The following is a 72,089-nucleotide window of genomic DNA, read 5'->3' as shown; positions in this document are numbered from 1 at the left end:
TCCCATCTATTTAGTAGGCTTCTCTATGGATCTTATGTTACATTTTCTAAAGTTCGCAGTGTGGTTATCATTTTGCTAAGAGTCTATGTACCAAGAATCTCTGCTTGGCACTGTAATGTAGTTTAACTCAGGGAGTATCTGATTTCTGGTGACTTTACGGTGGATGAAGGGACAATGGGGTTGAAATGGAAAGTTAGCTCTATTTGAAGAGAGATGCATTGATTCTGAAAGATTGAGGCATTCATTTTTTTCACCTGTTTGGTGCTTTCAAAATCAATGAGCATCCAAGGCTCAGTTCTGGCTACTAATGAAGTTTTTGTTTCTCCACTTTCTATTTTAAAACTCTGGGACGGGAGGAGAATATTTGCTCTTCCAATTGCAATTGTTTCCATTCCCCTACAGAGCCGGTTGGGCATTGAAAAGTACTGTTTCTTTATTATAGAAGAGTAAATAGATTTCTGGAATCACATAGAATGGATAGTATTTACATATGTTAATAAATGCTGTTGTTGTTGTTAGGTGGCCTTCAGTCGATTGCTACTCATAGCGACCCTACGTAGAACGGAACGAAACACTGCCCTGTCCTGTGCCATCCTCACAATCGTTGCTATATTTGAGCCCATGGTTGCAGCCACTGTGTCTATCCACTGTGTTAATGACTAGGGATAGGTTAATGTGTCTGTCTAGCAATGCATATAGATATTTACCCTGAATTTTAAGTTCAGCAAAAGCCCAGGTTTTGCAAGGATCACGCCCCACTTTCCGATTTTTCAGTTTGCTCTAGGAAAAAGATCAGCAGCCTCAGACCTTGGGCTAAATCGAGCCCATTGTTTGTTTTTTAAAAAAAGTTTTTTGTGACACCAAAACCAAACTCATTGCTGGCGAGTCTATTCTGACTCATAGCAACCCTATAGGACAGAGTAGAACTGCCCGATGGGGTTTCCAAGGCTGTAAATCCTTACAGAGGCAGACTTTCTCCCACGATGCAGCGGTGGGTTTGAATCGCCAACATTTCGGTTAACAGCTGAGCTCTTAACCGCTGTGCCACACAGCCACACCTATTCATTATGTCCATTGCCGCCTTCAAATTGCTAAGGCAGTGTTAAGTAGTTGTAACAGAGGCCATATAGCTCATAAGCCTAAAATATTTACTATCTGGTCCTTTACAAAAATTGTTGCTGACCTCTGATCTAGGAAAAGGGATCTTTCTGGCTCTATTTAATTCATATTTAACAAAGCATGTGTTTGGGAATTTTTCAATATGTTAACTGGGATGAGGATTACAATGAGTGTAGAATAATAATCTGACACCTCACCTTTCAAGAAGGTCCATGAAGCTCTTAAATTTCTGGTATTTCTACCCAAGAGAGATCTTTGAATGGAATGACTAATTAATAGCAAAAATATGATATAATTTATTTATATGTTGAATGACTTGGAAAAGCTTCCTCTCCTCTGACTTTTGATTTCCACTTATAATTATTTCATTTTATTTTTATTGCATTACATATGAGTCAGACGCATTATTCAGGAAAGGTGGAGCTAGGGATAAGTGATAGTAAAATTTTATAGCCTAGTCATCCCATAAAATGTTCTCATTGCCTGTATTTCTCCCCTTTTGGTCCTCCCTTTTGATCATTTCCCTCTGGCTGTTATGACCCTTTAGAAAGTACTGGCAGCTTCAGTGCTGTAGACCATAAGGGTTGGCGCACATCACTATGTAGGTGGAAGGATGTCAGCTATCCATAACTATGGCCTCCTAGATTCTACTCTCAGGCCAGGAGTTATATACAACCATTCAAAGGGGTATGGTGAGGCAATGAGGTTTGATGGATGAATATAGACAGATAGATACACACATACATAGATGATACATAGATACATACAACAGATGACTGATAGACAAGTAGATGACAGAAAGAAAGAAAGAGATGATATAGATGAGTGAGAGACAGAGAAAGACAGTAAAAAGCACAGGACCCAGAGTTAAAACCACCCATTGGCTATCAGTTTCTTGTACTGTGGCAGCTTGTGTGTTGCTATGATGCTGGAAGCTATGCCACCAGTGTTTCAAATACCAGCTGGGTCAACCATGGTAGACAGGTTTCAGTGGAGCTTCCAGAATGTCATGGATTGACTTGTGTCCCCCCAAAATATCTGTCAACTTGGCCAGGCCATGATTCCCAGCATTGTGTGATTGTCCACCATTTTGAAATCTCATGTGATTTCCCTATGTGTTGTAAATCCTACCTCTATGATGTTAATGAGGCCGGAGTAGAGGCAGTTATGTTAATGAGGGAGGATTCAATCTACAAGATTAGGTTATGTCTTACATCAATCTCTTTTGAGATATAAAACAGAGAAGCAAGCAGAGAGAAAGGGGGACCTCATACCACCAAGAAAGTAGTGCTAGCAGCAGAGTGTGTCCTTTGGACCCAGGGTCCTGCACTGAGAAGCTCCTAGATCAGGAGAAGATTGATGACAAGGACCTTCTTCCAGAGCCAACAGAAAAAGCCTTCCCCTGCAGCTGGCACCCTGAATTCAGACTTTTAGCGTACTAGACTGTGAGAGAATAAATTTCTGTTTGTTAAAGTCATCCACTTGTGGTATTTCTGTCATAGTAGCACTGGAAAACTAAGACACAGACTAAGGCAGATAAGGAAGAAAGGCTTGGTGATCTACTTCAGAAAATTAGTCAGAAAATCTTACGGATCATAACAGAATGTTGCCTGACTAGCTTGCATTGGATACATTATCAATTGCTAGAGGAGGACCCCAGGTTTGGTGAAGTAGAGGGTCAATGAGGGCGAGGGATACCCTTGGTGAGATGGATTAGAACAACGCTGCAACAATGGACTAAAACATGCTCATGATAATGAGGATGGCTCAAGACCAGGCAACACTTTGTCCTGTCCTGCATAAGGTTGCCATGAGTCGGAGTCAACTCCATGGCAGCAAACAATGACAAGGAGTTAACAGACGCAGATTCAAGTTTTGCCTCTCCATTTACCTCAGCAACATTAGGCCTTCTTTGGAGTCTCATTCTCTCCAAGAACAATAATGTGTGACAGTCTCATAGGATGTTTTGAAGAGGAGATGTGATAATATATCCAAAAGTATTTTTAAGTTAAAATTTATAATTGTAAAGTTATTAATATCCTGACACGACTAAAAAATGCATTTTATATGAAACTTCATAGCCTTTCCCCTAGCCCAGGAAAGAGAATCCTGGCATTGCCTAGGCCAACTCTCTCAGCACTCCTTGTTTTTAAACAGAAGTTTCTCTAACTGGAGAGAGGACAAGTCAGTGTGCATCATAAGGAATGGAGGTGGGTGGAGATGGAAAGCATTGTAGGAAGAGTGCTGGGTTTAGCAGTTGAAGTAAATCTGAGAGTCGCAGAGAAAGGTTTTGTAGAGCAGCTTCAAGTATGTGATGAAAACAGAGAGGAGAGAAATTAGGGTTTTCTTAAGTGCTGCTCAGGACAATGCATTTGACTACCCTTCACGGGCTGAGAAGTGCAAGTAAAAGTTATGTTATTTCCAAATTCTATTAAAAAATCTATTAAAAAAATCACTGGTTACTGGAATTTGTTTCTTTTAACTGGACAACACCAGTGAGGACTGAACTGCATGGTCCATCTAGGCTTTTAAGGATATATTGTGCACTATTGTTGTTGTTAGGTGTCGTCAATTCTGACGCATAGCGACTCTATATACAACAGAAGGGATGAGTAGGTGAAACACAGGGTATTTTTAGGGCAGTGAAGCTATTCTGCATGATATTATAATGGTGGACACGTGACATTATGCATTTGTCAAAACCCGTAAGAATGTATAATGCAAAGAGTGAGCACTAATAAATTATACTGTTGTTGTTAGGGGCCGTTAAGTTGATTTCTACTCATAGCAACTCTGTGTGACAGAGTTGAACTGCCTCATAGGATTTCCTAGGATGGACTCTTTAGTGGAGCAGATCTCCAGGTCTTTCTTCCATGGAGCCACTGGGTGGTTTCAAACTCAACCTTTAGGTTCGCAGCCAAGAGCTTAACCTTTGCACCACCAGGGCTCCTTATGTAAACTATGGACTTTAGTTAATAATAATGTATCAACATTGATTCATCTATTATAGCAAATGTACCACGTGAATGCAAGATGTTAATATTAGGAGAAACTGTGTGGGGGGAAGAGGAGGTACATGGAACTCAGTACTTTCTGCTAAATTTTTCTATAAACCTAGAAATGCTCTAAAAAAATAAAATCTATTAAAAACATCACTGGTTACTGGAATTTGTTTCTTTTAACTGGACAACACCAGTGAGGACCGAACTGCATGGTCCATCTAGGCTTTTAAGGATGTATTGTGCGCTATTGTTGTCGTTAGGTGTCGTCAAGTCAATTCTAACTCATAGTGACCCTGTATACAACAGAGGGAAACACTGCCCGGTCCTGCACCATCCTCACAAACATTGTTATGCCTGAGACAATTGTTGCAGCCACTGTGTCTACTCATCTCACTGAGGGTCTTCCTCTCCTTCGTTGACCCTCTATCCTACCAAGCATGATGTCCTTCTTCAGGGACTTATCCCTCCTGAGAATATGTCCAAAGTATATGCCTCTAAGGAGCACGCTGGTTGTATTTCTTCCAAGACAGATTTGTTTGTTCTTTTGGCAGTCCATGGTACATTCAATATTCTTCGCCAGAACCACAATTCAAAGGCATCAATTCTTCTTTGGTCTTTCTTATTCGTTGTCCAGCTTTGACATGTATATGAGGTGATTGAAAACACCATGGTTTGGGTCAGGCACACCTTAGTCTTCAAGGTGACATCTTCGCTGTTCAACACTTTAAAGAGGTCTTTTGCAGCAGATTTGCCCAATGCCTGCTGCTTCCATCGGTGTTGATTGTGGACCCAACTAAAATGAAATCCTTCACAACTTCAATCTTTTCTCCGTTTATCATGATTTTGCTTATTGGTCCAGTTGTGATGAGTTTTATATTCTTTATGTTGAGGTGTAATCTGTACTGAAGGCTATGGTCTTGGATCTTCATCAATAAGTGCTTCAAGTCTTCTACACTTTTAGCAAGCAAGATTGTGTCATCTGCGTAAAGCAGGTTGTTAATGAGTCTTCCTCCAATCCTGATGCCCCGTACTTCTTCATATAGTCCAGTTTCTTGGATTATTTGCCCAGCATACAGACTGAATAGGTATGGTGAAAGGATACAACCCTGATGCTCACCTTTCCTGATTTTAAACCACAAAATATCCCCTTGTTCTTTTCAAATGACTGCCTCTTGATCTATGTACAGGTTCCTCATGAGCACAATTAAGTGTTCTGGAATTCCCAGTTCTTTGCAATGTTATCCGTAATTTGTTATGATCCACACAGTCAAATGCCTTTGCATAGTCAATAAAACACAGATAAACATCTTTCAGGTATTCTCTGTTTTCAGCCAGGATCCATCTGACATCAGCAATGATATCCCTCGTTCCACGTCCTCTTCTGAATCTGGCTTGAATTTCCTGCAGTTCTCTGTCAATGTACTGCTGCAGCCGCTTTTGAATGATCTTTAGCAGAATTTTACTTGTGTATGATATTAATGATATTGTTAAATAATTTTAATAAATATGGATCTCTTCCAGTCGGTTGGCCAGGTAGCTGTCTTCCAAATTTCTTGGCATAGACGAGTGAGCACTTCCAGCGCGGCATCTGTTTGCTGAAACATCTTGATGGGTATTCCATCAGTTCCTAGAGACTTGTTTTTTTACCAGTGCCTTCAGTGCAGCTTGGACTTCTTTCTTCAATATTATCAGTTCTTGATCATATGCTACCTCCAGAAATGGTTGAATGTTGACCAGTTCTTTTTAGTATAGTGACTCTGTGTATTCCTTCCATCTGCTTTTGATGCTTCCTGGGTTGTTTAATATTTTCCCCGTAGAATCCTTCACTATTGCAAATTGAGGCTCGAATTTTTTCTTTGATTCTTTCAGCTTGAGAAATGCCAAATGTATCCTTCCCTTTTGGTTTTCTGTCTCCAGCTCTTTGCACTTGTCATTATAATACTTTACTTTGTCTTCTCGAGCCGCCCTTTGAAATCTTCTCTTCAACTCTTTTACTTCATCATTTCTTCCTTTTGCTTTAGCTACTTGACATTCAAGAGCAACTTGAAGAGTCTCTTCTGACATCCATTTTGGTCTTTTCCTTCTTTCCTATCTTTTTAATGATCTCTTATTTTATTCATGTATGATGTCCTTGATGTCATTCTACAACTCTTCTGGTCTTCACTTATTAGTGTTCAACACATTAAATCTATCCTTGAGATGGTCTCAAAATTTAAGTGGGATATACTTAAAGTCATACTTTGGTTTTTGTGGACTTGTTCTAATTTTCTTCAGTTTCAACTTGAACTGGCATATGAGTAATTGACGGTCTTTTCCTCAGTCGACCCCAGCCTTGTTCTGACTGATGATATTGAGCTTTTCTATTGGCTCTTTCAATAGATGTAGTGGATTTGATGCCTGTGCATTCCATCTGGTGAGGTCCACACGTATAATCGCTGTTCATGTTGGTGAAAAAAAGGTATTTGCCATGAAGAAGTCATTGGTCTTGCAAAATTCAATTATGCCATGTCTGGCATAGTTCCTATCACCAAGGTCATATTTTCCAACTACCAATACTTCTTTGTTTCCAACTTTCGTATTCCAATCGCCAGTAATTATCAATGTATCCTGATTGTATGTTCAATCAATTTCAGACTTCAGAAGCTGGTAAAAATCTTCAATCTCTTCATCTTTGGCCTTAGTGCTTGGTGTGTAAATTTGAATAATAGTTTTATTAACCAGTCTTTCTTACATCACTGACGGCGTTGTACTTCAGGATAGATCTTGAAATATTGTTTTTGAAGATAAATGCAACACCATTCCTCTTCAAGCTGTCATTCCCCACAGAGTAGACCATATGATTGTCCTATTCAAAATGGCCAATACCAGTCAATTTCAGCTCACTAATGCCTAGGATATCAATCTTTATTGGTTCTATTTCATTTTTGAAGATTTCCAATTTTCCTAGATTCATACTTCATACATTCCATGTTCCGATTATCAGTGGATGTTTGCAGCTGTTTCTTCTCATTTTGAATCGTTCCACATCAGTAAAAGAAGGTCCCAAAAGCTTGACTCCATCCACATCATTAAGGTCGACTCTACTTTGAGGAGGCACCTTTCCCCAGTTGTATTCTGAGTACATTCCAACCTGAGGGGCTTATCTTCTGGCACTATATCAGACAGTGTTCTGCTGCTATTCATAAGGTTTTCACTGGCTAATTCTTTTCAGAAGCAGACCACCAGTTCTTTTTCCTAGTCTGTCTTAGCCTGGAAGCTCCACTGAAAACTGTCTGCCATGGGTGACCTTGCTGGTGTTTGAAAACTGGTGGCATAGCTTCCAGCATCACAGCAACACACCAGACCTCACAGTATGACAAACTGACAGACATATGGGGGTATTATGTATTAGCATTATTAATGAGTTACTGGTTTGTTTATACAGTGTTATTCTTGGGACTTGGTTGTGTAATGGTTAAGTACTTGGGTGTTAACTTAAAGGTTGGTAGTTCAAACCCACCCAGCCACTCTGAGGGAGCAAGGCATGGAGATCTTCTCCCATAAAGAATACAGCCTAGGAAACCCAATGGGGCAGTTCTACTCCGTCACATGTGTTCACTATGAGTTGCAATCAACTCAATGACACCCAACAACAACTCTTGAACAGACCTAAAGTTATGCAAATGTGTGATTTTAGGGGATATTTAGGTGCTGTGTACAAAAACTACCCAATTTGAAAAGATCTCCTCATCATGGAGGAAGAATTTTCCCCAAAATTCAGTTAGAGTTGCCAATCATTTGTACTTGGAAGACAATGGTGAGACACTCTCGTAGTTATCTAGTGATGCCGTAACAAAAATATCACAAAATGGTTGGCTTTAAATAACAGAAATTTATTTTCTTACAGTTCTGGAAGGTAAATCTCCCAATCAAGGTGTAAGCCATGTTAATTCCTTCTGTGGGCCTTTGTCGTAGTTTCTGATGATTGCTGACAATCCTTGGTTCCTTTGCTGCTTACAGATGCATCTGCCTCCATCATTGTTACATGGTGTCTCTCCGCCACCTTGTGTGTATCTGTCTTTCAGTGTCTTATTGCTCATTTTATAAGACATCACTCAAAAGCGATTACGTTTAGGACCCACCCTTTTCTGGCATGGCCTCATTAACATAAGAAAAGAATAACCCTATTTCCAAGTAGGGTCACATTTTCAGGTACAGGTGTCAAGACTTCCAAATTTCTTTTTGGGGGACACAATTCAACCCATAACAGGTACCATTTCCAGAGAGTCACAGACTAGTCCAGAGATTTTCAGTTTGAGGGGTTTGCAGAGTATGGTGAGAGCACAGTTTGGAAAAAAAAAAAGAAAAAGGTATATTCAACCAATTGTTTTCTTGAAATAAAAAGAGTATAACACACGTATCCTCTTGTCTATTGGTGACAGGTAGAAGACAGGGTCAGAAAGTCCATAAAGAATGATAAATGAAAAAGAATAAGATTTAAAAAAGAGATTTAGAAAGTCTGTTTGTCACTCATTAGGAAGAACTCCCGTATTGTGTAATCATGACGATCAACTGGCCTTGATAGATTTAAAATAAAAGTAAAACTTTAATGGAGGAAGACAAAATGTTTAATGGAGGAAGAAAAATATATAAATATATATATATATTATATATAATGTTCTACATATATTTTCCCATTTAATCTACCCATGTTGTTGCTGTTGGGTGTTGTTGAGTCAATTCCAACTCATAACAACCCTGTAGGACAGAGAATAAATGCCCCATAGGGCTTCCAAGGCTGTAATCTTTACAGGAGCAGATCACCAGGTCTTCCTCCCATGGAGCCAGTGGGTAAGTTCTAACCAGAAACCTTTCTCTTAGCAGCCAAGCACTTAACCGTTGTACCACCAAAGCTCCTTAATCCTCCCATAAACCTCTAAAAAAAGTATAATATTCTTTATTGTATAGATGCAAAGTTGAGGTTTAGTCAAAACCGCACAGCTAGTAAGTGATAGGGGTAAGATTTTTCACTCAGGGGTTTTGGTTTCAAAGCCCCAGGTCTTTTTCCCTCCGCTAAGGTCTTTTTTCCCTTGCCACTCCCCTGTGAATGGCAGAGCCAAGACAGCAGGTCACAGTGTGAGAAAGGGAATCATTGAACATTAACACTGGCTGCACCAATTTTATAGATGAGACTGAAAAGTTAAGTGACTTTTCCAGGGTCACATAATTAATTAGCATATGTCCTAGAACCCTAATCTCCTGAATAGCATCCACACCTATTTGTAAACTGTAGGTCAGACAGGACAGGCAAATAGTACATGATCCCCAAAACCAAAAACCAAACCCGTTGTCATTGAGTTGATTCCAACTCATAGCGACCCTATAGGACAGAGTAGAACTGCCCCATAGAGTTTCCAAGGAGTGCCTGGGGGATTTGAACTGCTGACCTTTTGGTTAGCAGCCGTAGCACTTGACCACTACACCACCAGCGTTTCCACCTAGTCCCCAGGAGACCTGACAAAGATTCTTTGACTTCCACTAATGATTTTGCTTCTTAATTTTTTCTCTCTCATTACTTTCTACTTATCTTGCCATATTCCCCTGCTTCCTGTATCAAACACATTTAGCAAAAGTTATGACTTTTCTATAGTAAACTTTTCATGGTTTCCAGAAAAGAATCCAGCAAAGGCACTGGAAGTGATTAAGCAAACAAGAACAACAGGCCTTGCACACTGAGTTTCAATCACAGGCAAAAGGAGAGTTTTCCTCCTCACCTCTCAGAATCATGGATATATGTGCTACCAGCTGGATTTTCTGACGATTGAATAGCTCAGGCTTAGCAGTGGTGGAATGGAGGTTCTTGGAGATGGAGACTATGTTCTTAGCTCTGGTGGCTTTGCTACTTGACTTTGGGTCCGTTGGTAATGTCCTTAATGTCATCTACAAAATGGAAACAACAACAATAACATCTATACCCAATTTTAATGATTACATATAAAAGTGCTTTGTGAATTATATCATGTTGTTTTACTTGTTGTTAGGTATAGTCGAGTTGATTCTGACTCATAGCAACCATACAACAGGGTTGTAGGACAGAGTAGAACTGCCCCATAGGGTTTTCTAGGCTATAATCTCTATTTGAGGAGCCTTGGTGGTGCAATGGCTAAGCACTCAGCTGCTAACCAAAAGGTTTTCGGTTCGTATCTACCAGCAGCTGTGTTGGAGAAAACACCTGGCGATCTGCTCCTGTAAAGATGGTTGTTGTTGTTGTTAGGTGCTGCTAAGTTGGTTCCAACCCATAGCGACTCTATGTACAACAGAACAGAACACTGCCCAGTCCTGCTCCATCCTCATGATCATTGTTATGCTTGAGCCCATTGTTGCAGCCACTGTGTCAATCCATCTTGCTGAGGGTCTTCCTCTTTTTCACTGACCCTCTGCTTTACCAAGCATGATGTCCTTCTCCAAGGACTGGTCCCTCCTGATAACATATCCAAAGTACAGGAGATGAAGTCTCGTCATCCTTGCTTTTAAGGAGCATTCTCGTTGTACTTCTTCCAAGATAGACTTGTTCGTTCTTCTGGCAGCTCATGGTATACTCAATATTCTTCACCAACACCATAATTCAAAGGCATCAATTCTTCTTCGGTCTTCCTTAGTCATTGTTCAGCTTTCACATACGTGTGAGGTGACTGAAAACACCATGGCTTGGGTTAGGCGCACCTTAGTCTTTAAAGTGACATCTTTGCTTTCAACACTTTAAAGAGGTCTTTTGCAGCAGATTTGCCCAAAGCAATGTGTTGTTGATTTCTTGATTGCTGCTTCCATGGGTGTTGATCGTGGATCCAAGTAAAATGAAATCCTTGACAACTTCAATCTTTTCTCCATTTCTCATGATGTTGCTTATTAGTTCACTTGTGAGGATTTTTGTTTTCTTTATGTTGAGGGGTAATCCATATTGAAGGCTGTAGTCTTTTGATTTTCATCAGTAAGTGCTTCAAGCCCTCTTCACATTTAGCAAGCAAGGTTGTGTGTCATCTGCATATTGCAGGTTGTTAACGAGTCTTCTTCCAATCCTGATGTCCTGTTCTTCACGTAGTCAAGCTTCTCAGAATACATCCTAGGAAAACCTATGGGGTAGTTATACTCTGTCATATACAGTCACTATGAGTCAGAATAGGTTTGATAGCACACAAAGACAACAATCTTTACAGGAGTCACTGGGTAGGTTGGAACCTCCAACATTACAGTTAGCAGCTGAATGCTTAACCGTTGCACAACCAGGGCTTCTTAAATTTTGTTATAGGGTTGCTATGAGTCAGAATCAACTTGATGGCAGGCAATGTGTTCAGTTTCGGTTCGGTAATGCGTATCGGCTAGCTCATAGTCCAAGTGAACAATGCTATTTTCTTTTTTAATTTTCTGTTTCTTTTCCTCTTTAATTCTTTAGGAATTTGCATTATTCTCACAATATGTTTTGAAGACTTTGCTTGTGTATGTGTGAGACCCTGGACACAATCTAAAATGGCTTTCCTTATATTGAGATGATTATATGCAGGTGTATATAGAAAAGCAGAGGTGATTTAAACAACAATTAATTTATAAAATCAAATATTTCAAAAGTTTGAGATATATCTAAATATTTCACTATATTCCTGACCCACAACATGGCTTCGCTTAATTGAAGATAAACAAGGAAAAATGAGAGGTAAAAGTTAAATGTCTTTGGCAAATACCATGCAGACTTGTCCTTCTGAAAACATTTTCATAATCATTTAAAAGGAAACAAATAATATAATTCAAAAATATAAATAGATGATCATATTAGACTGCAATGAGAGCAGATGTTTTAAGTTATATAAAATCTTGCCCCATCTGGTAAACAGTAAAAATGTCTCAACTACAACCCACAGATGAAATGTTGCCAATAAAGTGAATTATAGTGAGGTTTGGGTAGAAGTCAATTTTACTGGATTACTTCATAAAACGTTTAAAGGCTATTAATGCACGCAAAATAATTTTACCTCTCAGAGCCATTACCATCCCAAAAGTTTTAGAAATTTGAGCAGATCAATTGCCTGATTAATTTTACCATCAGTTGCACGTGTTAAACAAAACAGTTGATTTCCTCTCAGAGGACCTCAAGTCTAGAGATTCACCCTGGAGTGGTTTTATGTTTAAAGTAATGGAGATCTTTACTCCATCTCCCATCTAATCAGGATAAGCACAAATAGAGTAGAATTAAATTTAGAGAGAGACCAGACTCCCGCTGTTGCAGATGCCATTCTGTGTGTGAAGAGTAGGTGGATCTATCACGAACATTTGGTTTATGTCAGTTTACCTTATAGCTGGGTTTCATTGTGTGAACTACTTCCAGTCTTTTCAGCGACAAGCAAGTGGCTACCAGTATATACTTGCTGCATTATTCCAAGTTGAACTATTATCAGAAAATTTTTTTGAAAAGCAATAGAATTGAGTCTCTTCAAGCATAGTTAGAGTCTATTCTTTAGCCTCTTCACAACTTGGGTCTGAAATTTGTTATTCGCAGCACATTTCTCATCCCCTCTTTTTAAGTGCTTGATGGAAACTCAGTGCAACTTCACTTATTCATACTAACTGGAAGGAAGACCAGCAAAAGTGCCCTGAGCTACAAAGAAATCTGCAAAAAGTGCAATTAATTACCCTCAAGTATATGCTTTATGTAAACCCTGGTGGCGTAGTGGTTAAGAGCTACTGCTGCTAATCAAAAGGTCAGCAGTTCGAATCTACCAGACACTTCTTGGAAACTCTATGGGGTGATTCTACTCTGTCCTAGAGAGTCACTGTGAGTTGGAACTGACTCAATGGCAACGGGTTTGGTTTTTTTATGCTTTTATATGCTTTACCTATTCCTGCATCTAGGATTTCTTCTCATAAATGCAAAAAATCCCCCCTTTTTTTAGATATGCTTAGAATAACCAAAAAAGGGGAGATTTTTTGCATTTATGAGGGGAAATCCTAGATGCAAGTATGGGTAAAGTCAAGGGAGGAGGTTATATTAAAGGAACAAGTTATTATTCTAATTATTAAAAAAATTTAATTCAATTAAAGGGGTGCCCATATTATACACTTACCACCCCATGCCCCAGTGTTCTATTTATACAAGAAGTTTGTTTAGCAAAACCTATTTCATAGATTAGTAGAAATAAATCAATTAAAACTAACTGGCCAAGACAATAAACATGAAAAATTTGAATTAACTATTCTTCTATTTTTAATAGTTTTCTAGTCTTACTCACTGAGTCTGCAAAGACTCTGCAAATATTTCAATTGAAGAAACACAGATCATTAATATTCAGTTAGAGCCCTGGTCTCATGAACAGATAGTTCAGTTCAACAAATATATATATTATCCCTGAAAAAATGTTGTTGCTGTCTGCCCCCAACTCATGGACACTCCGTGAACAAAAAGACAAAACGCTGCATGGCCCTGCACCGTCCCCATGATCAGTTGCAGATCTGACGGTTGTGGTCCATATGATCTTCATTGACTAATTTTTGAAAGTAAATCACCAGACCTCGCCTCCTGGTCCATCATAGTCTGGAAGCTCCGTTGAAACCTGTTCTGCATCACAGCAACACAAAAGCCTCCACTGACAGACAGGTAGTAGCTGCACAGGAGGTTCTTTGGCCGGGAATTAAGCCTAGGTCTCCCACATGGGAGGCAAGAATTCTACCACTGGACCATCACTGCCTCATTTGAAAAATATAAACCATGCAATATCACATTCCTGCTTCAAACCCTCCAAGGGCTCCCCACTGCATTTAAAATGGAGTTCAAACTCCTTGCATTTGGCTTTCAAAGTCCTGAATGATCTGAATGCTGCCTATCTGTCCAACTCTATCTCCTATTTCTCTCCCCTTTACCTCAATAAGACTTCCTCATAATTCCTAGAATTTGTCAAACCTTTTCCTGCCTCAAAATTTTATTGGTTATACTCTCTGGAAGGCTCTACTCCGCCTGCCCCACTTCACCCACCCAAAGGTTGCACGTTCTCATCCCCTAGCTCATCACTAGGAAGAGACTTTCTCCTACAATCCTATCTAGTGAGGCGTTCCTCTTCCTCAGATGTTCTCTCATTCCATCGCCCCATTTGTTTGCCATAGCACGTCATATCACCATTTTTAATTATTTTGTCCATGTTTCTTCCTTATTGTTACTCTCCCAACATCATAATGTAAACTCCATGAGAACAAGGGCTATGCATGTCTTGTTCTCTTTGTCTCCCGGGCCCCTAGAAGAATGCACTTAGCATATGCTCAGTAAAGGTTCATTGGATGTGCTAGTTTCTGCAAAAGACATAGTGGTGAAAATGATTCATTGTTCTCAAGAAGCTGACAGTCTGAAGGAAAATAGGAATAGAAATGCGACTAGAGAAAGGTAAAAATGCTAAAATTGGGGATGGAAGCAAAATGCTATGGGAACGAAAGTCAGTTATCATGGGGTCAGCTCCAACTCATGGCAACCCCGTGTGTGTCAGAGGAGAACTCTGCTCCATAGGGTTCTCAGGAAAAGCCAAAACCAAATCCACAGCCGTCGAGTTGATTTCGAATCATACCGACTCTATAGGACAGAGTAGAACTGCCCCATAGGGTTTCCAAGGCTGTAAATCTTTATGGAAGCAGATCGCCGCATTTTTCTCTTGAGGAACGGCTGCTGGGTTTGAACAGCCGACCTTTGGGTTGGCAGCCAAATGCTTTAACTACTGCACCACCAGGGATCTTAAAGGGTTCTCTGTGGCTGATTTTTTTTGAAGTAGATTGCCAGGCCTTTCTTCAAAGGTGCCTCTGGGTGGACTGCAATCACCAACCTTCAGGTTAGCTGCCAAGCTTGTTAACTGTTGGCACTCCACAGGAGCAGAAAGAGGTAATAACAGTCTAAAAGGGTATAAAGATGATTTAATTAAAAAAAAGTAAAATTTGAGTCAGGTCATAAAATGTGATAAGAACATCAGAAACAAAGACACAGAAAAAGGTAACTCCAAGAGGGTCTGCAGAGCGATGGAGAGTTTGGGATGGATATGACGTAGGGTGTATGCAGTGGAAGTAAGGTACTAACTAACTCTGGGAAGGTAAGTTGGGGGCTGAGGGTGGAGAGCATGAGCTTGGAGGACAATCAGGGAATCTTAACCTCAGTAGAGTGAATGGTATGTGGTCCAATGGAAGGGCATACCCTCGAAGGGCTAGGACTAAGGGAAGCTGGCAGAAGCCCTCGCCAGCAGAGTCCGCTTTGATGACTTGATGGAACTCTTTTCACATCCCTTACTCTCTGCTTGCTTCAGCATCTTGCTCTCCTGATTGAATAAGCCCTCCAGAGATAATGGTTCTATCAACCGTGCTTCAGAAATGAAATCTTACATTTCCCCCTCTTTAAGTGCATTTCACTACAAGTAGTTACCTCCTCCTCCCCCTATCCGCCCACCAATTCTCAAAGGCCCTGGTGAGTGATAAAGGAAAAGAAGTAAGGACTTAGGTATTTGAGGTTTATGTTTCTAAGTAATGTTTTTAAACTCATGTCTAGCTTTATCAAGAGAAGCAATCGGGCAATTTTTCACAGGGTGAAGATAATGGCTTATGCCTGTGGCAGTTAAAATATCTCCAGTGCCCCCTCTCTCTTGTTCTGGCTTTAATGCCAACTGTAGCAGAACTAAACCTCTGCCAGACAAAGGGTGATACAGTCAGTGGACTGTTTTGCCAAGATAAGAATAAAAGTGAAAATAAGTCTTTATGCTCTAGGCACATATGTTTTACCCTATGATAGCGGGAAGCCCATCTATTAGCTTTTTAGAAGCTGTTTTCTAGTTGACGTAATGGAAAGAGATTTTTAAGTCATCAAAAATCCACTTAAACAAGACCTGTGTTCCTCTGAGATTCCTTTTTGAAATTACCTAATAGTTTAACTCTTTAATGTTATGTAATTCAAAATTTTTAATGTGAGGAGCTTTGATTCCCTTGTCTCTTCATAGTCTCCATGATGAAATCATTTCTGAGATAATATTTCTAAACGTTGTTGGTGAAGTTAAGCACTAGTTTGCCACAAGGACTCTTGATCAACTTGATCAAGCTCAGTGCTGGGGGCAAGGGATGGGGGGTGGGGGGCTGGTCCTTAATGCAGTCAGCTGAAGTTCGTTATTCTGAACCTAACTGCCTGTAACTATTGAAAACAATACTAAAATACATAATAACTTCTTCATTGTTATACGGGGCTTTTCTAAAAAGCAAGGAGCCCTAGTGGTGCAGTGGTTAAAGCAATCAACTGCTAACTGAAAGGTCGGTGGTTCAAAACCACCAGGGGCTCCCAGGGAGAAATATGGCAATCTGCTTCTGTAGAGATTTACAGCCTTGGAAACCCTATGGGGCCGCTATGGGTCGGAATCGACTCGAAGGCAATGGGGTGTTTTTTTTGGTTTTGTTTTTGTTTTTCCCTTAAAAAGTGCATCCAAAGCATTTAAGTATTAAAATATGCTGACTGACCTAGAATTCTGGGAGGTGGGGATGGTGGACACAGCAACTTCCTCAAGAACAGCACTACTGACTCCTGGGTTCAGGAACTTGCTCCTCACTGAATTCCTAGAGTCTGTAAACTTCAGGAGTCCCTGTGTGGTGCAAATGGTTAAAGCGTTCAGCTCTAACGGAAAGGTTAGAGGTTTTAGACCACCCAAAGATGCCTCAGAAGACAGTCCTGGAGATCTACTTTGAAAAATTAGACACTGAAATCCTTATAGAGCATAGTTCTATACCGACACACACGTGGTTACCGTGAGTCAGGGTCAACTCAATGGCAACTGGTTTTGAACTTCAGAGCATGCATTATATGCATGATTTTTCATTTTTGTGTGGCCTTCTATACTAAACAGTAAGCTTGTGTCTTCATTAGGTATCTGTAGTTACCACCTAGGCCCCTAGATAGCACACACATTTTGTGCTCAACTGCTACCCTAAAGGTTGGTGGTTCAATACCCACCCAGTAGTACCTTGGAGGAAAGACCTGGTGATCTGCTTCCATTAAGATTATGGTCAAAAAAACCCTATGGAGCACTTCTACTCTGTAACACATGGGGTCACCGAGAGTCAGAACTGACTCAACAATAATTGACAACAACAACAGTTACCACCTAGCAAACTGTAGACACACAATAAATATTTGAGAAGAAAAAGTTTGAGAGGGAGAAACACAGTTGAAATTGTTAACTTAGAATAGTATTGGTTTTATCAGGACCCCAAGTTATACCATTATGCCAGGTGTACTTAGAGATGCAGAGAAAATACTCAGGCCTTCCAAAACACAAGCTTGATGATATCATCCCCCTTCTTAAAAACTTTCAGTGGCTTTGCATTGCCTTTAGAATACATCCAAATGTCTTCCCATGGTTGACAAGGTCCTGCCTAATCAGACCTTCTGCTCAGCATGTCTTGCTGTTAGCTTCTCCCCTATGCAGTATGCATGCTCAGGTTCATTTTCAGTTCTTTCGACACACCTAGGTCTTTCCCACCTCAGGGCCTGCTATTCTCTTTGCTTGGAGGGCTCTCACCTTCTCCACTCCCTTTTCATGGCTAAGTCCTTCTTTTACTTTAGGTCTCAACATACATGTCACTGTTTCATTGAGACCTTTTCTGACTACCTAAATTAGGTCAACCACTATGTTTGTTGTCTGAGTATTTGCTTGTTTTAGAATCTAAATCCCTTTGTTTGTTTCCTCCATAGGCTATAAATACAACTTTCCTACCACTTATAGATGTATGTCCTTACTTGTGTGTGTGTCTACTTGAGTGTTTTCTGTTTCCCACATTAAATTCTGCTCCATGAAGGCAGGGCTCTTTTCTGTCATGTTCACCATTGTGTCCCTAGAGACTAGTACTGCACCTGGAACATGGTAGAAATTCAATATTTATCTTTTGTTGTTGCTGTTAGTATTCATTCCAGGCAACAAGTAAAATTTGTATTTAAGAATAAACCACCATTTGATAGACTATAGAGCCCTGGTGGCTCAGTGGTTAACAGCTAAGCTGCTAACCTAAAGGTTGGCAGTTCAAATCCACCAGCCACTCCTTGAAAACCCTATGGGACAGTTCTACTCTGTCCTATAGGGTTCTATGAGTTGGAATCGACTTGATGGCAACGGATTTTTTTGTTTTGTTTTATTTTGATAGACTATACATTATTCGGTATAACATTATAAATATATTGGGGAAAAAACTGCATTTCTCAGCATGAAATTGTAGGTACCTAATCTACCATACATTATATTCCTTGTGCTAGCAGAAATTCAAAACCTAGAGGCATTTGGAGTGAACTCTCAATCAAGGGTTATTCCGCGTCAGTTTGGAGTAAGCAAAGGAGGAGAGGGGCTCAAGGAGATGTGGTTATTCTCAGAAAATATGTATAAAGAATGTTCCAAGAAGCAAGTGATGAAAATGTTCTTGAAATCACTTGCACAGACTGTTCTCAGGAAATGTATGTTAGCAAATAGATTAACTGATATAAAGAAAAAAATTTTTGTGGTTTTGGTCATGTCGAACTACATGTATAAAAACTCCACCTTTTCTCCTGCCCAGTGGAGCACTTTGTAAATTTTTAGTGCTGCCCAGTTCAAGCTATTTGTATTCCTCAATAAAACTCCTTTTCTTTTACTCCTAACAGAGTATGAGATTTTCCTGTTTGACATTTATGGCATCAGAAGTGGGATTTCAAAGGTACAATATCTTTCATGATCATCAAGACATCGAGGACATGGACATGGTACAGCTGAGCCACCATGGGCTCTCTGCCTTTGTGGAGTCTCAGGAATTGTTTAAGGTAAAAAACCTATTGAATCCAAGCTCAGCTCACTTCTTTAATACCTTTTCAAGTTTTATTGTGGATTTGGTTTTGTTCTTGCAAGAGTTGGTTTTGACCATCGTCATAAAATGAGGAACACCATATCTAAGGAATTTTTGAGGCACCTACTGGGACTTCTGCTCACTACATGAACAAACACTTTGGTCTTTTAATGTGTGCATTCTTGTCTGACTGGCATAACATCACTAGAGACGGCTTGGGAAATCAGTAGCCACTTTAGGGTACTTTCCAATTCGAAAGACTAGCATATTTAAGGTCTAAAATAAGAGGCTAGGTCTTTCACCAGCAGATTGAAATAGGTTCAGAAAGAATGAAATCAGGTTTTGTATGGTTGTTACAAAGGAATTCCAAAGTTTTTAAGCTGCAAAAAATATTGTGGGAATGGGTTTGCATGTCTTAAAAGCCTCTAGGGTGCTCACTAACAACAGAAAGACACTCATGAAAGGATAAACTGGGACATGAGATGGGAGAGAGCATTAGGCTGCCCACCAGCTGCAAGAACACTCTCATGCAACAAAGGCACACTGTGAAACAAAACACTGACCAAACTTTGCACAGAGCGCCTGCTAGAAATTTTATTTGACTCTAGGAAGCCAAAGTGTCACCCTTGATAAATGAGCCTGGATTTCCCCCTACTAGGATGCTGGTTTGGGGTTCATGTTCAAAAACACTATAAGCTGAATATACTAGAAGTGATTTGGAATTTCAGTGATCCCTTTGGAAAAATGAGTTTCCATCTGCTCTGTCATTTTCCTTCCATCATGGGAAAATGAGTTCCCATTTGCGTTGTCTTTTCTTCCCTCTGGTGAACTTTTGTTTGATGCTCAGGTTTTGTCAGAGGGTCTGATATTCCTCCATCCGAGGCTCTGACAAATTAATAAGTTTTATCTAGAAACTAATTTCTGCTAAATTGGGTGTACGTTTTTAGAAACTGGGTTGTTTGTGTTGTGTGGTATTGTATAAGCCTGGTTTTTGAGCTGACCTCACAGATCGCTGAGTTTATGTGGTTTTTCTGTTTTGTCTTATTCTGAGAGCTTGTTTCTGATCTAGTGCATTGTCTGAGTTTCTGCCTTGCATCAGGTTAGAGGCCATGGTTAGAAGTTGCTGTTTTTCATGAGGCTTCCTTAAATTCCAGTTCTTTTCTCTTCCAGGAAAAACTGCTTCTTACACCTGTCTTTTGATCTGAGATTTTAGTAACTACTTTGAGAAACTTTGATATAAATTGGCCTATTTGAAAGGTGCACTGAAAAAGGATGAATTGTTTATTTTGATTGGTATAACAAGATTTTAAAAAGGACAAATTATTCTAAATTGCTTCTCTAAAGGATCTTGTAAAGCAAGCAAAAGACAAGGTTATGAAAATGTAATGATTTCCTACCTCCAAATGGTGTTATTAAATTAGATTATAATATTTCTTCAAAGAACTTACTCTGATCAGTTTAATGATAAACAAGTGCTTATATAAATTCCCAGGAATTAATAAAAATAAATTTGTTTTGACAAAGATTTTTATGTTTATGTCAATCTTGAAAGCAAAATCTTAAAAGCAAATCTTTCTAAGTAATTTAAGGTAGATATTATATGAAATTTTTTTTTAGGAAAAGGAGTAATTTTTAATAATTCCAGAATGAAAAGAATTTCGTTATCTCTTGTATTTTAAAATACTTAGGCCAACTTAAACATATTTAAATGAATTGAGATTAACTGATTCTTTTTTGATAATGAACCTCTGAGACCCACACTACTCCAGAGAAGGTTTTGAAAAGACCCCTATCAACCTGTTGAAAACATTTTTTAGACAAAAGAAAATAAGATAAATAATGTGGATGCTAGTGAAGTCTAAAATAAAAAAAAATTTTAAAATGCTGACTTAATGCAGTTACCAGAAATTGGGTGGGTTCCCAACATAAAAAAAAAAAAAAGACAAATCTAAGGTTAGATTGAAAAAAATATAAGAAATGGTAAATATTTGGAAAGAAATATAGACTATTTAAACAAACTTTACTTCAACAGTAATTATTTTTTCTAGTATATAGGCTTAAATTAATTTCCAAGATTTTTAATTAATTTACTAATACTAAATTGAGTTAATGGGTATTCATTATAATTGAAGTTTATAGACTCTTACATTTTATGTCACAGAGAAAGAATATGCATATATATACACAAACACTTATATATTTTGGTCTAGTAATAAGTGTGATATTTTTTCCACTTAAAGTGTTTTACTACAAGAGATACATAAAAAGGACAACACATTTAAAATGTTTATTAAAAGGGAATTTATCTGATATAGTTAGAGTTCTTATTTACTGCAGCTAAAAGTTTGATGAGTTAATTTATAAGAATTTTAAGATCTTAAATAGTATATAAAACAAAAAATTATGTTTCTTGCTGTTAAGATAATAAAATTGTCTTTGATTACTAGGCTGAAGAGTTCACTTTATTCTTTGTACAATCTGCCTAGAAGGCAAGAGTTTTTTGAGATCTTTGGTTAAATAATTCAAGTATTGTTTCTAGGTGACCTGTGATAAACACCTGACAACTTTCAAACTATGGAAAGCCACAAAAGATTTGTTTCTGTTTTATAAAAAGAAAAGTGCTAAAAGAGAGGTTTATTTCATACGTTATGAGTTACATGAAATATGTTGTCAAATCAGGAGAAGTACCAAATTTTATTTGAGTTAAAATTCATGTGTCAGTAATGTTTGCCCGATATTAAACAACAAGAACATAACATTATGTCATAATTTTATTATTTCAATTGCTAGCTTGGTTGTAACTTTGTTTTCTTTGAGTCTAACATCATTAAAGCCAATAGTTTTAACTGGGGAATTCACATTATTTACCCATGGAGTTTTTATTACTATTCAGATGTTTAGAGACTTGATAATCTTGGTATATTCTTGGTATATCCTGATTATTTAGGATTAAGTCTCAAGATTATCATGTGTAATATCTGAAACTCTTTGAAAATAAGGTTAATCATTATGTTTGGGGCCCTAGTGGTGCAGTGGTTAAGAGCTCAGCTGCTAACCAAAAGGTCAGCAGTTCAAATCAACCAGCCACTCCTTGGAAACCCTATGGGGCAGTTCTACTCTGCCCAATGGGGTTGCTACGAGTCAGAATCGACTTGACGGCAACGGGTTTGTATGTTTATTTTAATGTTTAGAGATATTTTTGTCTAAAGATTTGTTTTAATTGACTTTATTTGGTTTTGCATTAGTTTTATAATTAATCTCCATCAAGTCTTTCCTTTTAAGAATTATTATTATAAATTAACCATGGACAGTTTTAAGTTGTCATCTGCAGATAAGTTTTATTTGCACTTGATAAAAATATTTCAACAAAAATGGACTATATTAGACTTATGAAGAGACAATAATATTTCTAATGTAGATACTATTGGACTAAATTCAAGATTTCTGGAACTCTTATGTAGAAGCTAACAAGGTTATCAGACTGCTTCTGATCCAGAATTGCATGGAAACCTAAATTAACTGTATAGAACTGAGTAAACTGAAAGTCACTTTGTTTATATGAGAATATTGCTGATGTTCAATGTTCTATTTTCTACATATAAGAAATCATTTTTTATTTCCCTTTTTTTAAATGAAAGATTCATCTATTTCAGTAACTATTAACACTATGCTGGCTACAGAATACTCTATAGATTAGCATATGTTACGGCACATGTCAAAGTTCTGACTAAATATATCCAGAGTGTTTTAGATGATTCTGCCCATGAACTCCAAGAAATGAATACTGAAATGACCATGATGAGAGAAGTAGTTCCTCAAAACCAAATGGCCCTCAACAGTCTTACCACTGCACAAAGAGGCACCTATGCCTGATTCTCCTTTTCTAGACATCTTTAGATGGTTACCAAATGGTCTGGCCTAATTCTCTTAATTTCTATATTAATTATTATAGGACTGGTCAAATGCTGTATGAAATGTTTTCCTAATGCTTATAACCAGACTGAAACTTCTCTAACCATGCAGAGAATCATGTATTTTAAGGAAACTGAGTCCTTAGAAGAAAACTGATTTCACATCTCAATTTGACTTAAGGATATGCTATATGTGTACTTCCTACTTTGTATCAGTGTTTAGACTAATGCCAAGGACCCATCTTTGTTTCCCTGAAAAGTTTTGTGCTAACTCTTGTTGCTTGAGTATACTCTGAATCTGTTCCTACAATGTAGCCTTGTCTGCTGCCATAACCCCAGCAAGAATGCATTCACTGTGAAGATGAGGCTCACTGGTATGGTTAGGTGAAGAAACTTGAGTTTAGATCTCAATTCTGCAATTGTCAAAGTCCTTTCAGAAGAGCTACTCCATTGTGGATGATTGAAGCACCCTAGTTGGGGCTTGATCAAAAGGGGGAGTGTGCAAGCAGAAACTCAAAACCTAGAGGCGTTCAGAGCAAACTCTCAATCAAAGGTTAATCTGCACCATTTTTGGGTAAGCAAAGGGGAGAAGACTCAAGGAGAAGTGTTTTTCTCAGAAAATATGTATAAAGAATGTTCCAGGAAGCATGTGATGAAAATGTTTTTGAAATCTTTTGCACAGACTGTTCTAAGGAAATGTATGTTAGCAAATAGACAAACTGATATAAAGAAAGAATTGCTTGTGGTTTTTGGTCATGCTGAACTGCATGTATAAAAACTCTACCTTTTCTCCTGCCCAGTGGAGCACTTTGTAGTTTTTACTTAGTGTTGCCCATTCCTCAATAAAACTCTTTTTTTTTTACTTCTAACAGAGTATAAGATTTTCCTCTTTGACACCTGTCACAAAATAGCTGGGGGAGAAAAACAAAAAACACCATTTACAAAATGAAAAGTCTCATGACAATCTGGGAAAAATTCTTGCAACATATATGACTGAAAAACCAGGTGTCGAGTTGATTATAACTCATGGTGACCCCATGTGTGTCACAGTAAAACTGTGCTCTATAGGGTTTTCAATTTTTTTCTTCTATTTATTTTGTAGCTGTTGTTGTTGACAATATACACAGCAAAACATACACCAATCCAACAGTTTCTACCTGTACCATCAGTGACATTGGTTACATTCTTTGAGTTGTGAAACCATTCTCACTCTTCTTTTCTGAGTTTTTCCTCCACCATTAACATAAACTCACTGTCTCCTAAGTTTCCTACCTAATCTTTTGGGTTGCTATTGACATTTTGATCCAATATAAATAGTTCTTATAAAAGTGTAATGCTCAAGGTAGACTTTTTTTTTTTTAATTGTGCTTTAGGTGAAGGTTTACAGCTCAAATTAATTTCTCATTCAAAAATTTACACATATATTGTTTTGTGACATTGGTTACAACCCCCACAATGTGACAGCACACTCCCCTTTTTCACCCCAGGTTCACTGTGTACATTTAACCATTTCCTGTTGCTTCCTGCTCAAGGCAGGTATTTTTATTAGTTAAGTTAAACTATTCTTTGGTTTTAAGAAGACTTCAGGGCCACCCAACAGCAGCCAAGTATGCTTTCTTTTCCAACACACATGGAACATTCTCCAGAATAGACCACATATTAGGCTGTAAAGCAAGCCTAACAGAATCCAAAGCACCAAAATATTACAAAGCATCTTTTCTGACCATAAAGCCATAAAAGTAGAAACAAATAACACAAAAACCAAGGAAAAAAATCAAACACATGGAAACTGAACAACACCTTGATCAAAAACTACTGGGTTTTAGAAGAAATTAAGGATGGAATAAAGAAATTCACAGAATCAAATGAGAATGAAAACACATCCTAACAGCAAAAGCAGTGCTCAGAGGTCAGTATATAGCAATAAATACACACATCCAAAAAGTAGAAAGGGCCAAAATCAAAACATTAACCCTACAACTGGAACAAGTCGAAAGAGAGCAGCAAAAGAAGCCCTCAGGGACCCGAAGAAAGGAAATAATAAGAATTAGAGCAGAATTAAATGAAATAGAGAATTAAAAAACAACCAAAAGAGTTAACAAAACCAAAAGCTGGTTCTTTGAAAAGATCAACAAAATTGATAAACCATTGGCCAAACTGACAAAAGAAAAACAGGAGAGGAAGCAAATAACCCATATAAGAAATGATATGAGTGATATCACAACAGACCCAACTGAAATTAAAAGAATAATAACAGAATACTACGAAAAATTGTACTCTAACAAATTTGAAACCCTAGAGGAAATGGACAAAAAACACGGAATCCAAAAAACACCAAATAATAAATGCTGGAGAGGTTGTGGAGAGACTGGAACACTTATACACTGTTGATGGGAATGTAAAATGGTACAGCCACTTTGGAAATTGATTTGGTGCTTCCTTAAAAAGCTAGAAATAGAAGTACCATACAATCCAGCAATCTCACTCTTTGGAATATACCCTAGAGAAATAAGAGCAGTCACACGAATAGATATATGCACATCCATGTTCATTGCAGCACTTTTCATGATAGGAAAAAGAAGGAAACAACCTAGGTGCCCATCAATGGACGAATGGATAAACAAAGTATGGTACATCCACACAATGGAATACTACGCAACAGTAGAGAACAACAATGAAGCTGTGAAACATCTTATAACATGGAGGTCTGGAAGGCATTATGCTGAGTGAATTTAGTCAGTCACAGAAGGACAAATATTGTATAAGACCACTATTATATGAACTCAAGAAAAGGTTTAAACACAGAATAAAATATTCTTTGATGGTTAAGAGGGTGGTGAGGGAGGGTGAGGGCTGTTTAGTAGCTAGATAGTAGATAAGAATTATTTTAGGTGAAGGGAAAGACAGCACACACTACAGAGGAAGTCAGCACTACTGGACTAAACCAAAGCTAAGAAGTTTCCTTAATACAGTCAAATACTTTGAGAGACAGAGTAGCAGGGGCAGGGGTCTGGGGACTATGCTTTCAGGTCAATTGGCATAACAAAGTTCATTAAGAAAATGTTCTGCAACCTACTTTAGTGAGTGGCATCTGGGGTCATAAAAGCTAGCAAGTGGCCATCTAAGATGGATCAATTGGTCCCAACTCACCTGGAGTAAAGGAGAATGAAGAACATGAAAGACACAAGGAAAGTATTAGCCCAAGAGACATAAAGGGCCACATAAACCAGAGACTGCATCAGCCTGAGACCAGAAGAACTAGATTGTGCCCGGCTACCATCAATGAACGCCCTGACAGGGAACACAACAGAGAGTCCCTGATGGAGCAGGAGAAAAGTGGGGTGCAGAACGCAAATTCTAGTAAAAAGACCAGACTTTATGGTCTGACTGAGACTGGAGGATCCCCAGAAAATGGCCTCCAGACTCTCTGTCAACCCAGAACTAAAACCATTCCTGAGGCCAACTCTTCAGGTAAAGATTAGCCTGACTATGGGACATAAAGTGATACTTGTGAAGAGCGTGCTTCTTAGCTCAAGAAGATTCGTGAGACTAAATGGGCAGCTCCTGTCCAGAGGTGAGATGAGAAGGCAGAGAGAGAAAGGAGCTGGTTGAATGGACACAGGAAATTGGGGGTGGAAAGGAGGAGTGTGCTGTCACAGTATAGGGAGAGCAGTTAGGGTCACATAACAATGTACGTAAAAATTTTCTCATGAGAGACTAATTTCAATTGTAAACTTTCACTTAAAGTTCAATTAAAAAAAAAAAGAAGACTTCAGGGGATATTTTTGTTTCGAGGTTTCAAGATTATCTCAGGGCAATAGTTTCAGAGGTTTATCCAGCCTCCATGACCCCAGAAAGTCTGGAATCCGTGAGAATTTGAAATTCTGTTCTGCATTTTCCTCTTTTTGATCAGGATTCTTCTATAGAATCATTGATTAAAATTTTCAGTAATGATAGCCTTTTAATATTGAAATTAAAGAATACGTGCCAAGCAACTGGAACCCTACTATTTTCTCCAAAAACTCCATCTCTGGGAAACATTTGCAAGGGAAATTGTTTTAAAGTATCCACTGACCCATGTTTCTCAGACTATTTCTTGGAGCAATGAGTCATTAATATCTCTAGCATAAGGGTCAAGTGACAAGCTACTTGGACAGTTTGAGTCATTTATATACAATCCATTTGTAAGTAAAATTTCAGGTCATTCTGGTGAGTATAAAATTGTGTATGCTTAAAGTGAGCACTCCCTCTTGGAAATGTGGCTCATTAGTAACATTGAGGAGTAATGGAGTGTGAGCAGAGCATCAGTGCTTTCCTCTGAGGCCCTGGGTGCCTTGGGGCTGCAGTCTAATAACTAACCCCAACTTGCCAGCACCAGAGGCCCCCTTAGCTGGCCCTGAAAAACCCTGCCTGTGGGCAACAGCCATATGCCTTGCTCCTGGTCTGCCTTGTTTCCCAGAATTACAGATCTTTCTCTTGGCTTCTGAAGTTCATTGTTGCTTAGTTAGATAATAAAGAGCAACTTAAGTATCCATCACATGGAATGTTTCCTGCCAGATGCAGGCCCTCGGCTGTCAAAATAATAATAATAATAAGATCCTTTTATTATTAGCAGATCTCTCCCTACCTTATACATTCATGTCTCAGTTTTGTGTAAATTGATACTTCTGGTTGGGGTTCATTTTCACTTCTTGACAGTCGCTTTGCTTGTTTAAAATTCTCAGAAGCACATGCCGTATGGAGAAGAATGCACACAGTCCATAGGGAATGTAACTAGAAAAGGCAGTGGCGAGGCATGCCAGCTTGTATCAGAAACCTCAGCTCCTGTCCCAGCTCTGCACATCTTACTATGAGAAGTGCACAAAAGGTCAGCAGGAATTCAAATCTCATCAAGTTATCCCTAATCGTCAAGAAGGCACACTTTAGATCTTGAACAACTAACAAGTGTTTTGGTACTTCTCAAGTTGCTCGCGAGGTAGGTCATGTTTGTTGACAGTGTAATAACTTCACAAAGGTACTTCAGTTGTCCAGTGGAAACTTTACTGAATTGATGGGGTTTTGAGTATACTCAGGGATGGCGGAGAAGTTTAACATTGCTAAAACACGAAATAAAATGTGAGCATGATTACAGCCTGGGAAGGGCACGCGCCCAGGTTTTGCAACAATATTAGCAGCATCAATAATAAATATTTCAAGGAAAAGCAAAGATTGAACGTTCTGATTAGGGAGGAAAGACGTATACAAAAGAAGTTATAAAGTAACGTGAGGTATGAGATTAATGCTTATAAGTAGGTTAGAGCATAGCCTTTCCAGTGTTTAAACTTTACAGTGGCGTCCCATTGCATCTTGAAGAAATTGAAACTCCTTACCAGGGCCCATAAGACCCTACATGATGCACCCACAACCACTTCTCCATCCTCTTGTCCTGTCTCTCTTTCCTTACCCCTCCATGCTGAGATTATTGCTGTCGCAAGGCCTTGTACATACGGTTCTCTTTGCCTGGAAGTTTGTAACCCCAACATGTTGCTGTCAAGTTGATTCTGACCCATAGCAACTGCCCCACAGGGTTTCCAAGGAGGCTGGTGGATTCGAACTGCTGACCTTTTGGTTAGCAGCCGTATCACTTAACCACTGTACCACCAGAGCTCTTGCTATGGGTTGGTTTATTATCCCAGATGTTAACAAACATGGCAGCTCAAATGATATCCCCCTTCCTCATGACAATCATATCTGTTTAATCTCCTTCATAGTGTTGATCATAATCGGAAATTCTCTCATTTCCTTATTTGTTCACGTGGTTATTACCTGTCTCTCCACTCCAGAAAATGAGCTCCATGAGGGAAGGGATATAGTCAACCTTACTTTCTGCAGTATATGCAAAACACGAAACTACCACACAGTGTGTTTAATAATGTATGTTGAATAAATAAATTGATAACAAATAAAAGCAACAGTAATAGTAACAAACACATTATGCTGAATAAATAAATCAATAATGAATAATAGTAACCAACACGTAAAGAACATCATTAAAACAGTGTAGTGAAGGAGGTATAAACTGGGTGGAATAGACACAAGAACGAGTGCAGTTTAGAGTCCCTAAGGGACAAAGTCATCAGAGAGGCGCCCCTGGATAGGTGGGTCAGAAAGAAAGGGTGAACTTAGGGATGGGGAGATTTGGAAGAAGGGATTTTCTGGAACAAATACGAGGAAGAAATGATGCATATAGCATGTTGGGGGACACGTAAGTACAGCCGAAGTTATAGAAGATTCAAGTAGGAAAACCAAAGGAAATGAGATCAGAGGTTCTACTGTGGAAAAGCCTTGAATGCCAGGTAAAGATGATAGCATCGTGGAGAGTTATAAATGTTAAATGATAAAAGTACACATTAGCGAGAAAACTGTCATCACAAATATCAGAAAGTGTTATCCCTGGGAGGGGAGACGGCATGGGAGGGGAAGCTTCTAGAGCACTGGCAATGTTTTATTTGTTGATCTGACACTTATACAGCTGTCTGCTTTATAGGTAGTCTTTAATTTGTACACATATGTTTTAACAATTTTCTGTAGGTATGCTATCTTCCAGAAGAAAAACTATATATACATATATATGTATGTATGTATATATATAGTTATATATGTATATGTGTGTCTATATATATGTATGTATGTATATATTGATATATGATATACATACATGTATATGTATGTTTATGTATGTATGTATATATTATGTATATGTGTGTGTGTGTGTGTGTGTGTGTGTGTGTGTGTGTGTGTGCGCGCTTATTATTTAAAACAGTAAACCACGGAAGTTAGGAGGATGGGCACTGGTATCAGACTGCCTGGACTTAAATCCCATTGCTGCACTGACAAGTTGCCTGTTCTAGAGCATGCTACTTACTTGAGACCTCTAAACTCCAGCTCTCTCTGTGGTAACATGGAGATAGCCTCATGGGTTTCCATGAGAATGAAATGAAATGAAACAGCTAAACCATTTAGCAGAGTGCCTGGCAGATAGTAAACATTCATGGTTAGTGTCTACTCATGTTAATTCTGTGTGCCTCTGTATCCCAAATTGCATTCATTTGAGTAGCATCTTCCCTTTGTTGTCCTATCCACATAGCAAGGAAACTGCAGTGTTACTGCTGAAATGCCTTGATGCCTAAAGAGATTGAGTTGATACAAATCCATCTCAGTGATCTGCATCATGGGTCTCTTTTATGGCCCAGTAATATATGGCAGAAGTTCCAGTGACTTATGGTTTGAAGATTAATGAGCTTGCATAGGCCTCTAAGATGAAATATCTTCATAAAATGGATTACTACTGAACTACCAATCTTAGCCTCAACCTAAATCTGAGAAAGTGTGGGCTTGATATGGATTATTTATATATAATTTTATTTTCATACTTAATTTTTATATAAAAACCATAAAATATAAAGAGTATCTTATATTTAATTTAGTTTAATATTTATATATTATTTAATAAGTTCATAATAAATCTAGATCTGTTTAGAATTTATTTGCATATCCATGCCATCTAAAATCAACTCATGGAAACCATGTATACCAATATTGTTGCTTTCATCAATTTTGTAAATTTAATTCATATATAGCACCTACTAAGTGCTAAGAAAGGAGCTCTGGTGGTTCACTGGCTAAAGTGTTCAGCTGCTAGCCAAAAAGTCAGTGGTTCAAACCTACCAGCCACTCCGCAGGATAAAGATGTGGCAGTCTGCTTCCATAAAGATTTACAGCCTTGGAAACTCTATGGGGGAGTTCTACTCTGTCCTGTAGGGTCACTATGAGTCGGCATCGGCTCAATGGCAGTGAGTTTGGTTTGGTTTTTGGATGTGTTAAGCACTGTTTTGGGCATTTAACAAGTATAAATTCATTTAATCCTCCTTTGTTATTGTTGTTGTTATTGTTAGTTGCTGTCAAGTTGGCTCCAACTCATGGCGACCTTCGTATAACAGAACCAAACATTGGCCGGTCCTGTGCCATCTTCACGATCACCGGTATGTTTGAGTCCATTGTTGTGGCTATTGTGTAGTTCACTTCACTGAGGGTTTCCATCGTTTTTGTTGACCTTCTACTTTACCAAACATAAATTCTTTTTCTAGAAAAAGGTCTTAACTACTTTAAGCTACTGAAAGTTTTTGGGTAGGTGAATGATAAGAGTCCTGTTCATAAACCATGGCTACACATAAGAATCACCCAGGTAAATGTTAAAATAAATAGTTCTAAGTAATACCTGCTAAATCAGAATTGCCAGGGCTGGGGCTTGTCTTGTAATAAACATCCTGGTAATTATAGTCTGCCATCAAATACCTGGACCATGTACCTGTACCTGGAAACAATCAATATAGCCAACAGTGTAGTATGGAAAGATTCATCTGTCACCAGGTTTAGGGAGGTTGGAATAATCTGCCTACATTTGTTTAGGCAGGAGTGGCAAAGAACTAGACTCCGGTGAAAATCTAAGCAATGCAATGGGAGGTATGAATGGGAGGAAGAAACAAAAAAGAAAGAGAGAGGAGTCAGGTATGACCTTAAAGATCAAGACTTAGTGGCGGCAAGAATGAAGAAAAAGTTGAATAATTCCAGAGGGAAAAAACAATTCTTTCTTTTATGCAATTAAAATTAGCAGGCATTAAATGGAGCCCTAGTGGTGCAACAGTTAGGTGCTCAGCTGCTAACCAAAAAGTTGGTGACTGGAACCCACCCAGCAGCTATGTGGAAGAAAGACCTGGTGATCTGCTTCCATAGATTACAGTCCAGAAAACCCTATGGGGCAGTTCTACTCTGTCACATGAGGTCACTATAAGTCGGAATTGACTCAATGGCACCCAACAACAACAACATGTATTAAATGCTGATTGAGTGGAAGCACCGCTCTAGGTACCAGAAAAACAAAGATGACTAGACACCATTCACGGCCTCCAAAGAGTTTGCAATCTATTGGAAGAAAACAGATAAGGGATTGGTGGTCCAGCGGTAGAATTCTCACCTTTCATATGAGAGACTCAGGTTCTATTCCGGGCAAATACACCTCATATGTAGCCACCACCTGTCCCTCAGTGGAGGCTTGCATGCTGCTCTGATGCTGAACAGGTTTCGGAGGATCTTCCAGACTAAGACAGACTAGGAAGAAAAGTCTGATGATCTATTTCTGAAAATCAGCCAGTGAAAACCCTATGGAACACAATAGTCTGATCCTGTTGTGCGTGACCCCCCTCCATGAGTTGGGAGCTGACTTAACAGCAGCTAATAACACCAACATATTTTTCAAGGATACTATAGATATTTGTTGAATTGCGCTATCTCTTCATGCCAGATAAGAAAAAGTACTAGCTCTTCTTGCCACCACCAAAAGTTTCTAGATTTAAAAACCTGTAAATTCTATAATCTCAAGGAAAAACTTGGTTTCCTATGCACTTTATATAAATAAATAGTTTGTAATGGATTCTCTCCTTCTGAGTATAGAGAATAGAATACAAAAACAAATGCCTATTTGTTCCTCTGCTAAAAATGTCTTATGTTAGAAGAAGAAACTTTGGTTTCCACAGAAAATACTGGCTTCCCCATTAGCCATCTGCTAGATGGTGGAATGTTCTGTGTGGCTTTCTCAGCTGGAACATTTGGAAAATGAATACATTGTTGCAAACACTCACATTGTTGGCCATAATGTTTGTGATAATGTTGTTGACTTACCAGATGTCCTGAAAATTCCTGGGGCGGAAGTTATTGCCAGCCATTCCAAACCCCTCTGTTATGTCACTGAATGGTGGTCGGTATATACCCTCTAGCTATTTCTCATGGTTTACCATGACATTTTTCCTTCAGTTATTTATGCTGTAGACTATGGCAAGATGGAAGTATATACCATTGCTTCATGTTATACAGTGCAGAACAGAACTATTGTTTGCTATTTTTCAAAATAATTCTTTCTCCAACCCAAACTATATACATCTGTCCGCATGTGAGATTAAATAGCACAACCTTCATTGTACTTGTCTTCAGCTGGTACAGAAGCAACAAAGTTTAACAGTTGAATGCCTGCCTGCTCATTCATTATGCCCAAGGAATTTGTTTGAAATGTGAATAACCTCTGTTTTCAGTCTGGGCCTTCCCTTTTGAAATTAGATTAATGAAGTGATGAATAAAATGAAAAGTCTTCCACACTTTGGCATGAAAATCGATTAGACTTCTTCTCTTGCAAATGGAATTATCTCTTCCTGTTCTGTTCCTCTCCTGTTCGCCTTTCATTTAAAGCAACAGGAATCTCTGAACAGACTAAGGATTCATTCTAAATGAGAATCCACTTTAATACTCCACAGAATTCTGACTGCTATTCCAGCCATACGTGGCTGGAGATGTACTTGTCAAACTACACTTTATGACTCATTTGTATCTTTTACTTCTATTGAAAGGAGTTAGCATAATGGTTTATATCCCCAAAGAATTTTAAGGGACAATTTATTTTATATTTGGGACCCTATTCTACTACCCCCTACCCATCTGTCAGTTTGTCATACTGTGGTGGATTGCACGTTGCTGGGATGCTGGAAGCTATGCCACCAGTATTTCAAATACCAGCCAGCTCACGCATAGAAGGCAGGCTTCAGCAGAGCTTTCAGACTAAGACAGACTAAGAAACAAGGCCCAGCAATCTACTTTAGAAAATTAGCCAATGAAAACCTTCATGATCACAGCACAATATGTCTAACTTGCTTGCTTTGGACACATCATCAGGAGGAATCGATCACTAGAGGGCCAAGGAGGGCATGGGAAATCCTCAGTGAGATGGACTGGCAAAATAGCCTCAACTATGGACTGGAACATGCTGGCGATTGTTAGGATGGTGCAGGACATGGGAACTTTTCACTCTGTTGTCCATAAGGTTGCCATGAGTCGGAGTCAACTCCACAGGCAACTAAAACAATTCTACCACACAATTACTGATAATTTGCTTCTCAGAGATTACACAGTGTCAAGGCAATGGTGTGGCTTATCTGGTCCTTATTTCACTCAATTTTATGGGCATTCACTGACCTGTTCATCCCCCTGCCTGATGTCCCCTATCAGCCCATACAATTGTTGCTGAGATGACTCAGTCCCAATGGCCCCTTCAAGTCTGGGCATCTTGCTGCTGCTTAGATGCATGGCATGTCTATGGCATGTCCTCTTAGACTGGTCCCATAGCCATCCCTCACTTGGTTTTCCTACTTTTTTTTTTTTTTGGTCCCCATTTAGAAAGAGGTGCTAATCACCTTCACCCTTAGGTCTCACCACCTCTCCTTCTGTTACACTGCCTCCCAGGGCTCCTCCTGAAAACAAACCCTTGCCCTTGTCTCCTGGGCCAAATGAGCTCTCTGTCTCTCACTGACTTCCTCTTCACTCCTCTTCACTGCACCTTGGGAAAATATTAAATCTGGAGGACATTCCCATTTTGGAAATAATCTTCTTAAAGGAACCAGGTTTTGGTGACCCAAACCTGTATATGGCTTCGTTCCTTTGCTCTGTCTGTCCCCTAAGGCAAAAATTACAAAGCCAATGACTTACTTGAATGTAAGAATGGATGGGTGAAAAAGGAAGCACAGGGAGGATAAATTAAAAAGCATCTGTTAATATATCAAGAACAGTTCCTCACCACCTAACTATAATCACATCAGATAAATCAACAGATACATGCCCATTGCTGTCAAGTCAATTCCAACTCATAGCAACCTTATAGGACAGAGTAGAACTGCCCCATAGGGTTTCCAAGGAGCTAGGGGATTTGAACTGCTGACATTTTGGTTAGCAGCTGAGCTCTTAACCTCTTCACCACCAGGGCTCCAAATCAACAGATAAGAAGGTGAAAATGCAGGCTGGGCATCCATAACTTTATTAACAATTTCCTGAGATTCAAAGAACCGTGCTCCAACTGCCTCTTATCAAGGCTGGTATCTGTACAAGACACCTACAGATTCATGGTCCCTTCTGCAGGATGTTTAAGTAAACCCAGGCCTCATATTTCTAACTTTGAATTCTATAAGAATGGCCAAGTGATTCCATCTATGATTAAATGAATGGATAAATACAAATCGGTGACAGGAAAAATATTGACTATTGTATCATTAAACACTGTATGTTGTTCGGAAAGAAAGTTTTTGCCTATTAGCACAAGTGTCCTCTCCTTTAGAACTATCTGCATAAGAAAGAAAAATCACAGGAATCTAGAGGAAGGACCTTAAACAATATGTAATCCAACTGTTCCCAGTCTTGACTGCACATATCAATCACCTGGGGCGATTCCACAACTATACAAATGTCCAGCTCCACCTGTCCAGCTCCACCTGCAGGTGGGCCCCAATCATGGGTATTTTTTAAAAGCTCCCCTAGTAATTCTAACGCTCACTGGAGGTTGACATGCCTACCTCTGGCATTCCATACAGGAGGAAATTAATACAGATATGTTGAGATTGATCCGAGGCACATCATCAGAAGCAAATGAGCAAAGACTTTCAACCACTTCTGCTGACCCCCTGTTGTACATTCTTTCAAATATACCCCATTGAATCTTACACTTCAAAACCATTTTATAGTGTCCAAAAAAGGTTCTGCTCTAATGTATCTCAATGTTAAAGAGAACATAGTAGAAGAGTATCACATTTTATTCACATGGTTTTCCCACTTCAAAAGCTATGACTTTTGTTATTTCCCCAAAGACTGACACTCCACAGTCCGCAACCCCACCCCTTCCCCATGTTTGATAAATGTTAAACAACACATTTATGAGATGGTATTCCGTTCTGGAATGACATTTAAACACTCTGAAGTTTAATTATTGTGGATAACCATCTATCGTGGCCGTGATGCCCCTGGGACAGTGGACTTTGAGGTGCTCCATCCATCTCGTGGTGGTACTGTGGCTGGCTTCCTTTCCCTCTCCATCACCGGGGATGGGGCTGATGGAGACTGGCTGCTGCACTTTGAAAGTGCCTCCTGTTCTCTCACCTGCTCAGCATGACTACTGAACTGAGCCGTGTTGTGACAGTCTGCCTGCTCTTCCCTGTTCAGATGAATGAATACAGCTTTAGCTGTTAATTCAAAGCTAGTCAAGCTTATATCCAACAATTAGAGACCAATTTTCATATTCAACTTGAGTGTATGTGTGGGGAAGGGTGTAGAAGAGGCACATGAGTTGGCATGATTCTTTACATCTAAGATGAACATGAAGAAGGAAGAGTAAGAGATGCTAAAGACAGAACCTGAAACCCTTACTGGGTCTGGCTGCAATAAAAATGTTTAAACTTCAGCATCTCTGCAAGTTTCAAGAATGTGACCCTGAGGCTTTGAGCTTCATGCCCTGCAGCTCTACTTCAATCCATCAAAAATAACAAGCACATGCAGCCCGCTGCACACTTCTGCCTTGGAGAAGGGTCAGCAGCCGAGCTGGCATTTAAAGAAGTTCCTGGTTACCCACTTCTCCTTTCCTCCCTCCACAGTAAGAGATGAAATGTTTAATTGTACAGAGAATTACATAAGTGACCTCATATGCCACGTTTCAGGATCATCCAGGGCCATGGAAATTTATGACTTCATTCTCAACCGTGAAACGTCCTCCATGAGAAAGCAAATGCCCCGTCTGGCATAAAAAAGCTAAATTTAGACTCCAGATGCCAAATAGTGTCAAGACACACTCCCAGAAGAATCTGTGTTTACAGGAAGGGGAAAACAAGTCTGACCTAAGTATTCCTGCCCCTGTCTTCTGATGCTAGAGGTGGTTTGGAGCAGCACATGTTCATCTGAGGTAAACTACACCTTTGCCCACGGATTAGAAATCTCTCCCTAATCATTTTGACAGATCTTATTTTTCGAGCCATGTTAGCTGTTGGCCAGTTGGCGTGACTCATGCGATCCCATGCACAATGGAACAAAACACTGCCCGGTCCCACACTATTTCCATGATTACTTGGGGATTGGTCTGTTGTGATTGTAGGGTTTTCACTGGCTGATTTTCAGAAGTATATTATCAGGCCTTTCTTCCTAGTCTATCTTAGTCTAGAAGCTCTGCTGGAACCTGTTCAGCATCATAGCAACACAAAAGCTGCCACTGAAAAACAGGTGGTGGCTGTGCTTGAGGTGCTGTGTCCTGCACGGAAGGTGAGAATTCTACCGATGAATCGCCACTGCCCTTTTCCTTCTACTTTAGTGTTCCTCAATTGTCTTCTAGTATTAGACTAGTTCAGCTGTAAGAGTCCCTGAGTGGTGCAGACAATTAAGTGCTTGACTCCTAGCTGAAAAATTGGTGGTTCAAATCCACCCAGAGGCCCTTCAGAAGACAGGCCTGGTGATCTGCTTCCAGAAGGTCACATCCTTGAAAACTCTATGGAGCACAGTTCTACTCTGCACACCTAGGGTCATCATTGACTGGACATCAACTAACAACAAGCACTAAGTTCAGCTGTGCTAGAAAGAATCAAGAAAAGGAGCTTCTTTCCTTGTTTGGACAGAGTATCCATGGAAGATATGGTGGGGATGGCAGCTGTCATCTTAGTTTGAATCCCCACTACAACCCAGCAGGTGAAACACAGGCAAAATGCCAGAGGTGGCACATGTAATAATCATTTTTCTGGATCTCTATTCTGCTCAAATATTTGAACTCTCTGATTTTATTTTGAAGGATAGTCTATTATCTTGTCTATATACCAGTGATTAAAAAGCCCTCATTTACAATATTGATGCTAAGAACAAATAAAATAATCCACATAAAGCCTTAACTAGAGTATCTAGCACATAGGTAGAACTTAATAATATATGATACAGTGGAAATAAGACACTGATGGTTTCTGTCTCTGTAGAAGTTTACATCTAATTGGGGACACATGCGATAGATAATGGAACACATAAATAAACAATTATAGATTGAGTAAGTACTATGATGGAATAAAATGGCATTTATCCTACTAGAGAATAATGTGAGGGGCTGCTTTGAATGGGTTGGTCAGAGAAAGCTACTCTGAGGAGGTGACATTTAAGCTGAGCCCAGAAAAGGAGCCAGAAGAGCTGGGGGAATGGCACCCCATACACAGTGAACAAAAATCACAAAGCCTATGAGGTGGGAAAGAGCTGAGTGTGGCTGGAATGTGGACACACAAGGGGGAGAATTTTTATAGTACTCCAGGTTGTTGATACCCAAAGCATGTTCCAAAGACGTGCATGGGCAGCACCTGGGAATCTGTTCGAAATGCAGAAACCTGCGCCCCACTCTAGACCAAATCTCAATCTGCATTTTAACAAGATCCCTAGGTGATCTCTTTGCACGTTTGTGAATAAGAAGCCCTGGTTTATATATTGCCCAGCCATAAAGAGAAATGAAGTCTTGATACTTGATACAACATGGATGAACCTTGAAAACATTATACTGAGTGGAAGACACAAAAAGACAATTATTGTATGATTTTGCTTACATGAAATATCTAGAATAAGCAAGTGTATAGAGACCAAAATTTATTAGTGGTTGCCAGGGGTAGGCAGGAGGGAGGGGGAAAAGGGGGATTCATTGCTTAGGAGAAACAGCTTCTATTAAGGATAATGGTATAATATGTGAACAGATATGGGTGATGGTTGAACAACATGAGAAACATAATTAATGTCACTGAACTGTACATGTAAAGACTGTTGAAATGTCAGATGTTTTGTTACCTATATACACAATAAAATGGTGGGGCGGGGGAGAACAAGAAGCAACAGCAATGGTCTTGGAAGCCACTGAAAACTTTAGGCAGCACAGTCAGTGACTTGCTTTATATTTTTTAAGGGATTATTCCAGAAGCAGTGGTGAGAATGAATTAGAAGGAGATATTTTCAATGATATTTTATTATTACTTTTCAAGTCATCTGCCTAGTTAACTGCTTCTTCTCCTTCCAAGACTGGCCCCCACTGTCATCTGGCCAGTTTTCCATCTGGAGCTCAGCCCAGTGGCTTCAACTCTGCTTTCTACTCACCCATTGCTCAGTGCCACTGCTTCCCTGCCTGGTACTTTCAAATGTCACTTGCTCCTGTATTTCCCAGATCCAAGCGCTCTCTATCCATCAGGAAGTCCCATCCTCTGACGTCCCAAAGGACCCCTCTGAGACAGGGGACAGCCCTGCCTTTGATACTGCACCCGCACTTCCAGCAGGCTCTCCTCCCCACTCAGCCTCTGCTTCAGAGGCAGTTTCTTCCCACATCCATCAGTTCCCACCGCATGTCTCTTCCCTGCCCCAGGAACTCAGAGGTCAAGTAAGCAATGAACATTTCTCATGACTATAATTAGATTCCAAAGATGAGAAAGGAGTTCATAAGTAAATGCCAACCATCTTCATATAAAAAATAAAACTTTTTAATCGATTGTTGGGGGGAGCTGTTAATGAGCTAACCACTTTTCATTCAATATTTGACAGTAATTGCAATGGAATTACATTTAGCAAGACAGGAACCTCTATGGGTTTTTAGCAGGCAAATGAAGTAACAGAATGGTTCCTATTAAGAAGCTGAAATATAATCAAAGGAACTTTCATGCCTGTTGATCAGTCTGAGTGACAAGACTACCAACAGGAACCCCCAAAGACTGATGATACTGGTTGTCTGGAATAAGAAGTAAAATACAAGGTTTCCCAATGCTTAGAGAAAAACAGTCAAAATGCCAGGGCTGCTGGGCATGCAGGTTTTCGAGGATGGTTGGAGATCTTGCTCAGCGAAAGCTGTCAAGAAGGCTGGGAGTTAAAAAAAAAAAAAAAAAGGCACTGCTTAATGAGTTCTAATGGAAGTTAATAGGTAACTTTTGCTGCGATGGTACAAGATATAACCCTCTACCACTGGGTGACTCTTCTCATCCCTTCATGTTGCTGCTCAGCATCCTGCTCTCTGAATGATGTTGTAAAACACAGTCATTATATACAAAAAAATGAAACCCGCTGCCATCAAGTCGATTCCAACTCACAGAGACCCTATAGGACAGAGTAGAACTGACCCATAGAGTTTTCAAGGAGCAGCTGGTGGATTTGAACTGCTGATCTTTTGGTTAGCAGCCGAGCTCTTAACCACTGTGCCACCAGGGCTCCACCTTTATATTAGCAGGGCTAAATCAGACCCATGAAATGAGGGTAGCATTCAGGACTGGTGTTTATATGGAGGACAGAGGAGGGATCAGGAGGGCACTGTAAGGGTCTAATCAGGTCATTCACCACTCATCTGTCAGTTTGTCATACTGTGGTAGCTTGCATGTTGCTGTGATGATGGAAGCTGTGCCACCAGTATTTAAAATGCTAGTAGGGTCACTCATGGTGGACAGGTTACAGCAGAGCTTCCAGGCTAAGACAGACTGGGAAGAAGGACCTGGCAATCTACCTCTGAAAAAATTGACCAGAGAAAACCTTATGAATAGCAGTGGGGCATTGTCTGATATGGTGCTGGATGATGAGCCCCTCAGGTTGGAAGGCACGCAAAACATGAACGGGGAACTGCTGCTTCCTCAAAGTAGAGTCGAACTTAATGACGTGGATGGAGTAAAGTCTTCAGGACCTTCATCTACTGATGTGGCGCAACTCAAAATGAGGAGAAACAGCTGAAAACATTCATTAATAATTGGAATGTGGAATGTACCAAGTATGAATCTAGAAAAATGGGAAGTTGTCAAAAATGTAAGGGAATGCTTGAAGATCGATATCCTAGGCATTAGTGAGCTGAAATGGACTGGTATTGGCCATTTTGAATTATACAATCATATGGTCTACTATGCTGGGGATGACAAATAGAAGAACAGTGTCACAATCATTGCCAGAAAGAACATTTCAAGATCTATCCTGAAGTACAATGCTGTCAGTAATAGAATAATGTCCATACATCTACAAGGAAGACCAGTTAATATGATTACTACCCAAATTTATGAACCAATCACTAATGCCAAAGATGAAGAAATTGAAGATTATTACCAACTTCTGCAGTCAGAAATTGATCAAACATGCAATCAAGATACATTGATAATTACTAGTGATTGGAATGAGGAAGCTGGAAAAAAAAGAGGAAGGATTCATAGTTGGAAAATATAACCTTCGTGATAGAAACAATGCTGGAAATAGCATAATAGAATTTTGTGAGACCAAAGACCTATTCATTGGAAATACTGTTTTTCAATAACATTAATGGCAGCTATATACATGGACCTCACTGGATGGAATAGACAGAAATCAAATCAACTATATCTCTGGAAAAAGATGATGGAGAAGCTCAACATCATCAGTGAGAAAAAGGCCAGGGGCCAACTGTGGCACAGACCAAAATTACTCATATGCAAATTCAAAGAAAATTAAAACAAGTCCACAAGAGCCAAAGCACGACCTTGAGTATATCCCGACTGAAATTAGAGACCATCTCAAGAATAGATTTGATGCATTGAACACTAATGACCGAAGACCAAACAAATTGTGGGATGACGTTAAGCACATCATACATGAAGAAAGCTAAAGGTCATTAAAAAGACAGGGAAAAAACAAAAGATCAAAATGGATGTCAGAAGAGACTGAAACTTGCTCTTGAATGTAGAGTAGCTAGAGCAAAAGGAAGACATGATGAAGTAAAAGAGCTGAACAGAAGATTTCAAAGGGCAGCTCAGGAAGACAAAGTATTATAATGACATTTGCAAAGACCCGGAGATAGAAAACCAAAAGGGAAGAACAAGTTCGGCATTTCTCAAGCTGAAAGAACTGAAGAAAAATTTCAAGCCTTGAGTTGCAATACTGAAGGATTCTTTGGGCAAAAAATTAAACGATGCAGGAAGCATCAACAGCAGATGGAAGGAATACACAGAGTCACTGTACGAAAAAGAATCGGTCAACTTTCAACCATTTCTAGAGGTAGCATATGATCAAGAACTGATAGTATTGAAGGACAAAGTCCAAGCTGCACTGAAGACACTGGCGAAAAACAAGCCTCCAGGAATTGACAGACTAACAATTGAGATGTTTCAACAAAAGGATGCAGCACTAGAGGTGTTCATTCATCTATGCCAAGAAATTTGGAAGACACCTACCTGGCCAACTGACTGGAAGAGATACATATTTGTGCCCATTCCAAAGAAAGGTGATCCAACAGAATGAGGAAATTATCAAACAACACCATTAATATCTCATCAAGTAAAATTTTGCTGAACATCATTCAAAAATAGTTGTAGCAGTACATTGACAGGGTATTGCCAGATGTTCAAGCCATATTCAGAAGAGGAGTTGGAACAAGGGATATCATTGCTGATGTCAAATCGATCTTGGCTGAAAGCAGAGAATAGCGAAAGATGTTACCTGTGTTTCATTGACTGTGCAAAGGCATTTGATTGTGTGGGTCATAATAAATTATGGAAAACATTGCAAAGAAGTAGAATTTCAGAACACTTAATTGTGCTCATGTAGAACCGGTACATAGACCAAGAGGCAAGGGGATACTATATGATTTAAAATCGGGAAGGGTTTGCATCAGGGCTGTAATCTTTCACCATATTTATTCAATCTGTATACTGAGCAAATAATCTGAGAAGCTGGAGTATATGAAGAAGAACAGGGCATCAGGATTGGAGGAAGACTCATTAACAACCTGTGATATGCAGATAACACAACCTTGCTTGCTGAAAGTGAAGAGGACTTGAAGCACTTACTGATGAAGATCAAAGACCATAGCCTTCAGTACAGATTACACCTCAACATAAAGAAAACAAAAATTCTCACAGCTGGCCCAATAAGCAACATCATGATAAACGGAGAAAGGATTGAAGTTGTCAAGGATTTCATTTTGCTTGGATCCACAATCAGTGCTCACGGAAGCGGTAGTCAAGAAATCCAATGATGTATTGCATTGGGCAAATCTGTTGCAAAACACCTCTTTATAGTATTAAAAAGCAAAGATGTCACCTTGAGGACTAAGTTGTGCCTAATGCAAGTCATGGTATTTTCAAAGGTCTCATATGTATGTGAAAGCTGGAAAATGACTAAGGAAGACAGAAGAAGAATTGATGCCTTTGAATTATGGTATTGGTGAAGAATATTGACTGGACTTGCAGAAGAACAAACAAATCTGTCTTGGAAGCAGTACAGCCAGAAGGCTCCTTAGAAGAGAGAACGGTGAAACTTCATCATACGTGCTTTGGACGTGTTATCAGCAGGGACCAGTTTCTGGAGAAGGACATCATGCTTGGTGAAGTAGAGGGTCAGCTAAAAAGATGAAGTCCCTTAATGAGATGGATTGACACAGTATCTGCAACAATGGGCTCAAACATAGTAATGATTATGAAGATGGTGGAGGACCGGGCAGTGTTTCATTCTGTTGTACATAGTGTCGCTATGAGTTGGAAGCGACACGATGGCACCTAACAACAATAACAACAATCAGTCGCATTGTATTTCATTCTTGGGCTGCTGAGGGAGCTCTGAGGTAGGCAGCTGGGAGTACCACAGAGGCACGGCTCCAAAATTGTTTTCATTATGCACTTTTCTAGAAACCCTCTGAAGAAGCTCACCTTTCTCACCTCAAATGGCTATGTCATCACCTTTATTTCTGCTCTCACACTGGCTTTAATGGATTTTCTGAGCTTCCTGCTTTGAAACCACATAGAAAGAACAACCTAAACTAAGCACCATGACTGTTACTCAGATCAAATGTCAACAATCATCAGGGACAACCTTAACTTCAGAATGATGTTCAAATTTGAGGGGTTTAAAGCCTATTCTGCTTTAGTCATCTAGTACTGCTACAACAGAAATATCACAAGTGGATGGCTTTAACAAAGAGAAATTTATTTCTTCACAGTAAAGTAGGCTAAAAGTCCAAACTCAGGGCGTCAGCTCCAGGGGAAGGCTTTCTTTCTCTCTCTGCCTTCTCATCAGTGTTCCCCCGGACTAGCAGCTTCCCCGCGCAGGGACCCCGGGTCCAAAGGACATGCTCTGCTCTGGGCACTGCTTTCTTGGTGGTATGAGGTCCCCCGTCTCTCTGCTCACTTCTCTCTTTTATATCTCAAGATATTGCCTCAGGACACAATCCAGTCTTGTAGACTGAGTCATGCCTCACTAACACAACTGCCGCCCATCCTCCCTCATTAACATCACAGAGGCAGGATTTACAACACTTGGGAAAAAATCACACTATACTGGGAATCATGGCTCAGCCAAACTGATACACACATTTTCGGGGGGACATAATTCAATCCATGACACCAAGCAAATAGATTTCTATATACTTTCAACCAGCTCTAAGAGAAGCTTCAGGAGGAAGACCCTTCTTTTGTCTCAGTTTAACACCATATTGTTTACAAAAAAAAAAAAGTAAGTCAAAATGCCATTTTTATACAATTATTTTCTGGGAAAAAGGAATGTAAGAAGAAAGAAAAATAACATAGTATTAATATTCTTGTATAAGGAAAAAATCTTTGGATACAAAGTTCACATTTGACAGCTGAAGTGACAGTAAAAAGGAAAAAAAAAATGGATTAAGATGCAATGAAAAGTTCATACCCTCCGTGAACAGAAAAATGAGTGAATGTCCTTTAATTGATCAGCACTCCAGCTGGGAGAAGAGTTTCGAATGACTGATGGATGCAGGATGCTTTTTCTTTTAGATATACATTAAAACTTAGTGAGGAGATTAATTTGAGTCACTTTCTAAAAGAATTGATAAATGCATTTATGATATATGGTGCTTTGCATACAGTAGGAAGTTAAATGTGCTTTTGGAATTAATTTAAGACCAACTAATTAATGGACTGATGGTAGAGAGCTAGGGATTCTATAAGAACAAATACTCTAAGTATTGGAATTCATCTGAGGGACTTAAACCTAAAGATGGTGTCCGACTGAGGAATTTTGAGGGAAGAGCCAGTGCTGACAGATCATAGTCACAAACCCCCAGGTGAGTTTCCAAGGTTTCTTCAGTAAAACCTAGTAGACCCATCACTGATCATGCACCAGAAAGATATCGGCTAAAAAACTGTTGAAAACAGTATCAGAAAACATGCATAAATGTAATTCTCTACACTGTTAATGAAATTACCAGGGAAGCTTTTGAGAGAAAATACTCTGGAATCCACTTCACGTTCATTGAATCAGAATCAGAGAGTGGACCCCAGGAAAGTTCCTATAGTTCGTAAGTTTCTGCTTCTTTTTCAGGCTGAATTAAAATATTCGTAGATTAATTGTCAGGAGTTGCCACATGGGGTGCCATGAGTCAGAATCTACCCAATACCAACTAGGCAGTCCCTGGGTGGTGCAAATGGTTAAAGTACTTGGATGCTAACTGAAAGGTTGGGGGTTTGAGTCTACCTGGAGGTGCCTTGGAAGAAAGTCCTGGTGATCTACTTCCAAAAAATCAACCATTAGAAACTCTGTGGAGCACAATCCTACTCTGACACACATGGGGCAACCACAGTTTGCAATCAACTCAATGGCAACTGGTTAAACCAATCATTGAGAATGAGGCCCTCATTTTAATGTCAAAAAATTTGAAGGACGATCATGCTTATAGTTGCAGTGTCTACTGCATGAGACACTTAGCAGGTGTATATGGACTATAATTCTTAGGCTCCCAGAGATCTTTAGACTCCTTGACTGCGAATCACTGATATAAGCCTCACAAGGTCAGGAACTGTGTCTTCTCCATCATTGTTTCTCCAGAGCCTAACATGGTGCCTGATACATAACATTCCTTGAATTAACTAGGGAATTGGGAGGTCGCCAACTGTCTATTTATTACTGTCTCTCTCAGGAAAGATTGAAGATTTCAGAATACCACATGCATTGAGATGAGAGTGAAATCCTCCACACCTAAGCTTTCTAGTATTTCAGAACATCTGGACCCAAGATCCTTGCCCACTTTGACTTTGAGACTTACGAGATTACTCTTCTTTGTATGTTTATTTGTGCTTCTCACGATGGCAGGCTCATAGGACATCTACAATAAATAATATTCTTTGAACAAATCAATGTATTCTCTTTTAGGGTCATTGGGAGAATTCACATTCATTGTGAGGGAAAATTTTGTAGTGAGCCACTTCTAATTTTTTTCAAAATAAATGAACACTAAAAGCAATCTATGAACTATATCCAAGCTTTATGAATGTAACATTAATTCACATGATTCATAAATCAACAGAAAGATATTTTAATATTCTTAAATGGTTTAACATTTTTTTTTAAATTTTATCCATCCTTTATTAAATCAATAGAAATGAAGGTGTATAAAAGGTCAAGAAGTTTCTCATCATGTCCAGGATATTCTTTACCCATTTCTGTGGCTTTGTCAGCCAGTAGGAGTGAGAGTCAGAATCATATCTCAGGATTTCTAGTAGTCTTCACCACCTCCAGCACCTCCCTAGCCATGTGAGAGAGTTCTGACCAATGAGAGGTAAGCAGAAGTGCTCTGGACAACTTCCACACTATCTTCTAGCCTCCTTCTATATTACCTTTCCATTGGATGTGGCATGTGGACTTGGCAGTGACCCAGCTTCACCCAAACAGAAATGGACAATACCATAGAGGATGATGGAGCCACAAGATGGAAGGAACCTGGGTCTCCAAATGACTGCCTTGAGCACAGCCTTCCACATAATCCTGAACTGCTTGCCTCTGTACTTTTATGTGAGAAAAAAAATAATAAACTTCTGCCTTATTTGAATTTCGATATTTGTGTTTTTTTTTGTTTCAGTATCTTAGCTCATACCTAAATGCCTAAATGTTATACTTTTATTCCAAAGTTCCATGATTTTATATACATCCAATAAACCAAACATCTAATTTTCCATCTGCAAGGAGTATACTGGTTGCCAAAAAGGAATTAGGTGAGTTAAAACAAGTATTCAACTTTCATCCTACAAAGCAGACACCCACCAATAGAAACTGTTCTCAGGACAACAGTGCAAAGTTGTAAAGGAAGGTGAGACCATAAAGCTAAAAACATTGTGACGCACAGTATTTTCTAACCTGGATATATCATCTGAAGGTGCCTTTTGTTTGGTGAATTTTAAACACATTCTCAGTGACAAGAAACAATATTTGTGAGTCTATTTCCGGGCATGTGCATAGAGTTAATTAGCAAAGTCCCAACTTATTATGCATGCAAATTTCAAGTTCAAGAAGTGGCAATTTGCCCATATAAACCTTATGCAGCTTTTATTGTTTTGTGAGATCTGCTTACTTAAATGCATAAATTAATCCCTATGTGCCATACCCACTTAAAAATATGGCAGGTTTCCCTGGGAGAAGTGAAAATTAAAATGTCAGAAAGAAGAAAGCTTTGCCATCTCACCCTCAAAGGTGTGCCATGAGACGAAAGTCAGTTTTGGAGATGTGTTGGCTTCCAGGCCAAACGTGGCACCGACGTCTGGTGCCGCTCCAGGCCTCACCCCACTCTCAACACACACGCACACACACATTCTCTCAGCACAAGGAAATTCTACGTATAGTGCATTGTATGACCTTCAGGGGTACAAGCATAGATTTCACCTCTTCTCCAAGTGTTTCATTTGCCATGTCAGGACCAAAATTGGACCCATGTTTCTCAGACCAACATGATTCCTTTTCATTGTTCTACATAGAGCAGGTAAGGCCTCTTCATTGTTATTCCTAACTGAATTGCCCAGGTGATCCTGGCTGAAGATTGTATGTGCCTTTGTCCTGCTTCACGACAGGGACTATCCTCCACTCAAAAAGATTTTCCCCACAGTGCTCTGTGAAACTGCTTTATACCGTAGTTACTTGAGCAACAAAGAGCCCTGGTGGTGCAATGGTTAAGCTCTCAGCTGCTAACCAAAGGTCAGCAGTTTGAACCCACCCAGTTGCTTTATGGAAGAAAAGACCTGGCAATCTTCTCCTGTAAAGATTACCAACCAACCAACCCACCCGTTGCCGTCAAATCGATTCCATCTCGTAGCGACCATATAGAACAGAGTAGAACTGCCCCACCAGGTTTCCAAAGAGCGGCTGATGGATTTGAACTGCTGACCTTTTGGTTAACAGCCGTAGCTCTTAACCACTGTGCCACCACAGCTCCAGAAAACCCTGTGGGGCAGTTCTACTCTGTTGCATAGAAGGTGGGTTTGACTCAATGGCACAACTCAAGCAATAATTTTTATATATTGGTGTCTTAGTTTCCTAGTGCTGCTGTAACAAAAATACCACAAGTGTGTGACTTTAAAAAGCATAAATTTATTTTCTCACAGTTTAGGAGGCTAGAAGTCTGAATTCAGGATACCTGCTTTGGGGAAAGATCTATCTCTCTGTCAGCTCTGGGGGAAGATCCTTGTCTCCTCAAGCATTCCTTGGTTCCTTAGTGATCTTCATGCAGCATCTATCTTCCTGTTTGTCCTCCCTTATCTCTGTGTCTATGCTGTCCCTTATAACTCAGAAGTCATTAGGTGTAGGACACACCCTGCACTCATATGCCCTCATTAACATAACAAAGGAAACCCTATTCCCAAGTAGGATTACATCCACAGGTTTAGAAATTAGGATTTCAACATACATTTTTGAGGGACAGGGTTCAATCCATAACAATGGGTAACAAAACAGTTGTCATTTTAACAGTCTTCACATACTCAGCTCAGTGACATGAATTATGTTCATCATTAAGTGCTTAGCTTGGGATGACTTGGAAATAAATCACTTATTCTTATATTAATTTAGATTGTTCAATGGTTTCCAACATGGATTTTAAGTCAGCTAGCCCCAGCAGTGCAGTGGTTAAGCGTTCACCTGCTAACCAAAAGGTCGGCAGTTCAAATCTACCAGCTGCTCCTTGGAAACCCTATGGGGCAGTTCTGCTCTGTCGTATAGGGTCGCTATGAATCGGAATCCACTCGACAACAAGAGGTTTGGTTTTTGGTTTTTAGGTAACCTGGAAGGTGATAAAGGGGCTCCTTTGATTATATTTGGCATTTCAGAAAGGCACACACGTACATAGACATGCTCACAGTGCACATGTGTATTTAGTCTTGATAAAGCTGCACAGGTTAGTAGACTTAACAAATTTCTTTGCTTTAGGATGGAATTATATCAATTCAGCATGGCAAAATGGTTAACATGCTGCTAACTGAAAGGCTGGCTGTTCAAATCCACCCAGAGTTGCTCAGAGAAGAGCCTGGCAATCAATCTACTTCTGAAAAATTGGCCATTGAATACCTCATGGACCAAAGCACTACTCTGGCACACATGGGGCGCCATGAGTCAGAATCAACTCAACACCAACTGGTAATTGGTAATTTCTAAAGTAAAGGGCCTACTGGGAGGATAGAAAATGAAGTCTCTTGGTGCATAAAAGTTAGGGTAAATCTATCATTTACTCTAGAGATTTTGAAAATCTACCCAAAGATCATTTAAACAATGTCTTGATAATACTGTCAAACTGCCAAATGGGATAATCATGGAAAATTCTGCTTGTCTTCCACCCATCCTGAGTTAAATTTGCCATTACAGCAGGTGACACCCCTTATCACCAGCCACCAAAGGAACAAGAAATTCCTCTACTTTTCTATAATTTACTACTCAGAAAAATAATCAAAATAAAGCCGATTTTCCATTTTGTTCTCCTGTCATTTTTCTGTCAAAAAAAAATCTTCTTAGTATTTCTCATTCAACTCTCTCCTCTTTCCTGCCTTAATTTTAAGAATTCAAAGTGTATTTCTGACTCACTAAGCCCCACCTCACCCACATTTCCACAGGCAAGTTAAAGGAACATAAAAGAGATAGGCTGTCGCCTCCTAGTCTATTGTCACCATGGCCCTCTGCTCCAAGCCCAGCCATCTGAAAGATACCCACATCTCTGGGTCTCATGTCAAGTGTTTACTTTTTATCATTTCAAAGTGTTTCTCCGTGATAGCACTCCTGTCAAATTTATGAATAAGTCAGGAAACTTTCAGGATAAGCCGAAATTGGTCTTATTTATTGCCTTCTGACTCAAATTCCCTCTACACTTCAGGGAGGAAGCTACCAATTTTAGAATCCAACTGCTGCATGTTTCTTTGCCCCAACTCTAGCTATAAATCACACTCAGTTTCACAGATTTGATAAAGCCTGCGAGCTTATAATGTCCCTGCCAGAACTAGCCAAGAGTTACTTCCAGAGGAATGAAGCCAGTCAGCAGCCCTTCTAGCCACATAAATATGAGCCTATTAGGTGTAAGTCAGTGGGCCTGTCTAACAGTGGGGATATGCCCAAACAATCCCACAAAGCAGCATGATCAAAGTGGTGAAATAAATTTCCTAAAACGACAGAAAGAATAAAAAACAATACAGAGGGTTCTGTGTGGATTTTGCCATCTGCCCATCAACTCTGCTTGGATGGTACAGCTAGAAGGATATCCTACCAATACACATCCTCTTTCTCTATAAAAACACAAGCTTATCCACGAGTAGAGATCATCTCTCACACTGCAGATCACATCACAAGCTGCTGTTTTGAAAGAGAAAGCACGGAAGCTTGTATGAGTTTTGGCAATGGTAGAGAGAGGACCAGGGAGTTATAAAAATTCACATATCAAGTTCACACATTTCATGCCCTTCCAGGTTTTAAATACACTAAGTGCCATTTGATGGTGCTAGTGAAGCCCAGTGGTAATGGCAGAGAAGGATTCCACTGTCACACTGACATATATTTTATCTGTGAATAGAAAGGGCATATATGATAGAGCTGATAATGCTTTATTATCCCAAGAACTGCCTTGTTCGGTTGGCTCTTACTTGACTCTATCAAAGACCATCTGCTAACATGGAAATACGTTGTTTGAATATTCACTCATTGTTTAATCCTTGCGGTATATTCGGAGCCTCTACTGTGCACACATGCTACGCATTTGCCCCTGATACTATTGACACAAAGAAGGGTGAGCATGTGGTTTCAGGGAGGATGGGGAGGGAGCAGACAAGGCATTTAAAACCAAAAGAGGTGAGAAAGAAACTGGGGCGGGGGGGTTGCCCAACATAGCTGCGCATTGTTCTAGTTTACCCCAAATGAGGAATTTTTTTAAATTTTACTATATTCATGAGTTAGGGCGTGCAAGCTGTCAATAATCAGTGGTGTCACGAGAGGGGTGGTAGGGGTGAGGATCGAACTGAGTGACAGTGTCAGAGGGAGTGACGTCAAAATGTCTATAAAATTTTTGTGCAGTGTTTCAGCAGAAATTTACTACTTTTTGTAAAAAATAACGCTGTAGTTGGTTATAACAACAAAAACATTTTTCGTAAGCCCAGCTTACCTGTTATCAATACACCTACAAGGCTAAAACTCTATGCTAATTTACTTTTTGAACCTTCTAACACTCTCCCGTCAGGGCATTATTATTATTACCCAATTGCAAAGATGCTTCAAATCACTTGGTTTCATCTGCACGTGCTACAAGCACGCACTGTTGTTTTAATTGTTGCTGCTGTTTTTATAGTCATTGATTTTGTCAAATCTTCTGGTGTTTTAACTACAATATTGTGGTAATTAGTATTTGTGAACCTGTAACAATAACTTCTTTGACAATGAAGTAGTAATTAAAGGAAAAGAAGGAGCGATATATAGGAATTATGATTTAGGAGTAACATCAGCACAAAAAACATTTTTAAGCATTCCGTATGGTCTGGTACCTGAGGAGGTCCATGGGAGAGGTGACACCATGAGTTACTGCACTAAGCAATATCAACCCTAGTGACACCACTGCCAAGAATAAATATCACAATAATAATTTTGTCGCTGCTGTTGTTAGATGCTCTCAAGTTGACTGCGACTCATGGTGACTTTATGTCCAACAGAACAAAATGTTGACTGTTTCTGCATCATCCTCACATGCATGTTTGAGTCCATCACTGCAGCTACTGTGGGGTCTCCCTCACCCTTGGTGGCCCTCTCCTTCACCAAACATGATGCCCTCCTCGAGTGATTGACCCCTCCTGATGACGTGTCCAAAACAAGCAAATTGGACAATGTTTTGTTGTGATGCAAAGGTTTTTCTTGGCTAATTTTTGGAAGTAGATCACCAGGCCTTTCTTCTTAGTCTATCTTAGTCTGGAAATTTTGCTGAAACATGTTAGTATTTGAAATACTAGTGGCATCCATAGCTTCCAGCATCATAGCAACATATAATAAATAATAATAAAGCCTGAGAACAAAGAACTCTAAGCCTTATGTACTAGCTTACAATATTTATGTTAGGCAAACATACTTAAAGAAACAACAATGGTAGAATTGTTCTTATTACTTAATATTGCCTTTCATAAAATAACGAATAAAAATTAAGCAGAGGTAATGAAAAATAGATCACATAGCCCAACTTTACCATTGTATAGATGGGCATACTGAGACCCACACGGGTTCTCAATGTTGTGCAAATAATCATTGTGCGATGCAGGAATAATCAATCACACAAAGGTGTTGAGGTTGAATCCAGTACAACTAGTCCTTCTCTGAAATAAGAACTGTGTTCAGCTTCATGTCTGTGCAATAGGTCCCTTTGTTCAGGTGCTCAGGGAAAAGTGAATATTGTGATTAAGACTGAATTTTTCTCCTAGGCCCTGAAAGAGTTTTCCTGACAGGGAGAACCTGCTTTCAAGTTTCTCTCTCAACATGGTCTTGACAAATTAATGGTTGGGGGTAAGATTAAAATATCTCAAATTAGACATGAAATTCTGTGAATGTTTTCATTATGTAATTAGAATAAAAATCAAAATTCGGAACCTGCCAGTTACCACAGCTTTCCAGGCCTTCACAAAGGGAAAACTCACTGTCTCCTCATCTTTTTATTAGGAGCAAAGTACATTGGATAAGCACCACCAACCTTGGATAGACGGGAATACATTCTATTTCTTCATGTGCAGCCTCCCTCCAAAGAGTCCAATCATCTAGCAATTGTAAGGAGACATTGTTAAAAAAAAAAAAAAAATCAGGCATTATTGGGATTGAAGGCTACTCATCCTCCATAAGCTAATGGATGCCACTGTGTGACTTGACAGCCAGCTTTGTCCTGAGTCACTTTACACAGAAAAGGCCATGACTCTGACGCTGTCATTTATAGTGCATCTGCTCTGGAAGAACCTCTACCAGGCATCCCTTTCATAAAAGGATCCCTTTAGTGGATAATGTAAACCTGCTACAAATGAAAATAATCACGTCAGTCCAAAGAATAAATAAAAGTGGTTACATCGTACATTTCTGTTTTCTTCCCATAACTCATGCCAAGTAAAAAATTTGACATTGGGAATAAGATGTACAGTGAAGGACTTTGATAGAGATAGTTCTAGTAAAGTCCAGTGAGAAACACACCAAGAGAAGTATCCTGAGAAACTGCTTACAGAGAATCTCATTTTACAGGAGCAGTGTTTGAAGTGGGTCACCTAGTACCCAGTTGCCACCGAGTTGATTCCAACTCATGGTACGCCATGTGTATCAGAGTAGAACTGTGCTCCACAGGATTTTCAATGGGTGATTTTTTAGAAGTATTGTAGATCGTGAGGTCTTTCTTCCAAGGTGCCTCTGAGTGGATTCAAACCTCCAACCTTTTGGTTAAAGGCCGAGCACATTAATCATTTGTACCATCCAGTGACTCCGAAGTGGTTCAGAAAATCCCACAATGCCTCACTTTGTTTCCATTCAGTACCCTGTTTCAAATGTTTACTCTTGTGGTTCCAGTGAAGAGTATGGTGACACTTCCTCAGCTGTTTTCCACTGAATATCTGTAAAGGTAAAAAAATTCATTAATTCCTCTCGTCAGCATGCAAAATCAATAAACAAAACCCACCAACTAATGAGATTTGCTCTAATATCTCATATTCAGAGGCTTCTGAGAATGTGCAATAAAAGTATAAAATGGTCAGTTTGAGCTACCATTTTCATATCTTCTAGATTTCTAAATTTATTGTATCCTAAGAGGCTATGGAAATATTTATTTTGCTTAATCATCATTCCTTCATTTTGTAGTACTTGCTAGTTTGAAGACAGTTTTTACACCTATGACATCATTCAATCCTTATCACATCATCAATTATCAAATTTGAAAAAGAAGAAACTGAAGCTTGGAAAAGATAAGTGGGTTGTCACTGGTCACACAGCTGGGAAACAAGAGACATATTTAAACCCAAGTGCAATGGATTCTTGTCCTGTTTTGCTTGTTGTTGTTATTGTAGTTGCCATTGAGTCAATTCCAACTCATGACGACCCCATGTGACCCCCGTGTGCAGAGTAGAACTGCTCCATAGGGTTTTCAATGCTGTGACCTTTCAGAAGCAGATCGCCAGGCCTATCTTCCAAGGAGTCTCTAGGTGTGTTCAAACTTTCAACCTTTTGGCTAATAGTCAAGCACTTAACCATTTGAGCCACCCAGGGACTCCTCTGTTTTGCTTACCAGCATTCAAACACCATCCCTAAATGAGGGAAATTCTCTATTTGGCATTCCTTGGTAGAAAGCATGGCTCCAAATCCTCATTTTTGTGCAGCATAATCGAGTTACTATAAAACCAAAAAACCAAACCTATTGCCATCAAGTTGAAATCAATTCATAGTAGCCTATATGTAGGACATAGCAGAACTGCCGCATAGCGTTTCCTAGCCTGGAAATCTTTATGGGAGTAGATTGTCAGGTCTTTTCTCCTGAGGAGCAGCTAGTGGGTTCTAACACCAACTTTTCGGTTAGCAGCCAAGCACTTGAGCACAGTGCCACCAGAGCTCTTTTGGGGTTACTAAAAGTGCACCCTACATAACAATGCCCTGTGCAGAGCTTATAAGAATTCCTTATCCAGCCAGCTATTGCCTCTGGTTGTTACCATCTTCTTCATGCACTTCCTCTCTCTGGTCAAAGCATATCCACTATTGTTTACAAAAATGTCAGCTATTTTTAGCTATGCAAGAGCAGAGAGGGGTCCATCACTCTCTCCCAGCAGGCCCAAAACATAGGCTTAGACAATCAGAAGCTTCTCCTCTGGTTCCTGAAACTTGAGGGAGGAATGAAAGGCAAAGAGATGGTTATCAACTACTCAGGGCAGGGGTGGTGAGATCAAGTGCTCAGCGCGGTAGTGGTGAGTGTTTGGTAGAAATAGCTCCAAGCACAGAGTCCTAACCACCCAACTCCTTGCTAGTCCAGACTCCTTGGTTTCTGCTTGTTCCCCAAGGTTAGTTCTTAAGGATTCTTGTCCATTCTGTGAGCTATCCGATAGGCTCCCTATAAATTCCTTTTATATCTTTAAGTTACCCCGGGTCAGTTTCTGCCGTTTGCAATCAAGAACCCTGCATGGCACACCCAATTTTAATATCAGTGGTCTTTCCATTTCATTCAGCCTCTCAAAATAATGAAGTTAGATATTTGATAAGATTCTAAATACCTAGTGTCTTAGTCATCTAGCTCTGCTCTAACAGAAATACAAGTGGATGACTTTAACAAAGAAATTTATTCTCTCACAGTCTAGTAGGCTAGAAGTCCAAATTCAGGGTGTCAGCTCCAGGGGAAGGCTTTCTCTGTCTGTTGGCCTTTTTATCAATCTTCTCCCAGACTAGGAGCTTCTCTGCACAGGGACCCCAGGTCCAAAAGACGTGCTCTGCTCCCACACTGGTTTCTTGGTGGTATGAGGTCCTCCCCTCTCTGCTTGCTTCCTTTTCCTTTTATCTCTTATAAAAGGTGGTGCAGGCCACACCCCAGGGAAATTTCCTTTACATTGGATAAGGGATGTGACCTTAGTAATGGTGCTACAATCTCACTCTAATCTTCTTTAACATAAAATTACAATCACAAAATGGAGGACAACCACACAATACTGGGAATCAAGGCCCAGCCAAATCAATACACACATTTTGGGGGGGGGGACATAATTCACCCCACTCTCGGTACCAAATGTCTTAGGCTGGATTCTCTAGAGAAGCAAAACCAGTAAAGCGTATAAATATCTAGACAGAGAGATTTATATCAAGGAAACAGCTCACGCGATTGTAGAGGGTGGAAAGTCTCAAGTCTGTGGATCAGGGTAGAAGCCTCTCCCAATTCATGCAACTGCAGAAGCTGGTGAACCCAAGGTTGGCAGGTCGGGGAGCAGCACTCCAGCTCACAGGCTGTGAAGGTCGACGAAGTCTGAGATCAACAGGTAAGCTGCTAGCTCAAGTCCCAAGAACCAGAGGTGAGATGACAAGAGGCAGCTGCTGAGTCTGGAACAAGCCACAAACCTTGGCAAGGTGAGCAGGAAGGAAGTAGCTGGCGGAAGGCAAACAGACGAAGCTGAGGGGGTGGTGAGGTGAGCTGCCACAGTCCCTGCCTCCATCAGTACCACTCAGCTGATTCCATGATGGGGGTGATCACATATCAAATTTCAACAGGGAAGTGATCACAACATTATACAGCTGCTAAAACACTGAGACTCATGGCCTAACCAAGTTGACATACAATCTTAACCATCACATCTAGTGTACTCTTTCCTGAAAAACCAAAAAAAAAAAAAAGAAAGAAAGAAAAACTACAGTATTTTATATTCAGAGGGATAACCTAGAGTGTATATCCATTAGTTGTTTGGTCTTTGGCATCATATAACATAGAGTTAGTCTAAGGTCCAAGACCTTCACGGCATAGAGCAAATGCTTCCTTCCTGGTACTTATAACACTTAATGTTCATACCTTCAACTGGCAAGCAGTCACCTCTTATTTTGTGACAATTCTTGCATTAATGTTATATCCTTAAATTTATTCTTAAATCTGGCTCTTAAAGTTTTCACATACTTTTGTCCAGTTTTTCTAATTAGAAGTATGGTAAACTGAGGGCAGGGATCTTTTATTAAATTTCTTAGTATTTACTATCAACTACATTATGGAGATGAAGTGCCTGTGCCTATAAAAGGTACGTGGCGCAAGCGGTTTGCAATCAGCTGCTAACCTAAAATCTTCCATAAAGATTAAAAAAAAAACCAAAATGTTGCCGTTGAGTTAATTCTGACTTATAGGACAGAACAGAACTGTCCCATGGGGTTTCCTAGGCTGTGATCTTTACAGGAGCAGATCACCAGGTCTTTTCTCCCACTGACCAGCTGGTGCGTTTGAACCACCTGCCTTTTGGTTAGCAGCCAAACACTTAACCACTGTGCCACCAGGGCTCCCATAAAGATTATAGCCAAGAAAACCCTATAGAGCAGTTCTACTCAGTAACACATGGGGTCTCCATGAGACAAGGACTGACTCACTGGCAGCTAACAACAACGATAACACCCTTCTATAAACTTTATGCAAAAATTTTAATCAATCCCTCTATACTTATTTATATACCTTTCATCTCCTCTTTCTTATTTTCCAATCTGCTAGGACAGTGACTTACACAAAGTAGTTGACTAAAAAATATTTAAATGATTAATTGGTTCAGAAAAGATTCCTGGTATCTATGGCCGTCTAGTATTATTTCAAGAGTAGTGGACAGGATACCATCAGAGAGGAGTATGGGAAGAGGACGGCAATGATTATAGACTGGAAAAAGGATTCTTATAATAAGACATTATTTTATACATAGTAGGCTGTTATTGTTGTTAGCTACTCTAAAGTCAATGCTGACTCATGGCAACCCCATGTGTGCAGAGTAGAACTGTTCCACAGGGTTTTCAAGCTTGTGACCTTTCAGAAGCAGATCTCCAGTTTTCCAAGGCACCTCCGTGTAGGTTCAAATGGCCAACCTTTAGGTTAGCAGTCAAGTGTTTAACCATTTGCACCATGCAGAGAAATTAGTATACCTATACATTTGAAATACTCAGTGACTTTATATTCTGCACAAAGGAGCCTCTTGCTCCTGGTTTCCCTGCCCCTGCCTGAAAGATCTGGTCTCATACAAAGAGGCGCTGCCATTAATTATCATTTTTTTGCCATGGACCCAATCTTTTCTAGTATAACTCAATCTAACAAACCAAAACGAACAGAAAAAAAAAAGCCTTTGGTACATGCAGACGGTAAAAGATAGGGAGAACTGCTAGTGGGAAATTGGTGATGGTACATGCATATTTTACACATATTTCTTTCAGCTGCCAGTCGCCTTGTCTAATCAGGGCACCTCTATTCTGAAGGAGCAAATATCAAAGTCGAGATGGAATATAAGTGCAACGTGATAATATATGGCATGTAGAATGAAGATATGGCATGGGTTGACATTGACGGTGATTAAACCATTTGGGATTTGGTCTTAGAGACACGAAGATGGAATTCATAATCACCAGCCCTCCTCTCGTCTTTATACAGTACCTGCTAATATACACCGGCGTCGTAATTACCTACTAAAACATAGATGGGGAGTTCATTAACCACGTTAATTACAATTTATGCTAAATCACTAGCAGGAATGTTAAAAACCCTCCTTGAAAACCAAAACAATGTAAAACCAACCTCAGTGGATGTAACACGTCTGTTCTCTGGGGCAGGATAAAAGAGAAACCACAAGAAAACAGAGTGGAAGAGAGCAGGAAAATATTTTCTTTGTCCTTCTCAACTGAATGACAGGTGCAGCTCTATTACGTGAAGAAAACCGTGTGTACTGGAGATGATGACATCACAAGCCAAGAGGATCACTGGCAGCTGCTGGCTTCTCCACTTGTCACTCAGTAGCCCAGTCTGTTATTGCTCAGAGGAACTCCGTCTCCTCCTCCTTCCTCCCTGAAGTATGAGTCACGTGGAGTAGAGCAACATTCCAAAAGTTGAGATGTGTTTTAAACGTCATGCTCATTTTTATATAACTTGACCAGACGGCAAAGAACAAAAGATGATAGTTGACTGATGACTTGATCGTGCATGATGGAGAAGTTTAATTGCAAAATTAACAAAAGCAAATTTTATGGCAAAAGATATTTCTAAAGATCATTAATAAGTAGATAGAGCATCAGGAACTAAATTTTACTTAAGGATGTCTTTGAATCGAAGAATTTTAGGGCTATTATTATTTCATATCATGAAATAATTCCTTGTGATTAGGTAGTGTCAACTTTTTTTTTTTTTTTTTAACAAAAGCCATCCATATCTAAATGTATATAATTACCTTTTTCCCTGCAGGAATAGAACTTTTAAAGGGGGAACTGATTCAGGTAATGCTTTAAGATCTCTTTAAAATGGAAATGCCTCTTTGGAAATGTTCCACACATTTGGCATCAGAAGTCTCCTCTGTTCAAGCTGCACTAATTAGAGCCATGCAGATGGAGGCCATGATGTAAGGTGAAGGGAGAGGAACAGTAATGACCCAGGCTGTGATAGCATTTGTGAGAACTTCTTCCAACTGATCTGACACCCATTGAAGTTCAGCTTTCAAGTCTGTCTTTGAAGCCCAGATCAAGCGGTGTCATGGACACATGTCTTTTGTGTTACACAGTCATAGTTTTTCCTAAATCGTTATGGACTTCTTGTGAAAGAAGGGATCCACCCCAACGCCAGCAATGGACACTATTTCAAACTAGTTTTCATTTGACACAAAATCCACTGTGGCAACTTTTTTGGCTTTTTAGTAACTTGGAACAAGACCACATCATAAGAGGAAAACGCTGTTTTTGGTGTTAGCTGCCATGAGTTGGTCCCCGACTGATGGTAACCCAAGGCACAGTGGAACTAAATACTGCCCGGTCCTGTGCCATCCCCATGAACGGTGCAGATCAGAGCATTGGGACCCGCAGGGTTTTCATTGGCTAAGTTTCAGAAGTAGATCACCAAGCCTTTCTTTCTAGTCCATCTTAGTCTGGAAGCTCGATGAAACTTGTTCAGCATCATAGCAACATGTTAGCTTCCACTGACAGATGGGTGGTGGCTGCACATGAGGAGCATTGGCCAGAAATGGAACTCGGGTCTCCCACATAGGAGGTGAGAATTCTACCACTGAACCACCACTGCCCTCTATAAGGGAAAATATTGCTTTGGAGAATGATGAACAATGACTAGAAAATCCATTTCTATCAAACTCTCCTTTCCCGATTCATGGTCTATGTGTGGAACTAACCAATAGGTGGGCCCAAGGTTGGTAAGTTCTGCTAAGCAATGTGGATGATTCCAATAACTTCCATATAATTAGAAATTTTCTTTGGGGAATTGGGTTATCGCTGTTCTTTCTATGATAGAAAAAGAAAATTGGTTGGCCCTGGAAAAACAAAATTGTTAGTCATTGGCAATGCCCTGCCTTCCTGTTTAGTACCACTTCTTTCCATTTCAACATCCACCTGATGCTGAGGCCCCTCTCTTTCTGTCTCTGCTTAATTTAGTAAATGACCTTTGATGTAGAGCAATAGTTCCCAACTACCAAAGACGAAGCTTTTAAAAACACTATTGCCTGAGCATTAGTCTTTTTCTTTAACGGTATCTCCGGGGAATTCTAATATCCAAACAAAATTTAAGAACCACTAGAGCCCCAGACCAACAGCATTGACATCACCTAAGAGCTTGTTAGAAAGGCAGACTCTCAGGCACCTCCCCAGACCTGCTGAATCTGAATCTTAACAAGAAACTGTTCTAGAGCAAAGGCTCTTATTCAGCTTAGTTACATACAAAACTTCAAAGATAGCTGTGATCAGAATATTATATTTTTATGTTCCTGCATTTTTGTTTCCTGGGGAAGGAACCAATGCTTTTCATGATATTCTTAAAAGACTCTGTGACTCAAGTAAGGTGAATATCCAGAGGCTAGACCAGGAGTCACAAATTTAAATACTTACAGGAGACAGCCAAATGAAGTAAATGAGTGAAGAGGGTGGAAATATGCCAAATAAATACGTAGAAATATTCTATATCACAAAATCAATGTGATCTTTCATTTCTTTTTAAACATATTGTTCTTTCTGTTCATCTTTAATTGTGCCACTCTTGATATAAATATGGGTTCAAAACAATAACTCTCTACTGAAAGAAAATAAATGTGCATTTGTGGTGGTACGAGACAACTGGCACAGCCTTGGAAGACAATAGGGTGGATGCGGACTTAGACATTTGGAGAGGTAGCATCTTACCTCCTACCAAATATTGGCATGGAGAAAAATAGGCCCAGTGCTGTCAGATCTTCTAACTCTTCAATAGAATTCAGAACTCCAGATTTTTATGTCAAACTAAATTTTTTTAAATATTATTTTTGTTATTGTTGAAAATATACACACGCAGCAAAACATAAATTCAACAATGTCTACATGTACAATTCAGTGACATTGATTACATTCTTCTAGTTGTGTAACGATTCTCACCCTCCTTTTCTGAATTGTTCTTCCACTGTTAACATAAACTCACTGCCCTCCCAGCTTTCTATTTACCTTTCGAGTTACTGGTTTCAATTTGATCCCATACAGATAGTTCTTTAAACAGCACAATGCTCAAGGCTAGAATTCTTTACTAATTAAGCTAAAGTACTGTTTGGTTTAAAGAAGACTTCAGGGAATAGTTTTGGTTTAAGGTTTAAAGATTGTCTCAGTGCAGTAGTTTTCGTGGTTCATCCTGCCTTAATAGCTCCAGAACATCCAGAATCCATAAGATTTTTAAATTCTGTTCTGCATTTTCCCTCTTTTGATCAGGATTCTTTTACAGAATCTTTGATTTAAAAATTAATTTTTTAAAAATATTTCTACTTAAATATTTTAAATATTGCATGGATATTTTTTGATACTGATACCAAGTAGCCCAAATAAAACTCATTGATCATCATCTCTGGATAGTTAACAGCCTCTGGTACAGACCTATCTCTCTTTTCTTACTCCCAAGGAAACACCTTTCTAGAGCACACTCCTGCTAGAATCCAAATCCTATAAAAGAAAGATGATGCAACCCATCTTCTCATTTTAACATTGAAAAGCCAGACAGGTTAGGTGTATTGGAAAGGTCACAGTGAATTAATCCTAGGTTAATGTCAGTGTATCAGTCAGAGTTCTGTCAGGAAAGTGGACAGTAATTTAAGCTTTCCAAGCAAGAAGATATTTCATACAGGAAAGTGAGTGAGGAAAAGGGTGAAAGAGTGAAGGTTTGGGAAAGCTGTTGCTAGTACTCAGGCTGGTTTTTAGAGGAAATAACAGGAACTGCAAGAAACTGTTAGCAATGGTAACAGCTGCCTGCAGCAGGAAGATAAGTCATTCATAGGGAAATACCAAGAGACGTTGTCTGAATCCCACCCATCAGCCACTGCTACCTAAGGAGCAATAGGACGTTTTGTGCCTCTCTTCCATCTTTTAAAATCATGCAGTAGGGCCTCTTGTTGGCAAAATCTAATCTAACCTAGAGCCCTATTGGGAAGGAATTCTGAAAACACGTAGTTCACAGGCTCTCAATCCTTGCAATACAGAGCAGAGTACAGCAGAGGATCAGGGATTGTGCTGAGTTGGCAATTGATAACCAAGCATAGCTAGCTAATCTAATACTTAATCTACTCCATGTCGAATTTGTTACAAATTCATTGTAAAATAGGCTTTCCGGAGATAACAGTCCCCGGTTCATATTCACGGGAGGACTAACAAGTCTATTATCAAGAACAAACTTTATTCTACTAAAAGGATGGTTCAGGAAGCCAAGAATAACTTTGTTCTTTTGGAAGTTAATCAGGGAGTAACGAAGATCTGGTGGCTCAATAAGAAGTAGCTGGCAAAAATAAATTCATCTATTGGAAAATTCTAAGCATGCATAACCATTGTCTTCTTGATTTTAACCTTTTTACTAAGCTGCACCTTACTGGAAGCATGTATTTAATGTCAAGAGAATAAATTAAATAAAAACATACATACATACTAATGTCAAGGAGATACAAGTAAAAGCACAGGTGTTTGGACCCATGATAGATACAAATCAAGCTCAAAAAGTCAAAACTCAGAAGCAGAATTTGAATCTCTTAATGAGTTTTCTTTTTGTTCATAACAAATATCCCTTACGTGTTAAGTAGAACATCCTTTCCCTTATTGCTATCCTAAACAAAATAGAAAACAATGATAGATAGATTGATTGATAGATGATGGATGGATGGATGGATGGAAGAAAGGATAGATTTAAATGGATATATTTCTAACTCATCTAAATGGTGTTCAACCTGATTGGATTGAAAAGCACCAAAAACATTAGAAAGAGAGGAAAGGTGAAGATTGAAATTCCTTTAAGGCCAACATTTTGGAGAGATGTCTGAACTCTGGGTCAAAAAGTCTTGTCCCAGGCTTGATACTAACTCACTTTGTCTCTATCAACTTTAGTTCCTGTCGGATAAAATGGAGACTTATCAAGGTTTGGTTATGAACTGATCATAAAAGATGCCTATGTAATGAAGAGATAATAGGAATAGAGACATTCATAAGACTTTCAGCAAGCATGAGCTTACTACCGTAAAACAACAGAAAGTAATGCTATCAGTAGAGGTGCATTCTATCTTGTGCCAAAAAAAAAAAAACTTATACTGACTTGTATACACTTGGGGGAAGGTAACAGAGTGCCTGATTCAGAAAGGCAGGGTGGCACAGAAATGGCTTCTCAGTTTTCTGGTTGATTTGGCCCTTTTCTATTGAGTCTATTCAATCAGGGGACAGAGAGTGAGTGGGATAAGGGTATTCCTATATAATCTTGTGAAGCACAGTACAGTTGGGATATTGAGTAATAATAGCTAATGTTTTCTGTGTCTTACCATGTGCCAGACATCACTCTAAGTTTATTAAATAGAATGTTAATTCATTAAATCTCACAGCAACCTTGTGAAAGACAGTCTATTATGACCTCCATTGTACATGTGAGGAAACTGAGGCACAAAGAGGTTGACTAAACTATCCACGTCACACAGCAAGGCAGTGACGGAGCCAGGATTTGAACCAAGTCTGCGTATGTTCTTAACTACTCAGTCATTCTGTCACCAAATATGATTTTTAATAGAGTTGTGCCAGTTTGGCCATTACTGGAAATTTCCCCCAAGGTATTGGCAATTGTGAGTCTTAGATTTTAATGTTATCATCAGTTTCAGCTTTTCCAATGTCTTTATAGTTACGTTAATGGGGATTTTGGAGAAACTACTAGCTAGAAATAATTTTAAACAGGAAATCAACATTTAAACTTCATACCTTTTAGTCCAGGCCAAACCTCTGGCATCCTCGATTCCCTTCAGGGATTCTGACCCACCTATACATCCATAAGTATCTTACAAAGAGTAATAGCTACAGACTCAATCAGACCTGGCATGATATATGTAAAATTTATCCTAGGGGTGTTATTGAGACCCTACTATCCAGATGCAAATGTCCCTTTGTTTTCAGAAACTGAAATAATTGGTTGTCCCACAAATCTCAACAGAAGGACATAACGAACAATTTGGGAGCATAAAGTTCCATTGTCAGTGCAGAATAAAAAAAGAATGCACAGAAAAAAATAAAAATATGCGCGGGATTGGAAATGTTATAAAACCAAAAATCAAACCTGTTGCCTTTGAGTCAATTCTCATAGCAACCTTCCTGGACAGAGCAGAGTTGCTCCATAGGGTTTCCAAGGCTGTTATCTTTACAGAAGCACATTGCCACATCTTTCTTCCATGGAGCAGCTGGTGGATTCGAACCACCGACCTTTCAGTTAGCAGCCTGAGCACTTAACCACTGCATCACAAGGGCTCCTTATTGGAAACATTGGGAACATAAATTCTAGGTACTCAGATCAACTTATCCACAAATATTTTCAAGATGGGAGGATTCTTGACTATTTGTTAATCTCTTTCTAAGCTAAGGTTGTCCTGATTTTCAGACTGTGTTACAAACTCGAAAATGCTTTAAATCATTTTTTCTTCTTCGTCAGAAATGTTTGACCAACTACTTGATCATTCAAAATTATTTTTTTAATAGCAGAAAAATATATATTAGCATTGGTATATTTGGCATGTATTTGACATTTGTTTCAAAGGAAAGAACATTTATTCATATATCTAAGAAAATTCTAGTATGCCCATTTCCCAAATTTCAGCAAGCTGTGACTTTCAAACATCACTTTCAAGCATTGCACACATTTTTTAGAAAGTTTTAGCTGAGGTTGTCAAGAATCTCTGGTCTCTCGCAGAAAACTAGTCCTTTGGTCTGTAAAGTGGGAATTCTTTGAATTAGGGGCAAATCACAAGATAACAGGTGGAATTTCAACCCCTATGCCATCTATTTTCCAGTAAACTCTTTCTATAGTCAACAGTTATCTGCATGACCCCTTTCAAGAGCATTGAATTCACATTCAGGGGAAGAAAGAAAGTGATTTGTGTTTGGGAGACACTCCACCTGCAACCATGCAAGTAAAAGCCACTTCAATCTTTCGGCTTATTTTCAAACCCTTTTGCTAAAAATCATTAGGGAAGGCTAAGAGATAGCATACACAAAACTGACATTTCCAGTTGAAAGAGCCCTATTTTTAAAGATATTTTTTTTCTCCCAGTCTCCAAAATCAGTAATGTAAACAACAGAGAAATTGGTCCTCAGTAAAAAAGACTGAATTTAAATTATAAAGCTCAAAATTGACTAAATCCCATGGATACCAGTCCTGATAAAACTGAAAACAAATAGAAAAGCAGCTATACAAAGATTATTTTGGTAATATTGTTGCCAAATATTTCACTATTTTCATTTTCACAAGTTGAAGTAAAAGATTATTTTTTATTCAGCAAAAAGACATGAATAGAATTCTTTGTCATTGTTAGTTGCCATCTGGCTGGCTCTGACTCATGGTGACCGCACGTATAACAGAACAACACATCGCCCCATCCTACACCATCTACACGATTGTTGATATGCTCAAGCCCATTGCTGGGGCCACTTTGTATTTTGAGTGCCTTCCAACCTAAGAGAATCATCTCCCAGCACTATATCAGACAATATTTTGTTGTAATCCATAGGGATTTTATTGGCTAATTTTTTGACGTAGATCACCAGGTCTTTCTTCCTAATCTGTCTTAGTCTGGAAGCACTACTGAAATCTTCCCACCAGGGATGACCCTATTGGTATTTGAAATACTGGTGGCATAGCTTCTAGCATCATAGTAACACACACACACCACCACAGTATGACAAACTGACATGCTGGGTGGTGGTAGAAGCCCTTACACATGTATAAATGAACAACAAAATAACCTTAAAGTTATAATTAAAAAAAAGTTGTCCTAATTATGAAGTTTTAAAAGAAACTGGTATTTTGAAGGAAAAATGAATAAATATTTACTAAAAAATCTCAAGACAAACCAAGAAAATACGTGAAAAAATTAAAAAGAATTCCTCGGTGTCTTGGTTTCAAATGATGTTCTAGAAAGATTCTAAGTTGAATTAAATTCATATTTTCGACCCTACACACCAGTGTAATCCAGATGGCTCTTTAAAAAACAAAAAAAAAAAAACTTATTTCCTGTAAATTATTTGGGTAGATAGAAAGCAAAAACAAAAAGAAAACCTGCTTGAAGATCTCAACCATCCTGTATGTCTAACATTGCTTCTATACAGCACACAGAAAAGGTGCAATTTGTTAACTGATTCAAGCTATGTTAACAGTCCAACCAAATATTTTAATCACAAAAAGTGAAAAATCCAAAAAATGCATTTTTTACTTGGATTATTTAGATTAGCTCCTTAGAACTATCAAATATTTTTAAAAAATGGCTAAACCTCACCATTACATTCCATTTGCGGAATTGCTGGGGAGAGGCACTGTTGAAGAGACAAAAAAATGTGAGATATTCAGTTTGACACACAACAGATTGAAAATTCTGCTTGTTCCCATACACAGACATGAAAAGCGTAGGCATTATATACTTCAGAAGGAGAAATCTGAGGCATCCTTTTATCTATGGAGTGAGTCCTCAATTAGTCCACTGCCATCAATATAGTTTTGCTATCTATAACCTATTTTTAGGGAAAACAAGATTTTTGCCTCATTTCTCCATGGTGGTTTTCCTGTGTAGACTCCAAACCAGATACAGGCGAAAAAACCTTAAAATAGAACCGAAACCCAACCAAACCTGTTGCCATCGAGTCAATTCCAACTCGCAGCAAATTGTTTTGCTGAGATGTGTGGTTTTTTTTATTGTAGTAGTAATACACATGTGCAACAGAACATTGCCATTTCAACATGTTTTACCTGTACAATTCAGTGACATCATGTCCATCATATTGTGCAACCATCACCACCATCATTTACAAATTTTTCCGTCATCCTTAACAGAAACTCCGTGTCCCTTAAGCAGTAACTTCCCCTACCCGCTCTCTTCGACCCCTGGTAAGGGACATGTTATTTTTGAAGGAGGCAGCACTAATAGTAAGTGGGCTTTATTCTTCTGAAGAGTGAGAAAATATTTACTTCTCTTCCTTTCTGTATGTTTCAACTCTAGTTTAAGAAATAGGAAAGATAGCTTATTGATCAGTTATTAATGAATATTCATTACAGGCTGAACAGACCCAGCAGAATGACTAAAATCCCACCCTCCTCTATTTGGCTCTGATTCCTTTGTTTAGATCTACCCTGGAAGACACTGGCTTTTCTTCCTGAAAGAGTCATTTTTTGAGAGAAATTTCTTGGTTTTTTTTTTTTTTGGTGAGGGGGAAGATTTACGTATTGATCTTTTCTATTAGTCACAATTTAATGTCTTGAATGTAATCATTTTACAAAAGCATCCATTTATTTTCAACTAGACCAACTCATCTATACAAAATCCCAAACCTGCTTGCCTCTTAACATTTAATGATTTGATTAGTTGCTCCCAAGGAATACAATACTAATCCCATAAAAAAGTATTCACAAATAATAAAAGAAATGACTTCTTATTGCCTCAGCTTCAAAGTTGATGCCTATCTATGATTCTGAAAAGACTACCTGACTGCCCAGGAAAGCTCAAGAAAACTTGCCTTACATTCTGTTATATGGGAAAATCATTTTCTCACCACTGGTTTCCAAGGGGAGGGATTTTTCCTAAGCACCATTCTGGCCCATCTGCCCCTTTTACTCCCTCTACCACCTGAGGAGATGTAGTGACTTACCTGATTGTTACCAGTTGCTGTGGAGTCAATTTCAACTCTTGCTGACCTCATGTGTGTCAGAGTAGAACGATACTCCACAGAACTTTCAGTGATTGATTTTTCACAAGTAGGTCACCAGGTGTCTCTTGAGAGGCACCTCTGGACGGACTCAAACCTCCAACCTTTTTTAGATCTGGGAAAAAACAGGGATTACAGCTTACTTCCACCAATATTTTTCCTCATGGAAGCTTCAAGCTTACAGAGAAAACCTTTCCACAGCAGGGGCGTCATTAGGGCTGGTGTCACCCAGTGTGACCTCCTCTATGGATCTCCTCTCGTACGAGACCATACAGAATCTTCAGTCATGTTTATTACCAATTTTAGTCATAGAATGATATGTGATTAATATAGTTGTAAATTGTGTAAATGCAATAATTCTTAGGTTATATGGATATTAACAACAAAATTGTAAAATCTTTCTACATTGAATTACAACATTATTAGTTACAACATTATCAGTAACTGAGAAGCCTTTTTTTTTCCTTCTTTTCCTTTGTTTACTACTTTATTCTCAAAAAAGTTATTGATAGAGGTCCACAAATACTAATTACCACGATATTGTAGCTAAAACACCAGAAAATTTGACAAAATCAGTGACTATAAAAATACCAGCAGCAATGAAAACAACAGCATGTGCTTGTAGCTTGTGTAGACAAAACCACGTGATTTACAGCATCATTGTAATTGAGTAATAATGACAGCTCTGACCAAACAACATTGGAAGGTTCAAAAAGTAAATTAGCATAGAGTTTTAGCCTTGTAGTTATATTGACACATGGAAGCTGAGCTTACAAAAAAAGGTTTTGTAAGTCATTTTGGTGTCACTCCCTCTAACAATGTCACCCAGTGAGGTCCACACCCCTCAAACCCCACCTAGTGATGCCACTGTTCCACACATCCTCCAGGGGCTCAGTCCTTTAGGAGAGGGGATGCCTACCCTGGACCAGTGTGCTATGGTTGTTTGGGTAAGTCTGCCTAAACTTCTTAGTTAATTCATTTGCCTAACTGATCTAAATCACATCCTCTAACCTCTACTAGAAATAAAATGACATTTGAGCCCTTACCTGCCACTCTCCCCATTTGTTCAGTTGTAGATGAGGGTTCTACTTTTCAAAAATCTCTTCAAAGACCTGCCAACATGGCCTACTACCAGCAGTTGCTTCTCCCTCTGGGAACAGCCACAGCACCTGTCAGTCTCTCATATATCATACTCATTGTCTTCTGCATAGTACCAGAAGCATCATCTCACAGTGGCTTAAGAACCTAGATTCTGGTCTTAGCTGCTGACCTTGTTCCCATGCAAATTTGGGCATGTTACTCAGTTTCCCTAAATCTGTTTCCTTTGCTGTATAAAACCAAACCAGATGCATTGCATCGAGTTGATTTCTACTCATTGCAACCCTATAGGACAAAGTAGAACTGTCCCATAGGGTTCCCAAGCCTGTAAATCTTTACAGAAGCAAATTGCCACATCTTTCTCCTGCAGAGCAGCTGGTAGGTTCAAACTGCTGACCTTTCAGTCAGCAGTCTGAGTGCTTAACCACTGCATCACCAGGGCCCCTTCTTTGCTGTAGAGTGAGAAACATAATTCCTACTCAATCTAGGATCTAGGTGTTACAATCTAGGTTAAATAAATTAATCTATTAAAACACTTCACGTTGGACCCAAAACAGAGGTATCACTCAATGGATATTAACTATTATTATCACTATTTCCACTGATATTATTATGGCATTGCATTTACTATCAAAATAACTATACAAGGAGAAATAGTCTACAGGAACCACGGCCTCATCTATGCTGAGGCCAGAACTAGGTAGTGTCTGCCTTCCATAATCCACCATTCTAACTGACCATCCTAATCAGGGTCACAATACATAGACCCTGAAAGAATGGGAGAAAAATGTGGAATAGAACCTCAAATGCTTAAACAAAAAAATTAGAGCTACAGGACTGGTTGAGACTGGAGGACTCCCCTACTATTGCTCTGAGATACTCTTCAAAACTTGAACCAAAACTAACCCCTGAGGTCACCCTGTAGCTAAATAACAAAATTGGCTAAAAAATAATGAATATCACCCATGAGTACTGTGCCCCACTAAAAAAGCACCTATATATTGCATAAAGACAATGTTCTACATCCTAGTTTAGTGAGTAGCATCTGGGGTCTTACAAGTTTGGGAGCGGCCATCTAAGATACAACTATTGGTCTCTACTCATCCAGAGCTAAAGACAAAGAAGGAAACCAAAAACTCAAAGAAGAAACTAGTCTATAGCACCAGTAGTCTACATGAAGAACGACATCACCTATCTTGAGACCAGAATAACTAGATGGTGCCCAGCTACAACTACCAACAATTTCAACCAAGGACTCAATAGATGGTCCCAGATAGAATGGGAGAAAAATGTAGAGCAAAACTCGAATTCCTAAAAAAAGCCAGACTTACTAGACCAGTAGAGACTAGATGAAACCCTGAGACTATCTCCCTGAGATACTCTTTAAATTTGGAATTAAACCACTCCCAGAGATCACCTTTCAACCAAATGACAGACTGGTCTACACAATAAGTACTATCACCTGTGAGTACTGTGCTTCTCAAAATAATTGTCTAGATGAAACCAAATGGTTAACATTTACCCTAGACCAAAGATGAGAGGAGCCCTGGTGGCGAAGTGGTTAAGAGCTCAGACTGCTAACCAAAAGGTCGGCAGTTCGAATCCACCAGTCACTCCTTGGAAACCCAATGGGACAGTTCTACTCTGTCCTGTAGGGTCTCGATGAGTCAGAATCAACTTAATGGCACACAACAATAACAACAAAGATGAGAAGGTTATGAGTACAGAGAATCCAGAGTAATGGAAACAGAACAACCAAAATGGAAATGAGAATGTTGATATGTTGTGAAGAATGTAACCATTGTCACTGAACAATATGTATATAAATTGTTAAATGAGAACCTAATTTCCTGTGTAAAGTTTCACCAAAAACACAATAAAATATATATATTTTTTAAATCACCTATATGATACCAAATAGTCAACAAATACTTTAAAACAAAGAAGAGAATGTGAGGGGGCAGGGAAACTAGATTAATGGAAATGGAACACCAGACAGAAATAATGAAAATGTTCACACGTTGTGAAGAATGTAACAAATGTCAATGAACAACTTGTGTAGAAATTGTTGAATGGGAATCTAAACTGCTGTGTAAACCTTCACCAAAAACACAATAAAATATTATTTAAAAAAAATTACTAAGTAAAGTATTGGATAGGAGAATATTCATAAGCCTGAAACATTAACAGGGCTGGACCTATTCTATAGGTCATGGGGGGATTTTAAAAAAATCTTTTAGTCTACATATAATCTGACCCCATATCTGACCAGGTATTATATAAGTATTTATGAACAGAATGAATTTACAGTCATTAATGCTATAATAATGAGAAAAGGAAAAATCTATGGTGCATTAGTGGTAAAGTTTTAGGGTTACAGTTATAACAATAAAGGCGAAAAAAGACATAGGAATTTAATTTATGAATAGAGTACTATCCTTCACAATAAAAATAAATAAAACAAACAAACAAGAAAGAGAGCAACAAAAAATAAAAAATAAACTTTTGGTGTCTTAAAACAGAAAATAAATAAATAAATAGGCAAATACAGTTAAACTAATTGTTCTGTTTAAATCAAATCACCCGTGATTGCTTTGCAACATTTTGAGTTTTGTGAAGATGGTCAGCCTTACCAGAAAAAGATGGCACAATAATTTCTAGAACCTCTTAAGCCAGTGAAATTCTACTCTACACCTTCTCCTCACTTATCAACATGGTCAGGTTCCAAAGACCACATCATTATGTGAAATCAGTATTATGCAAAAATGGAGGATGACCACATCAGCTCATAAAATTGAGGATGACTACATCATTGCATAGCTGCCAAGTTACATCATTATGTAACTGTCAAATTACATCATTACATGACTGCCAAATCACTGAGAATCAAGGCCCAGACAAGTTGACACATAATAACCTTAACCATGAAAGTCAGTGTTACTCTCCTCTTGCAGTTCGGCATTCTTACTGCCAGATGTACGATGTTAATGTACAAGCAAAATACTTGGATAACAGATTTTTTACTGTTGGTCGTAAATGAGAAATATTGGATACTGACGTAGTCGATAAATGAGGAAAAAGTGTACTTTTTTTTTGCCTTTTCTACCCTTCCTCCCATTTT

The sequence above is a fragment of the Trichechus manatus genome, unplaced genomic scaffold (genome assembly GCF_000243295.1).
Source record: "Trichechus manatus latirostris isolate Lorelei unplaced genomic scaffold, TriManLat1.0 scaffold00044, whole genome shotgun sequence".
Taxonomy (NCBI): Eukaryota; Metazoa; Chordata; class Mammalia; order Sirenia; family Trichechidae; genus Trichechus; species Trichechus manatus.
The sequence above is the reverse complement of the archived record's forward strand: the minus strand, read 5'-3'. Positions refer to the sequence as shown.